General features: G+C 35.1%; 3 pseudogenes; 1 reads left to right on the top strand and 2 right to left on the bottom strand.

The window, feature by feature from the left end:
• Positions 1 to 17,281: 17,281 nt before the first annotated feature.
• On the bottom strand, positions 17,282 to 30,990 carry LOC113177669 (purine nucleoside phosphorylase LACC1-like; annotated as a pseudogene).
• A 12,725-nt stretch (positions 30,991 to 43,715) lies between these two features.
• On the top strand, positions 43,716 to 59,307 carry LOC113177668 (coiled-coil domain-containing protein 122-like; annotated as a pseudogene).
• A 4,002-nt stretch (positions 59,308 to 63,309) lies between these two features.
• On the bottom strand, positions 63,310 to 66,474 carry LOC144253367 (thyroid receptor-interacting protein 11 pseudogene; annotated as a pseudogene).
• Positions 66,475 to 72,089: the final 5,615 nt, after the last annotated feature.

Raw genomic sequence — 72,089 nt, 5'->3', positions numbered from 1 at the left:
AGTTCCTGTAGACACTCCATTATTGTAACCCTTCTGTATTTAGATAGACTACTTCTACAAATAATCAATGCCCCTATCTCTAAATTTAATTAGTAGAATATTGAATAATAAAACCCTAAAGTAGAGACATTTTTGGAGTATCTGCTGAGTGCCTGGCCCTTGTTTGTAATTTTCTTGACTCTCATCCTTTCCTGCTGCATTTATACTATATTTTCTCTGCTCCCTTAATTAAGCAAATTGAAACAAAGATGGTGCCTTGCTCAAACTGAGTTTCCTTTCTTTGAATTTCAGAATGAAGGCACAAGAGTCTAAGTCAGTTTATATGAGGAAAAAAGAGACATAAGCCAAAACAAATGTAAACAAGGGCTATTGAAGGAAGCACTATGATGGGGATGGAAAACTCCAAACTAGTAATACCCTCAGAACTGAAACTCTCTTCTTAAAAAGATTAGCTCCTACAAGATTGGAATTCTCAGAATACCACCCAGTTTACTTAAGATAGAGTATAAGGGATTTATGAGAAAAATCAGCAACCCCATAGCACTCCATTTCCTAGTTATTGGCCTTGAATCTTTAAGTTTAACATTGGGAGAAAGAATCAGTTCTATAAATTACTTCTTATTCCCACATATAGTCCATGAAGGGAAGAAAGAGAGGGGAAGGAAGGAAAAAGGGGATGGAGAAAGAACTAAGTAAAAGTACTGAAAAGGAAAGGAGAGAGAATCAAAGGAGGGGTACAGAATAACAAAAGTGATGTCAAATATACCAATAAAAATAAAAAAGAAATAACTGGAATGAGTACCAATAATAAACTTAATTTTTTTTTTTTGGTAAAAACTGAACTAATTCCAAAACGCCTCTCTATCCTTTTCCTTTTACCTCCTTCATTTACCAAATTGGTAGTGATCTTTAAATTTAAATTTCAATACAATAGCTTGCAGAGTTTAAAGACAGTTCTTACATCTTTCACCAAAACTGGACTCTGAGACTATATTTAGAGGTTTGTCATTTTTTTTTCTGAAAAACAATGAAAGAAAAAAAATTACTGCTTCTCAATGCTTGTGAAGTTAAAATAAAATGGCACTCCTTTTTTGGGTTAAGGGGTCAGGAAAAAGGCGAAATGGTCAACCAACACCTCCAGTTTATTTCTATCAAATAAGTCTCAAAATTTTAATCAAGTGAGTGGACACTGGACAATGACCTGAATGTTGTGGGCAAAATTCCCTATGTAGACAATATAGCAGTGACCAGAGCAATGTTATTATTCTAAAGAAAGTTTGAAATCATCAAATAAAAACTATAGGAAAGATCCCATTCTACACTAAGATCATGCCTACTGCTTCCTCCAAACAAACAGCTCAACAACTTACATTTTCATTACTCATTAGGCCAAATTTTCTGTTCCTATGTTTGTACTAACAAAATGCAAAATTTCACTGCTGTATAAAAAGGTACATAAGTTGCATGTGGCACTGATATCTGAGGTACAAATTTCCAGCTCTGCTGAATAAGACACCCAGAGCACACCCAAGCACAGACTGGGGTTCCTTACGATAAGTTTGGAAGAGACACTGATTAGTATTGTAGCTCCTAAATAATTACTTCTCACTTATGTAAATTATGAACTCCCTTAAGAGGAAAGTTTAAAAAAAATCTATATCATATCACTTTTTATTTTAATAAAAACATAAAATGATATTTAAACTCCTTACTCCTTAAACACTTACATGATTATGAAACCAAAAGAAAATTACAATCTCATAAACACATTGAAACCAAATTAGAAAAATTCAACTTTGCAATGTTAATTTAATGGATGGCATTGATCTTTTAAAACTCCATATCTAAAACAGAAAAACATAAACTAAGATCCAGGTTTAAAATATGATCTCTTTCATTCATGGGAAAGATTCTCCCTGGTATATGGAATAAAGTCTCACCCCTTAGCATAGCATTCTAGACCCTCTATGTAGTCAGACCTCTTCTAACCTCATCCCCTTCTACATCCCTTACTCACTCTTCAGACTTCCACCCAGATTTGCCATTTCCAGAAAAGCTGAAACCTTCTCTGTTCCTGTGATTGTTGTCAACACTGTCCTCTCAGTCTCTACTGTTCTCAATCTACCAGCACTCTAATATTTCTCTCATATTCAAATCCAAAGCCATCTATTTCATGAAGCCATTTCCATTCCTGGGACTTAAAAATTTTACCCTACTTCCCTACCAACTTTCTAGAGTGTTTGGCTCATACTGTATTTTTTCATATCATCTGCTATTATGTCAGCCATTTATAGATCTGTTTTCCTTACTACACTGTTAACTGGGAAAACTACAGATTTATTCAGCTATAATTCACATAGCATACAATTCACCCATTTAAAGTGTATAACTGAATGATTTATAGTATTGTCACAGGGTTGTACAACCATCACCACAATCAACTTCTGAACATTTTTATCATCCCCCTTTGGGAATCCTATGCCCATTTCACCTCACTTCCTGCACCCCACCCCAGACCTGAGCAACTACTAATTAACTTTTTATATATCTCTGCTTATCTAAATATTCCATGTAGACTGAATTATCCAATATGTGATATTTGGTGTATATGTAATCTTTTAAGGGCAGAAACCAAGACCTATTCTTAGAAGGAGGAGTTAATGAGAAGGACATGTGATATAATAAAAGAGAATGTGTTTGGAGTCAGACAGGTCTAAGTTAAAAATAACAGTTCAGTTTTTTAATAGCTGTGTAAGTCTGGGTAAGTCACTTGATCCCTCTGTTCATTGATCTATAAAATGTGGATAACAATACCCTTCTTAAAATATTGTTGAAGAAGAGTTTGCTCAATAAACAGAAGTTGTTATTTTTATTTATCTGTACACCCATAGACATGGCACAGTAGATCATAAGGTAGCTTTCTTTTGTTTCTCAGCCACTGTTCTTCCGCAGAAGAAAATTAATCTAAACAAAACAGGGACACAATGAAGCCAATAAACAAATCTAGGATGTGAGATCAGAAGGAAGGCAGTTAGCCTTCTGAAGATACTTAGAAAAATCAGCTCATCCATCTCAACTTCTAGTTTTCAGTTACATATACTTATCATGTAGTATTCATTTCTGCTTTCCTTATGAGGGGACAGTAGAAGACTGAATCATACCTGAAATTCTCCTTAAGACAAATGAGCAATACTATCTGAATCATGAGGAGAAATAAGTATAGAACCCTTTCACAAAACACATGTTTATCCATGAGAAGGAAAATCCAATCATTATGACAATTAAATTATATCTAGAAATATCCAAATAAATTAGAAACCGTCACCATAGAACAAACAGGGTCCTTTATAGAAAAGAAAGGTATTCACATACTAATTCAATTACAAAACATAAACAGGAAAGAAAGAGACAAAAGTCACAGTAATAAGTTTGTTTGCATCATACTTCTAGTAGAGGATATATATAATTTAATTAAGAGCCAGAAAGAAACTGAGTAGCATACCATCAAATAAAAAGGGTATACAAGTAATTCAGTCCCTATGGAAGAGAAACATGACAGGATGCTTAAAGAAGAAAATATCTAATTTACAAAGGACAACAGCATAAGTTATAGGAGTTTTCTGTAGGAATTAATTTAAAAAATAATAATCCTACAAATAGTGGCAATAAGAAAGTAATTTTTTATTAGTTGTTCAAAATATTACAAAGCTCTTGACATATCATATCTCATACATTTGATTCAAGCAGATTATGAACTCCCATTTTTACCCCATATACATATTGCAGATTCATATCGGTTCTACATCCACTTTTTTTACATACTGCCATACTAGTGTCTGTTTTTTTAATCAGAAGAGATAATGTAGCAATTGACTATTATAGTAACTTGAATTAATAAATTTCAGCCCATTATGCAGGCTGAAGAACTTTTCAAACATAGCTATGAGGCAGGATCCATTATTAGGACAGAAATAAACTGAGCATTTCCATGTGAAATTGATCTTCCCCTTTAATTTATCCTTTTCCCACACTTTTCAAAAAGTTTTCTGATAATCAAATTTAAGTTGACCTTCTAATCCAAAGAAAGAGGGCCAATAAGTTTTTCCAATCACTTGTTTCTTTAAAAATCAGACAGAAATAGGTAAATAGTAAATACATATCAGTTCTTAATATATCTAGTTCCTTATGCTGGTGGTCTGCTCACATGTGTTCATGAACAAGTCATTCTAAAACCTCATGCCATCATCTCTCCTCTCTTTGTGAAAAGAAATGTCCTGGCAAGACAGAAAAACTTGAGACCCTGTTTCTGGTTTACCATATAACCTAGCTATCATATTTGGGGTATATCTCCAAAACAACCAAATCAGTGGATGAAAGTGATTACTGAACTCCCATGCTATTGCAGCACTACTCAAAATAGCCAAGATACAGATCAACAGATGTGTGTCTAGCAGCGGATAAATGGGTATAGAAAATCTGTTCTGTGTTTTTATGGAATATATAATTATATATTGTTATGTAATATATATTGTTATATAATAATATTATATATAATATTATTCAGCCAAAAAATAATGAAATTCCATCATTTGTAGGAAAATGGATTAAGGAGGACATTATGCTAAGGGAAATGAATCAGGGGCAGAAAAACAAATACTGCATGTTCTCACTCCTAAGTAGAAGCTAAAAAAGTTGACCTCCAAGAAGAGTGAAGAACAGTGATTATCAGACGCTAGGAAGGATAGGAGAAAGCAGGGACAAAGGGAGTTGGAGAACAGGTACAAAAATAGTTATCCAACAGGCTCAACCCAGCTCCAGAACTTGGGCACTAAGGAGGGGTTGTAATGTCTATACTTTTGACTGGGCTTTTTGTTTGCATATTCTAAGACATATGTTTAATACTGAGCATCTCTGAAAATTGTCCTTCAAGTTCTGACAAGCTTAGGAACTAGTGGAGGGAAGGGGGAGGAAACTGAAGGGACAAGATATTGGCATTCAGTATTACCCTAACCATATCTGGAGTGAATCAACATCCAGAACCCAAACAACCAACATAAAACTCACTGTAGGAAAATGAATGGAATACAAGTATTCTCTGGTATAAAATGATGGAACAGGAAAATTGTTATTCACCAAGCTTCTGAGTCCTCTCTAACATTCACAATGACCTAGGTACTTATCCCTTCATTGTGTGTCTTCATCAACTCTCTCTTGCTGACAAACCACACAAAATCAAGCCTTAGGGCTTGGATTAGTTTTGTGCTTTTAACATTTCCCAAGAGTTTTGTTTCAAAAGCCAAAAGTCTACACCTCAGGCTAGTAATCATTAGAAACCTGCCCTATCTTTGGCTTTCTCATTGACTTGTTACTTTACCCAGTTGAGTGGATATTCTTAAATTTCTCTACTTTTTCTTTCTTAAGATAGGATTGATAATTTTCCTTAACAGGGTAAGCTAAGTGTTCTTCAATCTTACGAACACTCTTCTGAACAAATATGAAGAGGCACTTCATATTGAAATGTTATGACACACACTAATAAGATATTGAAATAAAACATTAAAGTAATAGCTCCATGGCATTAGCTAACAGAGGTGGTAGTCATGAATATACATACATTCCAGCCCTCAGGATACCTTATTACTGCCCACAGTTCTTTTTCTTCTTTGGAATGGAGGAGCCAATGGTCTATTCAATTTATTCCTTAGTCATCAAAATATTTTATATTCCACTAAAAGGCTATTGCCTGTAACTAAAATATTTTAAAAACTGACCAAAGTTTCCTCTAGCATCTAAGATCTCTATTTAGCTTAGATAGGTATACAAATCAGACTTGGTACTTATTATAAAAGTTAGTTTGATGTGAAATCTAAGTCAAAGGGGCAAAATTATGTATAAATGGAAAGTATATTTAATCCATTCTACATTCATTATCAGGGGGCTCAATTCACCAAGATAACGAGCTTTTGTTGCCTTAAAGATATAAGGATCTCAACAAAAGTGAGGTATGAGATAGGTTCACCTCTGTGCTCACCTTGGGGAGACAGCTGTAAGGAATGATGGGAAGGATTTTAGAATTTAAACCCCCTCAGAAAGCTTAAATTTCAGTTTTGTCTGTTACATAATATTAAAATAATTATTTAATTACTCTGAGGTTTCTTATGTATAAAATGGAAACAAAACTGCTTTTGTTGCATTCATCAAATCAAATCCCTCCTGGGTTAAATCCCCAATACCATAAAGAAATGAAAACCACTTTAACTTGATAATGAAGCACCTGGGTGCATCTCCTTTATGATCTGCCAGCGATGAGACCACCAGCACATATTGGAAAGTTTAGGTCCAAAAGTTACTGGAAGACCTATGGCAGACATTCACTTTTAGTAGAACCCCAGGAGCAAGTCATGATCTGTATTTCAAAACAAAAACAATGACTTTATAAAGAGGTCTGAGTCTTGTTCTAAAATCTTGGGGATTCATACTGATTCTCTCATATGGACTTGTTGCAGGCTCTATTTATATTCCTCATCCACTCTGGACACTCAAGCACTTTGCTGTGCATCTTAGAAAAGCTTAAATTACACAGCCTCTTTATATTGAAGTCTGACCAACCATGGAGTTTGTTTTCATTTGTCTTGCACTGGTCCATTGGAAATATTTTTGGATGGTGATTAAATGAGTCAGAGAAGATCTAATTCAATCTATCTTGCTTCAAAAATCCCAAGATGCCTGCTAAACATTGCTTCTCTTTCTTAATGGAAGGGGCACAGGGTGAAAAATCATTTCCTCTGGACCAAATATCCCAACTCGATGCAAACAAACAGATCATACAAACTTGATTGAGATAGGTGGTACCTAAATTTTCAGAAATTTTATCTCTCAACTATTGGCACACACATATTAGGGTGTCTATTATTTACTGCTACCAGGTCTTGCCAGTATGACATCAAAGATGTAATGCACAAATGTATTTTCTTATAAAAAAAACAGGTTTGACATAAGCCTTTGACAATATTGATTTTTGAATAGTTGGAAAATGCCTCAATTTCATGACTAGGTGTGTCAGACAGTGTGGCAGTTTGTATCATAAAAAATAACAATAACAAAAAAACCAAAAAACTATCTCTGAACATCTACTAATTTCAACTGAATTGGTTGAGTTTTAATAATTCATTGTCAATCACTAAAATACAGACAGACAAACTGGTGAGCTAAATGAGAATATAATAGCAATTGATTCTGTCTTAGGTCATTTTCTGTTGCTAAACCACATACTGAGGAACTGAACAGGCACTTCACAGAAGAAGTAGGATAGGTCAAAAAAATATGAAAAAAAAATGTTCAACATCTCCAGCAGTTAGAGAAATGCAAATTAAAACTACACTGTGATTTCATTTCACTCCAGTCAAAATGGCAATTATCCAGAATCCAAATAACAATTAATGTTGGTGAGGATGTGGGGAAAAAAGTATACTCATACATTGCTTGGTAGGACTGCAAATTGGTGAAACCACTATAAAAACCCGAATGGAGCTTCCTCAGAAAACTTGAAACAGAACCACCATTTGAGAGATTATATATATATATATAATTTGTGTAATTTTTTAGCTAAAAAACAAGGTGTAACTGAAAAGCAATGTCTTAATAAATTGCATTCCTGCTCTTCCTATAAAAGGCCTAAAGTGCTCTATGAAATGGCTTGCCATTTATTTAACCCAGAGAATCCTACAAAATCAAGCAAAGCAAAAGATTCAACTCTTTATGTTCAATTGTTTTTTAAAGTATGGTATTCCTAATACAAGTTCTTACACACAATAGACACACAGTACTTTTTTCCCTTTTATTGTGGTACTGAGCATTGAACCCAGGGGTGCTCTATTACTGAACTTCATCAATAGTCCCTTTGCATTTATTTATTTTGAGACAGAATCTTGTTCATTTGCTAAATCTGGCCTTAAACTGGCTATTCTCCTATCTTGACCTTCTTAATAGCTGGGATTACAGATGTGCACCTCTGGATGATACTCAGTTCTTTTTAAAATTTGATCTTTATTATGATCATCATCCAAGGTTCAGCTGTAGGGAACTTGCGTAGGCTGGGCAAGACACTGCTTTCAATCTTCAGGAGTAATGATGAGATGGTGATGATGATGATAAATTAAATAATCAACAAATTCTAGGACTTCAATGGGGACTACATAAGATGAATTATATTCATGTAGTCTCAGAAGGAAAATCTATAGTGCCAGAAAGTAATGGAATGCTGGGCTTGATGGGCATGCATATAATCCCAGGGGTGTGAGACAGGAAGACTGTAAATTGAAAGCCAGCCTGGAAAATTTAGCAAGTCACTGTTTCAGAATAAAAAGGACTGGGGAGTATATTGCTGGCAAAGTACTTGCTTAGTATGCCTAAGGCCCAGAGATCAATCCCCAGAAGAGAGACAGAGAGACGAGAGAGAGAGAGAGAGAGAGAGAGAGAGAGAGAGAGAGAGAGAGAGAGAGAAAAGAAGAAAGAAAGGAAGAAAGGAATGAAGGAATAAAAGGGCTTAAAAACTAAAAAGAAAAAAAAGATATGTCAAAGATAAATAGAAACTCAAATGGAAAATCTCCAAATGGAGAATCTGAGCAACAAAAGTAAAGTAACATTGGATTAATATTCAAAGTAGAAAATACATATCCACTCAAAGGACTTAAAAACAGTATACTACAGGGACACAGCCATATCAATGTTTATAGCAGCACAATTCACAATAGCTAAACTGTGGAGCTAACCTAGATGTCCGTCAGTGGATGAATGGATAAAAAAATGTGGCATATATACACAATGGAATTTTACTCAGCATTAAAACAGAATAAAATCATGGCATTTGCAGATAAATGGATGGCATTGCAGAAGAAAGTGAAATTAGCCAATCCCCAAAAAACAAATGCTGAATGTTTCCTCTGATATAAGGAGGGTGACTCACAGTGGGGTAAGGAGAGACAGCATGGAAGGATTAGATGAATTATAGATAGGGAAGAGGAGTTGGAAGGAAAGAGAGGGGGCAAGGGATTAACAAGGATGGTGGAATTTGATGGACATTATTATCCAAAGTACATGTATGAAGACTCAAATTGGTTATCAACATACTTTACATATAAACAGATATGAAAAATTGTGGTGTATATGTGTAATAAGAATTGTAATGCAAATAAAGAACATGTATAAAGGCATGAACATATTCTATATACAAAGATATGAAAAATTGTACTCTATATGTGTAATAAGGACTGTAAAGCATTCTGTTGTCATGTATTCAAAAAAATAAAATCAATAAAACTAAAAAAAGAAAATATATATCCATAAGTCCATACTAGTATAATGATTAAATAATAAATGGAGGAAAGCAGACAACTCTCCCATACAGAAGCATTTCAAATAATTTATGTAGACATCATATCCTGCACTGAGGTAAAATATAACTCTTCACTTAGCAAGTCTGAGCTACCTATACACTTTCAAAGAATGAGGAACAAAAGGGAGAATAAAAGACTAACTTTCCAGTGGAGGAACCTAGGAAATACTACTTCAGGAAGGTGATGAAAAAACTGTGTTCTCTGGGCAGGACATATTCTTGATAAAAGGTTATGAGAATGACACTTTACTTTTGTGACTTCTCTCCAAAGTCTATAATTCCATGCTAATTATGAGGAAAATATTAGACAAATCCTAAATGAGGGACATTCAACTAAATACCTGGTCAGTATTCCTCAAAGCTGCCAAGATCTTGATGAAATCTGAGAAACTACCCCAGCCAAGAAATCCTAAGGAGACATGATGACTGAATTCAATGTGGTTTCTTGGACAGCATCCTGGAAAAGAAAAAAGACAGGACATTAGATAGGGGAGATGGCCATCAGGTGGAAACAAAAGACGTCTGATAAAGAATGGACTTTAGTTAACAATGAAGTATCAATACAGGTTCATTTACTGTGACAAAAGAGACAAGCTAATAATAGAGGCTAGTAATAGGGAAATCTGGGATGGGGTTTATGGAAAATGTACTGTGGTTGCAATTCTCTGAAAATTGAAAGCTATTCAAAAATAAGAAATTTATTTTTTGAAAAAAAAAAGTCAAAGCTATTACACTCAGCAATAACCAATGCTAGGTGGATATTCAAGGAAATACTGATAAGGAGCTATTGGAAAATTAGCAGAACATACAAAAGAAACAGAAGTTTTTAACCTAGGTAAGAGAAAGATTAAAGATGGTTTAGGTGTAGTTGTATATATTTTTCATTAATGATAATAAAGGGAAAACTACAAAATAGCAGAAAGGGGAGATAAAAGTTTTCACAGTTCCATCTAGAAAAACTATTATTAGATTTTTTTTTCATTTTTTAAAATATGTCCATGTTTTTGTGGGGTTTTCATGGTTGTAATCATACTTGACATGCACTTTAATTTCTTGTACATTTTTGCCTCCCTTCATTGAAGATAAATCTCACGTAGTCCAAGTCAATTGGCCTCATTGTGCATTATGAAAAGAATTGATTTAAGTAAAAGGGAACCATATGACTTCCTAAGACTACATGTGGTGAAACCCAGAATGTGCTCTATTTATCTAGCACACAGTGCAGGGTCAGAGGGGATACACATTATATAGGAACTCACTGGTTGTATCTTTTGATTTCACCATGGAGGTGGTATAATATTTAAGAAGCATACGGAAAGTCAGAGAAAGACCTCTGGCAGGCAAGAGCCACAGAAATAAGAGGTAGGATACCGAGAACACTGAAGATGGGAAGTGGACTTGAGGAATTTGGAAAGGGCATGTGTGTTTTAGATGTGAAAAACTATACAATGGTGATGAAACCAAAGAACATGAGGGGAAACCTATTTTTTACATGTGTGGTGTGTGAACCTGTTAACAGAAGGGAGAATGTGTTGAGAATAAATTGTTGAATTCTCTAGGTTTCTGTGGGATAGAGTTAAGTATGGAGGGTGTTGTATTAAGGGGCCATAAAATGTGGCCAACAAGCAACATAGTCAAGAGTGGATATGTTTTTAAAAATAGAAAACTGAAAGAATGAAGTTATCTGTGACTATGAAATACCAAGGATGAAAACAAGGTGATGGAGATAAGGAAACACAGCCTTAAAGCATGTGATTCAGGAAAGCAGTGGGAAAGCATATTAAGATATAACTGAAGCAATGGATGATGCAAAATTTTAATAAAAATATGAAGGCTGTTATCCATGAGCAAATCTGTTTTCTATGAATATTTCTCATGAAATGAGAGTACTCATTTGGTGTGTGTATTGGGGGGGGTGGCTGGTTGGAAAAAAAAATGTGGTATTTTAAACTATAGAGTCTACTGGAAAATTTAATCATTTAATAAAATATGGTAACTGGACACTCCAGCCTTCTGAGAATTTGATGAAACAAATGAGCCTGCTCCAATATAGAAGGGACAGAGTTCACCTAAGATATCTGGCACAAGCCACAGGCAATGTGATATAAACATTTCTTTCTCTGTAAAGAAAATACATCTAAATAAAGTACGAAAAACCTGTCTCAACACAACAGACATGTAATCACTGTGAGTTCAAACTAAATGTGTTAATCTGGAAAAAGCTGTACTGGCAGATTTCTTTTTCCTTCATTAAGCAATGACCTAGCATAGAACAATGCATTCCTTACCATAGCTTCCTCATTTTTGAAAGCAAAGTTTAAAAACACTGTCTATAATGGAAATATATGTGCTGTAGACCAGGTTACCATAATAACATAATAAAATCCAGTAAGCATACCTGTCATGCTTCCTATTCTTTGCTGCACAATTTATTTAAAAAAAATTATAGCAAAATCTATTATTTCACTGCAGCAAATGTGGTTGTGCATATGAACTGACAGTAGGTACAGCAATGAGGCTACACACCACAGCTAACATATGCACGTTTCTTATTTGTATTTCAAACACACAGACTCATGCATAACACACAAACACAGACACACACACACACACACACACACACAAACACAGATAACTGAACAATGTTTCTTTGAAAGTGCTGGAATTCCATAGATTGGTAGCATTCTCTAAGAGTTCACAAAAATTAAGATAACTACATTATAAATATAAATTTAGGGGGCTGGGACTGGGTGCTGGATAGGAGCCTCAGTACCACATGAAAGTAAATAAACAAAACAGGGCTTTGTGTCCATCTACAACTAAAAAAATATCTTTTACATATAAATTTAGGATAACCAAGTGAAAACATTTGAAATCCACTTTGAGATTAAAATAATGTTACTCATATATTACTGTCCTCTTATATTCCAGATTTTGAATTCATCAGTAGTTTCTGTTTTTGTTTTGTAACACAGTATAGGCTTCTGAATTCCCCCAAAATATCAACTCACATAAAAGTTGTTACTAACAATTATGCAGATGATTAAGGGTTCCTAAATGCTTTTATCAACTTCAAGTAAGATATGTTGTGCCTAAGTAAGAATAATACACTCAGTCATTTTTAAATACCATCCTCTCCTATTTTTTTTCTCCCCACAAGAAAATTAAAGGTTAAAAATAATTTATTCAATTTCACGCATAGAAACAGCAGAGGTGCTAATAGAAATTCTGCCACCTAGTGCTCAAGCACTCTCTTTGCTTTATAAAGCACTGGAGTACAGCCATTATGCAATCCTTCACAATTTGAAATTATAATTAAATAAAGAGGACAAGGTCATCTTATGTGACCTATTAAACTTCAGTTTGATAATTAGTACTTCCATAAAAGTTAGGCCAAGAATTCATTTGATTTACCAATTTAATTCCTCTGACTAATGAAATGGCAACCAAACTCACTGATGTGTAGTTAGTAGCAGTGCTTAAATTAAAAACAAACTTTACTAGAAATAACCATTGTTTTGTATCCTAAAAGTACAAGAAACCTATACATATATGTTTGAGAATTACAGGGTCTTGTAGAGGCAATAAGATATGATTATTTAATAACCTAGTAGTTCTCTGAGTTGCTGAATCAATTCTTCTCATTCAGTAAAAACAACAAGAACACAGTTTGGCACAGATAATCCAAAATAGCAGATAACAAAAATAATTTTATTTGTGTTTTGAATGTTGTTGTACATAGTGAAATGTGGCTCATATTGCCTAATACTCCAAAATTATAAATGTCAAATAAAATAACACACATGGAAGAATTAGAAAATTATCAATCTTTCTCAAACAGTAAAATTTTTCCTTGATCTATATTGTTACCATTAAACAAAAGAATATTTTGCATGAGTTTAAAATTTCTATCCTAAGATTTGTGTTCAATGCCTTCCCTGAATTGGTAAGAAATGAGTTATTTTTTTTTTTTTTTTAACTTCACACTGGGCTATCAAGTGCACAGAAAAATTAAACAAAACAAGGTACCCAGTTGTGGCAACCTCCAAACACATTATTGAAACTGATGGTCTATTGACCATTATATGAAACATCTTAAGGGTTGCAATTATATGTTTTTAACCTATCCTAGTAGTATCTCAACAAAATTTTGATTGAATGTATGAATGAATGATATTAACACAAAGTTGAACATAAAATTTAGATATCTTTAATTAACTATAAAATCTGAATGGACATTTGGAGACACAAAATATGTGTTCAAATCTTAGGGGAAGTAAACACTCCTGTAATTACAGTGGCTCAGGAGGCTGAGGCAAGAGGGTCGCAAGTTCAAGGCAGCCTCAGCAACTTAGTGAGGCCGTAAGCATTTTAGTGAGACCCTGTCTCAAAATTTAACAAAATAAAAATTAAAAGGTCTGGGAATGTGGCTCAGTGGTAAAAGCTCCTCTGAATTCAATCTCGTCTAACACACCCACACACACACACATACACACACACACACAAAATCACAAATTACATGATTTTGAACTCCACCTCAGTGCACTTTCCCCTCTGAATAAAAGGGCAGACACCAATGTATTTCATAGTAGCTGTAAAGGCAAAATGAGGTAATAAATATGAAAGTCCTTTGTATATTTTTTTAAAAAAATTATATCTGAGCTGGGTGTGGTGGTGCATGCCTTTAATCCCAGTGGCGTGGGAGGCTGAAGCAAAAGAATTGGGAGTTCAAAGCCAGATGCAGCAAAAGCTAGGTGCTAAGCAACTCAGTGAGACCCTGTCTCTAAATAAAACATACAGAGTTGGGATAGGGATGTGGCTCAGTGACCCAGTGCCCCTGAGTTCAATCCTCAATACCAATAATAAAAAAAGATATTTGCTGTTATTATACTACATTATACACATGTAAGAAATACATGCATGAAATTTATAAATATCTTTTAAGATGCAACATGACAACTTACATTTAAAATATTTCCCCAGATTAAATGAGCTTTTAACATTTCTCTTTAGCCTACAAATAAATTCAACCAAAAATGTATATATATCTTCCTTCAAAGCTCCTAGCTTTTTCTCTTCTCAAGCAAATATTGTCAAAGAATGAATACCTATGCCTCCTCTTCCTCAATGTACTAACACCTGACCTGGCCACCACTGCCTGCAGAACAGCTTCAGTACAGCCAATCTATTAGTTTTTCTTCTCAGTTTTTGCTTTATGTTATCCCTGAAGATTTCTTTTTCAGCACCTCTCATAACTATGTTGGCTTCTTCAAAACAGCAATACCTATTTCTTTCTATAATTATTTTTTTAACTGGTTCACCTATTTGGTCACCCTATTTTTTTCTTAGATGATCAACTTGCTCCAACAGACTCAGGCATCATCTTGGCATAGCCAGCTTCTAAATCCATGTGTTTGTTCCAAGATACCTTCAAAATATTTCCATCTGCATGGTCTTCATTCTGTTTGAAGTGAAATTCACTACCTTTCTCCCTTCTCCCTTCCTTTGTTACCACTAATGGTAATTAGTTGAACAAAAATTCATCAGTGACTTTTCCACTCTTCCACCCTTCTCATTTCCACAATCTATTCACATAATCTATTGATTCCATCTCTGAAGTGTCTCTCTAATGCATCTACTCTCTCCTCCATTTTAACTTTTACCATCTTCATTGGGCCTTAGTTATTTCTTTTTTGAAATATTTTCACTACCTCTTGTCTAAGCTCTCTGGTTTGGGTCTCTCAAAATTTGAATCCGTCCTATGAATGCAGGGCAAGGAAATTAAAACACTCCTCTACTTTTGATGCTCACACCCTATCTGGAAAATAAACTCCAAACTCTTCGTCCTGGCATTTGGGACCCTGCTAATCTATTTCCAACCTGTTTTTCTACTCCTAACTTTGCCCACACTGTACTCTCTCTATAGAACATTTTATAAACTAAGTGCCCTGGATCACGGTGTTCCCTCTACCTGTTATAGTTGTTCTTCATTTTGGGTCTATGTATATGTCATTTTTTCTGTAATACTGTCTGTGTCTTGCCTTCTCTCATACCCTTCCTTATACTATTATGAAAAGTACATTTTAGTTATGGAAAGTGTTTATCTCCTCTATTGCAGTAGGCCCAAAGGGAAAAGTCTTACTGATTTTTGATTTACTTTGGGTAGCACAATATCTGACAAAGAGAGTATCCACTAAATACTAAACTGAGCAGACCTATTCCTCATTTAAATTGGCTATACCAAAGAATCATTCTTATCTGTAAAACATCATACTGATTTTTTTTTGTCAGTTATCATTATAATGTCTTTCTTTTTTATACTGAGGATTGAACCCAGAGGTGGTTTACCACTGAACTATATCCCCAGCCCTTTTTATTTTTCATTTTGACACAGGGTCTCACTGAGTTGCTAAGGGCCTCACTTAGTTGCTGAGACTGACCTTGAACTTGTGCTTCTTCTGTCTCAGCCTCCTAAGTCACTGCAGTTAGCATTGGAGTTAAATGAAAATCATTTGGCTTTGGTAATACTAGGGAAAATGTACCCTAAAGATGAATTATCCATTGTAATCTTAGTTTTTCATAAACCAAATAGCTAAATTTCTCTCTTGCAGTCAGTTTGGAAGAAAACAAGGAAGTTATTCAAAAATCCAGTCAAATGTCTGCAAAATACACAAAAACAAAATATAAGACCTTTACTAGCACTATTAGACTACCAAGGTAGGAATCATAATGCCTATTATTTTTTTTGCATATTAAAATATAAAGATATAGTAAAGTCTAAATATACTATTATTTTAATGAAAAGTAACCTCAGAGAAATTGCATATATGCTAAAGAGGTAGTGTTAAATCAATGTCATAAAATATTTCTGTATAACTCTTTTAAAAAATATAATAAATACTATTTTAATGAAATTATCTTCAAGCTTGCTCTATGACTGTGTGGAGGTGTCAGCAAACTATATCCTATGGGCAAAATGTGGCTCCTCACCTGTTTTTTGTTAAAAAAAAAAAGTTTAACTGGCACACAGATACACTCACTTCTTTTCTGTCAGAGTCTGCTTTTGCTCCATATTGGCAAAGGTGAGTAATTTAGACAGAGATTGAATATCACACCAAACATAACATATTTATTATCTGACCCCTTGAAGAAAAATCTGGTCAACTCTACTATAGTTAGAGATTTCCAATATAGCAGTTGGAAATCTAGCTGAAAACTAATCTAATTTGTATATTATGGATTCTTATTCTAGAGTTTAGAATCTTTATGAAAAGATGTCATTTCAACAAATTTTTTAAAAGGCATAAAGGTGATATGATAGGAATGTACAGATATCAAGTACATGGTAAACACAAGGAACTTACATACAGGATTTTTTAAAAACTAAATCAGTTTATTTTAGTACTTTTAAAATAAGCCTGCCTGATTATTCACTAAATAGGAAAAAGAATTGCTCATTTTTATAATAGAATATGTTACTGAAAATGAAGTTTTCTACTACTGTGGTCTCAATAAAAAAGAAAAAACAATTCTTTTTTTTTGAGAGAGAGAGAGAGTGAGAGAGAGAGAGAGATTTTTTTAATATTTAGTTTTTAGTTTTTAGTGGACACAACATCTTTAGTTCATTTTTATGTGGTGCTGAGGATTGAACCCAGCAACCCACGCATGTCAGGTGAGCACTCTCCTATCGCTTGAGCCACATCCCAGCCCCCAATACTTTTTATAGGAATAAAAGGGTAAAATCATGTATAATTAATTATTTTTTTTAAATAAGGGGAGAAAAAGCCTGAAAGAGGAAGAAGAAGAAAGAAAAAGAAAGAAGGAGAAAGAAAGGGAGTCAGAGAAAGAGACAAGAGAGCCTGGAAAGGGAAGAGAGAACCCAGTACCTTATTCTCTAATCAATATGAAGCCAATCTATGTGCCAAAATTAAGGCCATCTCGGACATGGGAGAAAAATTTGTCAGGATGGCAAGATGTACAAAGGTTGAGATCCTGATTCAGGTAGTAAATATTCTGTGAAAGAATTCCTCCTTGTTCTAGAAGAATCCTTAGGGTAAAGATTTTTTGAGGGGATCCAACATGGCTGCGGGCAGAGAGGCAGCGCTTTCAATACCCCCTCAGTGATGGGGTCATAAAGACACATAGATAACGCTTAGATTCTACCAACGGAGAATCTCCTAGCAAAATTCCACTGAAGAGAGACCGGCCGGGAGCTACTAGGATTTTTTGAAGTGACAGTTTGTCCCAGACGAGCAAATCCCCGCCACGAGATGCAGGGGTCCAGATCTGCCAGCCGCAGTCCTAGTGCCGCAGAGCGGCTGCCAGCCTGTCCGCCCGCAGCCAACGTGACTGGGTCCCACTAGCCTCCAAGACGCAGCTTGGAAGGAAGAGGTCTTTAGCCAAGCCTTTATGAAATAGCGAGCCAGGAGCTGAGGCCAACCGGGGACGGACCAGTCCCACCCCTCCCTTGGACACCCAGGCAAGGAGCCTGGGGCCCGCCATAGTAGAGAGGTGACATCATCGGAGTTCAGCTGATGGAATTCCTTCCCAGCAGAATGCACTTTAGCAGGTGTGTGATTCCCTCCCCATCCAGATACAAGCAGCCAGGAAACTTGATGAACCTCTCAGGGGTCCTGTCTGTAGGGAAGCAGAGGGGATCCCCGACCCCCATCCCCCCATATCACCAGCGGTGACTCCCAAGGTCTTAGCCGCCAGTTTACCACAGCACTGGGGCTTAAATGAGACACACGTGGAGCTGCAAGTGTAACTAGATCTCTGGGGAACCGCTTCTGGTGAACAGGACCTGGCTGGCCGGCTGACAGGAGGAAGGGGGGTGAGGGCTGGAGAAGTGAAACGGCTCTGGACTGACAAGTCTGAGAGACTCCCAGGAGAGGCCTTACAGGGATTGCTATGGGCAGGTAGAGAGCAGAAGCTCCGCTCGGAGAGCACAGCTCCGCCTACTGGAAGAGAAGAAAATGGATCTCTAAGACTTCAATTTTTTTTCTTCTTCTCTCTCTGTTCCCTTCTCCCCTTTTCCTTCTTTCTTTCCCATTTCAAGTTTTATTGTTATTTTCATTCTCCTCTAATCTATCTCTCTCCTTCATTCTTTTTAAGAGCACCTTCATTCCCCTACCCCCCAACTTTCATCCCAAGCATTTCATCTTCCATTACATGTAATTGCCTAAATGCAAATAGGTGAATGTCTCGAGGCTGTCTATAGGGCTCCTAAATACCTAGCTACTACCAACATCCTGATCCAATTGCCTGTTAGTATCCACCTTCAGTAGAGCAATCTTCTAAAGTAGCCAAGACATACTAACCCTCATAACATCATAGCACCTAACCTAAACATAAAGTCCTAAGAACAAACAACAAATCACTATATGCATACAGAACCCGGAAGCCTTTTATGAATTGAATGAATCAGCTTTAAAGTAAAATAAAGCCCAACATTTCTTGGCATAATCTCCCACCACAAAGGAGAGACAACAGAGATATACAAAGCCAAAACAAATGTATAGGAGAAAGAAGTTACAAAGCAGTCAAACAGAGCTGGAAAGTAACATGAACAACATGAAAAAACAAGGGAAAAAAAGGATTACAAACAATGCAGGACAACTTAAATCTACAGGGGGACCTAGAAGCATCAGAAACATGGACAAGGAAAGAAATCAACCTAACTCAGATGGAACGGAATATGAGAGAAGACATGAGACAGCAAGTCCAAGCAATGAAAGTATATTTTGAAAACGAATTAAACAAACAAATTCAAGCTGCAAAGAATGAGCTTTACCAGGAGATAGATTTAAAAAAAAAACAAACAGTAATCCTAGAAATGCAGGAAACCATAAACCAGATTAAAAACTCTAACGAGAATATTACAAATAGACTAGATCAAGTAGAAGTCAGAACATCAGATAATGAAGACAAAGTTTATCAACTTGAAAAGAATATAGTCAACACAGAAAAGATGCTTAAATCTCACAAGCAATCTATCCAAGAGATATGGGATCTCATGAAAAAAACAAATTTGAGAGTCATTGGGATAGAAGAAGGCACAGAGTTTCAAACCAAAGGAATGGACAACCTATTAAATGAAATAATCCTAGAGAACTTCCCAGAGATGAAAGATGGAATGGATTGCCAAATCCTGGAAGCCTACAGGACCCCAAACATCCAAAACCATAATAGACCAACTCCAAGACATATAATTATGAAGATAGCTAACATACAGAACAAGGAGAGAATATTAAAACCTACGAGAGAAAGGAGGCAGATTACATTCAGGGGTAAACCAATTAGGTTAATGACTGATTTATCATCACAGACTTTGAAAGCGAGAAGATCCTGGAACAACGTATTTCAAATGCTGAAAAATAATGGATTCCAACCAAGAATACTGTATCCAGCAAAATTAAGCTTCAGATTTGACAATGAAATTAAAATATTTCATGATAAACAAAAGCTAAAAGAATTTGCAGCCAGAAAACCTGCACTGCAAAGCATTTTGAGCAAAATGCTACAAGAAGAGGAATTGAAAAATAGCACCCCAAACTAACAGTGGGAGGTATCTCAGTAAAGGGGGAGGAAAATAACCAAAGAGTAAAAACTAGCCAAACTAAAATAAATAAATAAATAAACATGACTGGAAGTACAAACCATATTTCAATTGTAACCTTAAATGTTAATGGCCTAAATTCACCAATCAAGAGACATAGGCTAGTAACCTGGATTAAAAAAACAAATCCAACAATATGCTGCCTTCAGGAGACTCATATGATAGGAAAAGACATACACAGGCTGAAGGTGAAATGTTGGGAAAAATCATACCACTCACATGGCCCTCGGAAGCAAGCAGGGGTGGCCATACTCATATTGAATAAAATCAACTTCAAACCTAAGTTAATAAAAAGGGATAAAGAAGGACACTATATCCTGTTAAAAGGAACCATCCACCAATAAGACATAACAATTATCAATTTGTATGCACCAAACAATGGTGCTGCAACGATCATAAAACAAACTCTCCTCAAGTTCAAGAGTCAAATGAACCACAACACAATAATTATGGGGGACTTCAACACACTGCTCTCACCATTGGACAGATCCTCTAGACAAAAGCTGAACAAAGAAAATATAAAACTCAATAACGCAATCAATAACCTAGACTTAACTGACATATATAGAATATATCAACCATCATCAAGTGCATACACGTTCTTCTCAGCAGCACATGGATCTTACTCAAAGATAGATCATATATTATGCCATAGGGCAACTCTTAGTAAATATAAAGATGTGGAGATAATACCATGCACCATATCTGATCATAATGGAATGAAACTGGAAATCAATGATAAAAGAAGGAAGGAAAAATCCTACATCACATGGAAAATGAACAATATGTTACTGAATGATCAATGGGTTACAGAAGACATAAAGGAGGAAATAAAAAAAATCTTAGAGATAAATGACAATACAGACACAACATACCGGAATCTATGGGACACAATGAAATCAGTTTTAAGAGGGAAATTCATTTCCTGGAAAAAAAAGAAAAAAACAACAAATATATGAACTCACGCTACATCCTAAAACCCTTGAAAAGGAAGAGCAAAACAACAGCAAATGTAGTAGAAGACAAGAAATAATTAAAATCAGATCGGAAATCAACGAAATTGAAACAAAAAAAAACCATTGAAAAAATTGATAAAACTAAAAGTTGGTTCTTTGAAAAAATAAATAAGATCGACAGACCCTTAGCCATGCTAATGAAGAGAAGAGAGAGAACTCAAATTACTAACATACGGGATGAAAAAGGCAATACCACAACAGACACTACAGAAATACAGAAGATAATTAGAAAGTATTTTAAAACCCTATATTCCAATAAAATAGAAGATAGTGAAGATATCGATAAATTCTTAAGTCATATGATCTGCCCAGATTGAGTCAGGAAGACGCACACAATTTAAACAGACCAATAACAAAGGAAGAAATATAAGAGGCCATCAAAAGACTACCAACCAAGAAAAGCCCTGGACCAGATGGGTATACAGCAGAGTTTTACAAAACCTTCAAAGAAGAATTAATACCAATACTTTTCAAGCTATTTCAAAAAAATAGAAAAAGAAGGAGCTCTTCTAAATTCATTCTATGAGGCCAACATCACCCTGATCCCGAAACCAGACAAAGACACTTCAAAGAATGAAAACTACAGACCAGTATCCCTAATGAACTAAGATGCAAAAATTCTCAATAAAATCCTGGCGAATCGAATACAAAAGCATATCAAAAAAATTGTGCACCATGATCAAGTAGGATTCATCCCTGGGATGCAAGGCTGGTTCAATATACAGAAATCAATAAATACTATTCACCACAGCAATAGACTTAAAGACAAGAACCATGTGATCATCTCAATAGATGCAGAAAAAGCATTTGACAAAGTACAGCATCCCTTTATGTTCAAAACACTAGAAAAACTATGGATAACAGGAACTTACCTCAACAATGTAAAAGCTATATATGCTAAGCCTCAGGCTAGCATCATTCTAAATGGAGAAAAATTGAAGGCATTCCCTCTAAAATCTGGAACTAGACAGGGATGCCCTCTCTCATCACTTCTATTCAATTTAGTTCTTAAAATAGTAGCCAGAGCAATTAGACAGACAAAAGAAATCAAAGGCATAAAAATAGGAAAAGAAGAACTTAAATTATCACTATTTGTGGATGATATGATAATATATCTAACAGACCCAAAAGGGTCTACAAAGAAACCGCTAGAGTTAATAAATGAATTTAGCAAACTGGCAGGACATAAAATCAACACGTATAAATCAAAGGCATTCCTGTATATTAGCAACAAAACTTCTGAAATGGAAATGAGGAAAACCACTCCATTCACAATATCCTCAAAAAAAAAATAAAATACTTGGGAATCAACCTAACAAAAGAGGTGAAAGATTTATACAATGAAAACTACAGAACCCTAAAGAGAGAGATAGAAGAAGATCTTAGAAGATGGAAAAATGTACCCTGTTCATGGATAGGCAGAACTAACATCATCAAAATGGCGATATTACCCAAAATTCTCTACAGGTTTAACGCGATGCCAATCAAAATCCCAATGGCATTTCTTGTAGAAATTGATAAAGCAATCATGAAATTCATATGGAAAAACAAAAGACCTAGAATAGCAAAAGCAATTCTAAGCAGGAAGTGTGAATCTGGAGGTATAGCGATACCAGATTTCAAACTATAGTACAGAGCAATAGTAACAAAAACAGCATGGTACTGGTACCCAAACAAGCGGGTGGACTGATGGTACAGAATAGAGGACACAGAGACTAATCCACAAAGTTACAACTATCTTATATTTGATAAAGTGGCTAAAAACATGCAATGGAGGAAGGATAGTATCTTCAACAAATGGTGGTGGGAAAACTGGAAATCCATATGCAACAAAATGAAGCTGAACCCCTTTCTCTCGCCATGCACAAAAGTTAACTCAAAATGGATCAAAGAGCTTGATATCAAATCAGAAACTCTGCACCTGATAGAAGAAAAAGTTGGCTCCAATCTACATATTGTGGGATTGGGCTCCAAATTCCTTAATAGGACACCCATAGCACAAGAGTTAATAACAAGAATCAACACATGGGACTTACTTAAACTAAAAAGTTTTTTTCTCAGCAAGAGAAACAATAAGAGAGGTAAATAGGGAGCCTATATCATGGGAACAAATTTTTACTCCTTACACTTCAGATAGAGCCCTAATATCCAAAATATACAAAGAACTCAAAAAACTAGACAATAAGATAACAAATAACCCAATCAACAAATGGGCCAAGGACCTGAACAGACACTTCTCAGAGGAGGACATACAATCAATCAATAAGTACATGAAAAAAATGCTCACCATCTCTAGCAGTCAGAGAAATGCAAATCAAAACCACCCTAAGATACCATCTCACTCCAGTAAGATTGGCAGCCATTATGAAGCCAAACAACAAGTGCTGGCGAGGATGTGGGGAAAAGGGTACACTTGTACATTGCTGGTGGGACTGCAAATTGGTGCGGCCAATATGGAATGCAGTATGGAGATTTCTGGGAAAGCTGGGAATGGAACCACCATTTGACCCAGCTATCGCCCTTCTCGGACTATTCCCTGAAGACCTTAAAAGAGCATACTATAAGGATACTGCCACATCAATGATCATAGCAGCACAATTCACAGTAGCTAGACTGTGGAACCAACCCAGATGCCCTTCAATAGATGAATGGATAAAAAAATGTGGAATTTATACACAATGGAGTATTAAGCAGCACTAAAAAATGTCAAAATCATGGAATTTGCAGGGAAATGGATGGCATTAGAGCGGATTATGCTAAGTGAAGCTAGCCAATCCTTAAAAAACAAATGCCAAGTGTCTTCTTTGATTTAAGGAGAGCAACTAAGAACTGAGCAGGGAGGAAGAGCATGAGGAAAAGATTAACATTCAACAGAGATGAGTGGTAGGAGGGAAAGGGAGAGAGAAGGGAAATTGCATGGAAACGGAAGGAAACCCTCAACGTTACACAAAATCACATATAAGAGGTTGTGAGGGGAAAGGGGGTAAAAAAATCAAGGGAGAGAACTGAACAACAACAGATGAGGTAGAGAGGGAAGATGGGAGGGGAGGGGGGGTAGTAGGGGATAGGAAAGGCAGCAGAATACAACAGTCACTAATAGGGCATTATGTAAAAATTGTGAATATGTAACTGATGTGATTCTGCAATTTGTATTTGGGGTAAAAATGGGAGTTCATAACTCACTTGAATCAAATGTATGAAAGATGATATGTCATGAGCTTTGTAATGTTTTGAACAACCAATAAAAAAAAGAAAAAAAAGATTTTTTGAAAGACAGCAAGCATTTATTTTACCAAATGCCAAAGAAATATGAAAACAGTATGTACAATGATGTAAAAGAATTCTATAAAAAATCTGGTAGGAATAATGCAAATTGTTATTTATGTACACAACAAGGACTAGCTAAGAAATGGTAGATTTTTATCATCTAAGCTTATAAAAGAACATACGAACTTCCATACTGTCCTGTAGACATAATTTAGTTACAGAATTTTATACTCAAAATCAAGGGCTTATTTAAGAATAAATTTTTCAAACAGTATTTTTAAGCGATTTGGTTTAGACAGAGTGTGCATTTTAGTCATCTAACCATATGGTCTCCTTTCCTCTTAATTAACTGAATTTTTCACTGAAAACTTGCTTCCCTATAAAACGTTATGATATGAAATATGAATGAAAATTAGTGATATTATTTGACAACTCAAATGAAAAATCAATTCCAACATTTTCTACTTATGTATTAAATAAATAAGGTTTTACTGACTGGAATAGGAACACAATTCAAATCAGCTTCAATTTTCCAAATATTTATTAATAGATATTAAAAGCAAAATTTTTTAAATTCAAGATGCATGAGATCACAAAAAAATGAAAAGTGACTGCATATTTATATCACCTAATATTTTTAAAATAAATATATCCTTCTAATTAATTAGAAAATATGAACAATATTAAAATATTAGCTTTCTAAATGTTTTTATAAGAGAGTTTACCTGAGGAATGACTGTAAAGTCAAGTAAATGCCAGTTAAGTTTAAGAAGAAATTGGATCTTTTCAAGGCTAACTGTTTCTTCCTTCACTTTCAAATCAATGAGAGATACCAGACAAGAAGACAAGAAATTTTATGTCATTTTAATATGTTGAGAATAGATTTTATATTTAAAATGAGTTTTTGTGTAGCGTATATTGCAGTGTATATCTGTCACCTGTCTTCTTGGACTTCTTAGAGTTCTCTAAAATAATTTTCATTTCAAAATAAATAAACAATAATCAAACTTGCAGTTCCACAGTGAAATTAATCTTATCTGGTGGCTTTACAGATGTCAATATGGGGTGTGGGTGAATTAAAAAGTCGTATGCATTCAGGATGAAGATTATGAAATGTGTTTTCCAACTCCTGGGAAGAGTAAAACAGCAAGGTTCTACAGAAGTTCCCAATACAAAAATATCTACTAAGCTACAGCCATATTCTGCTATCATAGCATTCAGTGTAACCATAGCAACACCTAATAAAGTAACTTTCCAGCCTGGTAAATAGGAAGAAAAAGAGATAAGGAAGATTAAAACATAAAATTTCAACTCAATTTGTGTCTAAGTTAAAAATGAGTAGATTCAGTTTGTGAATCACATAATTATTACATATAGTACTTTTTAAAAAATGAGATGTACTATAACAAAATACATGACACAGAATAGCTATTAAATGGGAGTCACTGTCCTCTTCCTTTAAAAAATGTTCTATATACTTCATTTCCACCCGGTTTATTCCATCTTAGTCTTTTTTCTTTACAAAATACTAATTGTGGTAAGAAACATATAAAATGTACCATTTTAAGTGTACAATTCAGTAGTATTAAGGGTATTGACACTGTTGTATAACCAATCTCCAGCAGATCTGAATCTCTATATCCATTAAATAACTACTTTCTCCCTTCCCTGAGTCCCTGGCATCATAATTATTCTTTGTTTCTACAAATTTTATTACTCTAGCTACTCACATAACTAAAATCACATAGTTTTTATCTTTTGGGGAGAGATTTATTTTAATTAGCATAACAATATCAAGGCTCATCCATGATATAGTATATGTCAGAATTTCCTACCTTTATAAGGCTAAATAATATTCCATTGTGGTATGCCATAATTTGTTTTTTCATTCACCTGTCATTGGATGTTTAGTTTGCTTCCACCTCTTAGGTATTAGGAATAAAGCTACTATAAACATGGGATGGAATATGTCTTTTAGATTCTGCTTTCAATTCTTTTAAATGTATATTCAGAAATATAGTTGATAAATCATATGGCAATTTTATTTTGAAAATTTGAGGAATTGCCATACTGTTTTTGGAGATGTGAGTCATTCAACATTGTTCCTTTCATTATTATTATTATTTATTTCCTGAGAATGCTGCAACTATCAGAAGCCCATTGGGATTTCAATAAAATTTTGGGATGGATTTATTTAGAAAACAATGCCTTTGGAATTTTGTAGGAATTGCATTAAATCTGTAGACCACTTTAGGTAATACTGACATCAATATTAAATCCTCCAATCCACGAACATGGGATTTCTTACCATTTGTTTGTTTCTTCTTTCATTTCTTTCAGCAGTATTTTGTAAAAGGGAAAGTTTATTTCATTTTTACCTCACTTTCTTCACATAAAACAAGTCTATTTCAATTAACTTTCCCTTTTATAAACTTTCCTTCCTCTTTGTTGTATCCTGTGGAATTCTAAGATTAAATCATTTCCTTCACTCCTGCTCTCATCTACTTCTGGAAAAAACAACAAATAATGTTGCTTTTTTCCTTTATTCCTTATATTGGGAGTTAGATTCAGCTTATTTAGCTGGACAGTAAGGAGCTCCCTTACTCCTTCCTTCAGCACTCCATATGTATATGCTTCTAAAACTAAGCACTCAGGTGAAGAGACCAATCTTTCCAGATAATGGAAGGAGATGATGAAAGCAAGAAATATTTAGATGATAAATTAAACTTCTGCTGGTAATCCACTGGATATGTGTTTATGAGAAGAACAGAATGAAATATCAGATTCTAGGTAAGTAAGTGGATTATTAGTAGCGAAAATAGGAAATCATGTGGTAGAGAAGGCTTTAGGAAAAAACATATTGCATTTTTAACATGATGATTTTGAGCTACCTCTAAAATTACAGGCAGTGATTTCAGAAGAAAGCAACTAGAAAAAAAAAGCATTCTGAGCTAAAAATAGATATTGTCAAGACTTTTATATGGACAAGAGCATCTCTCTGCCTTGGAGGCTATCCTTAATTATTTACATACCTATAATTTATTTATCCCCTCTCTAATTTTTTCTTTCCTGAAGAACATGCATATGCAAATATATACATCTGGCTGAGGAATTTTTATTAAATTAATCATATAGAAGAATTTTATACTTTCTGATATCTGATAAAATAATAAGTAATGCATCCAATTGTATCCAAATTCAAAGTTAATTTAATTATAATGTGAAAGTTCACTTCTATAACTTCATTTTGACTGCTTCATCTGAGAGATCTTAAAAGTAAACATTTCAAAACATTAGAAGTAAATAATATTTCCTTTTAAAACCAAGAATTGAGATTCAAAACTTAAACAACTTTTGACAATATTACGTGATAAACCTGACTTCTCAACCAATTCTATTAATTTAGCTAGGTCAAAAGAAATATGTCACTTTCTTCTTTATAGTCTAAATATCAAAGTAGTCACAAATTTACAAGTAAGAAGAAATTCAAAACATCAGTTCTCATTTCACATGGAATCATAACCACATGATAATCTAAATATTATTTTCAAATACCTTCACAAAAAATTCTATAACCTTAGTATAGCATCTAAAAGTATATCTGTGCTCTTCAGCAACAGTTATCGTTAAATACAAATAATCATTTAAACTAAATGCAGTTTTGCAAACATGTCTTGCTTTTTTTAACTCCCTGCTTTTACATGTGCTGATGCATCTATGTGAATTCCTTTCTAAACCATGCCTGACATTCCTACTCCCCTTATGCCTGAATATAAAGGGTTCTCAAACAGAGGCAGCACCAGGTCCCTAGGCAGTGCTTAGACAAGCATGGAGGATTGCTGTTTTGTTATTGCAATGACTGGGGGTGCTACTGGCATTAAGAATTGCAAGGGCCAAAGATATGTTCAAGGGCACAGTAGTATTGTCTTACGCCATAATGTTAATAATATCCTTGCTTACAAAGTCTGACACTTAGTCAAAACCTAAAGACTCCTGGGGAACCTACCTAGGTACCATCTCCTTTGGGAACTTTATTCTGATTTATACCATTTGATTTATATAGTCCCTTTATCTGCTCCTATAATAAGAGTATACAGGCCCCACCCCTATCATTACATTGATCACAAAGTAATATAATTAACTGCCACACCCACTAGAAAAATTCATTTTTTTCCTGTATTAAAAATTTAAGAAAATCCTAAATGCTTAGTTAAGTATACTTACCAGAGTGAGCAAGCCCACTTGCTTTTTTGACAGATCTGTGAAAACTAAAGGTATCCAGTCAGCATCAAGAGCTGCTATTATGATTCCTCTTTGGTTCAAGGTTATTCCATCAAAAGACTCAGGCTCCTCCCTTCCCATAATCCCCACTTCATTGGCATGATCAGTCTAATACCAAAGACACATGATAAAAAGGCTTTGAAAATGGGGTGTCTCATAACATAAGCTTTTCTAAAAGTACTTATCTCAATGCAAAATCATGTAACCAGCATAAATTACTAGAATTCAATAAACCTATCATTTCAATACAAAATACTAAATGCAATATCTCTGCATGTTTTATTCAAAGGAAACTAGGTCTTAACACTTAAGAGTTTAGTAAAGTTCATCGTGAATACCACATATTTGAAATGGGTACTAGTCTTCCAAAAAGTATAAATTTAACATTTTAATAAGGAATTCAAATTTATTATCAAATTAATATTGCATTTATTTTTCCTAGACTCAAATGAAGCTAGAATTTTGTAAGGAACAAGATATTGTTCCTTAATTATGACACTAGTGTTTAGAAAATAATGGCTTTTCTTGGGCTGGGGATGTGGCTCAAGCGGTAGCGCGCTCGCCTGGCATGCGTGCGGCCCGGGTTCGATCCTCAGCACCACATACCAACAAAGATGTTGTGTCCGCCGAGAACTAAAATAAATAAATAAATATTAAAAATTCTCTCTCTCTCTCTCTCTTCTCTCACTCTCTCTTTAAAAAAAAAAAAAATAATGGCTTTTCTTTCTTACCATTCAGGAATCTTTCTTCTATATCAAAAAGGGCAGTGTTACGATACCAAAATTAACCATACTTTTAGAATTCAAGCACTCCAGATGAAAAAAGAATCTATATGTGTATATATATAATGAGATTTATATAAATATATGATATTTATGTAAATATATATTTATTAGATTTATATATCTCATAAAATTGATCTTTAGGCTATGATATATAAATCTAAGAAAAATAACTACTAAAATTTTAGATAAAATACCAGAAGCAAAAGAGAAATAACTTAATTAAATTCCATGTAGTCACTGATATGGTCTAAATATATGGTTCAAAATATGAACCAAAATTTCACCTTTATTTGATAAAATTTCTCCACATTAAATCCTGCAGTATTTGCCAACCTACATAGATTTTCTTGAACAACTACCTTGGGATCTCTTTGGAACTACTGAAGAGATTGAATGAGCTAAGACTTGGTGTATAAGATATCCCACCTGTTCTTGTAGTAAATCCATGTATGAAAATATCTGTTGAAGGCAAGTAATGAAGATTAAAAGGATGCTCTCCAAAAGACTACAAAGCATTACAAAAGCCAGTCTCTCCACCTGTTCTCCCTGATCACTTCAACCAGCTCTTATTTATCTGGCTTCTAATTTTGACAGAACTTTGTACCTACATATGTTCTTATTACCTATGCTGTTTACCTTCCAGATGGGACTACTGCTCTTCAAAGGGTATCTTCTGTCTCATCTGTTTTTTTCATACCAACAGCATATAGCTCACAGTAAACACTGTCTCACCAAGAAGGAAGATTGACTATTTTAAATTTTACTCTTCTGTGAAAGTATTAATGAGTTGATGTTTTGAACTTCTAAATAAAAGATTTCCAGTTTTATAAATTGCATCGTAAAGAAGGGCTGGGAAATTTGCTTAAAGCTAAATTTGTTTAGAACAAATTTGTTTATTTAGTATGGCATTGAAGGAGTCTTCCCTTGTCACCCCTGACCCACAAGGCCATCCATAACACACATAGCAAATGATGCTAATGAACAATAAGTGAACATAAGAAAGGGAGGGGAGAAGTGAGCAACCTCTGAAGAAAGAATGGATTTTCACGTATTCAGAAAAACAACAGAGTATACCTGAATATACCTGGATCAAAGGAGATGTGATAATACTTAATTCTCCTTTCAGTGCTGGCAGACTTCTCAAATATGTTTCTATTTCACTCTGGATTTCTTCTAACTCATATTTATCTCAGTGGACTGTTTCAAAAGCAATCCCTCAAAGTCACCTGTGAATCTTCAAACTCAAAACTGTAAACCTCAGTGAAGAGATGATCAATAAGAGCCTTCATTAAGGTTTTCCTATGTGCAGGTACAATTACCTTAATGCTGCTCATATCTTTTCATCTATTTTTGTTTAATGGTATACAAAGAGGCAACCATGCTGAGATTATTAACAATCTCAAATTCTCTCAAGGGAGTTAACACTCCATTGCTTGTTTCCAGTTCACAATTATCATGTTCACCATCCCTTTCACAGCTCATGTTACTGCAACCCATTATGCAAAGGAACTTGGCCTTGGCAGTATGGTGGTATTGGATGGCATTCAATCTCTTCAATAATGCCTGGTTGCAGTATTCCTGATAGTTCAACTTCAAACCAAAGAGATCAATTAAAACTGCTTTTGCCATCCTTCAATAATACACAAAGTTTTTCTAAGAAGACTTCTGTGCCAAACAAATTACCTGAAAAAAAATTGGCGCATGTAAGAATAAAAAATAATATCAATTTTCTCACGGTTACAGCACAAATTTGTGGTGAACAACAACAAAAAAGAATTAATTGCCTTGACCTCAAAAAGTAACCAAAATAGGGTTGGGGTTGTAGCTCAGTGGAAGAGTGCTTGTCTAGCAAGTGTGAGGCACTGGGTTCCATCCTCAACACCATATAAAAATAAACAAATACAGTTATTGTGTCCAGAAAAGATAGACCACTATTAATCATAAAAGAAACATGACAAAGTCATCTTTTATTCTTTTTGTGAACATGTGGGTACATCTTTCCAGAACAATAATTTTTCTGCTTTATTTTCTTTACATAACACATTTCAGCAGAAAATTACTTGTTGACTTAGAAAGTCCTGTTTTTTTAATTACAAGGTGTCAATCTACCTGCTCTATCATTAGTTCTGAATAATTGATAAATTGGGTCACATCCCCCCATATGAAATAGACAGCCTTAAGTTGATGTTTCAGAGGTTAACCTGAAAATCGAATTTTTGTGGCAATGAAAGCAGAAGGACTAACCGATTGCCCCTCAGTATGTGCACTCTGAGCAATTATCACTTAAGTGGCTGCAACTTGAATCCCACAGGATTCCTAGCTACCTGGTTATTATTGATTGGCAGCCAACTCCTCACCTTCAACCCACCTGGGGTTAAAGGTCTCTCCCTGGTGACATTTTTGGTGACCCCTTTGCTCAGACCCTGTTCTCCCACTGCCCCTTGTCCTCTCCGCTCCTGCAGAGGTGCATTTCTGCAGCTGTGAGAGGGTGGCAACTGGCCTTCCCTGGCACCATGGATTTCCACCCCGAGAGTGACTGTCACCATGGAGTCCCTGTCCACCATGTGATGCTTGGCTTTGGAGCACAGGCTGCAGCTCTGCACCGGTCAGGCTGCTCCACTGCCCACTCCCCGCCCACTTAGGGCTTTGGAACCTCTGCACACTCTCACACCACACGCGGACTCCCCTTCTCGCTCCTCATTCTGAGCTGCTCTGCCATGACCCTCAGCCTCGCTCCGGAGCCCCCAGGCCGCTGAAGCCGGGAGCCTCAAGCGCCTTTGCCCCTCACCGCAGTCACATGGCCCCAGCAACCTCCACACCAGCTCCAGGTGGAAACCCGAAGGCAGGGGCTGGGGACCAGGGATTCCCGGGACAGATCGGAGCTGAGCACCCGCCGCCCCTCAGCAGTTCAGGGTCAGATCCGCTGCTGAGGTCACAGGCGCAGGAGCCACAGCTGTGGAGGACCTTCTGGCCGGGCCATCCAGGTCCGCGGGATGGAGGCGGGCAGGCCCCGATGACCCGCTGAGCCAGCAGTGTGGTCGGGACACTTGGTTTATTGAGCCCAAGCCTGATTCTGCCACCAGCTCTTAGCAAGAAATCCCATCCAAGATTCAAGGAATGGGCTTCTAGGGGGAGATTTTTTTTAGTGTATTTTTTTTTTTTTTTTTTTTTTTTGCCTTTTGGTGATTCTGCCTTTCTTGGGAACAAGGCCAGTCCTCATGACAGCTCCTTCACTTTTATTGACAACACAAGGGTCGCTTATGCCCCTTCCCCTTTTTTTTGCCCTTGTTAAAAAAAAAAAGTGACTGCCTCTTATTGACAGAAGACACCAATTCTTAGAGTCATGTTAAAGGTACAATTCAGCATCCATTACCTTTCCTCCAAGAGTATGATTTAACAAATATTGAGCAGCTAAGGTATGGAAGGCATGTGCTATGGTAAAGGGTGAAAAAAATCCAGCCTCCTCAGAATAAGAGACTCTGTAGAACTGGCTAAGATGGAAGAAGAGGTCCCTTTACTATTGCTCAGGTGATAAATGCTGAAGAAGCTTTGCCTGAATGACACAGAATCTCTTGGAGGTGGGCACCTGTTTCTTCTTGACCAGAGACTGGGAGAACCAGCCCAGCTAGGAGCCTATTCTCCTTTATACATTTGTCAACTGTTCTTGTCAAATTGGTATTTTCCCTGGACATCTGTTAACAACCTTGAGTGGTAAGTGGTACACCTCATCAGAAGGTACACTGTTTTATGTTAACTATTACCTCAAGCAAAATATAGGTCTTTTAGTTATTAAAGCAAGTTTACTATATTTATAGACAGTGTTGAGAATTCAAATTCTTTCATGCAACAGAAGTGGCACTAACAAACACAAAGAAAATATTTCAAAATACTGAAGTTGTTAGGGAAGAGAGTTTGTTATTTTGTGTTTACAATCATTTCCTTTCACCTTTGGGTACTAACTTCATCTGTCATCCCATTCTTACTCATCCTACCCCTGTGGTGTTCAGTCCTGGCTACACATCAGAATTAAAGTGGAACTTAAAAAAAAAATAATAATGCAGGGAACCCCACCCCAGATACAAATTGAATCAAAATCTCCTAGAGTCAGTCCTGGCATGTTTTGTTTTTCTTTCTTGTTTTATTCTTTAGAGATGATTTAGATGCATAATTCATTTTGAAACAATAATGGTCTTCTTCCCAAGCCATTCAAATAAATGCTGTTCTTTGGATAGGCCACATGACTTCCTCTTTACATTTGTTGTTTATTCTACTTAGGACACCCTTCTTTTTGTATGCCTGTTTAGGTAACTGCTGCTTATTCGATCTTCAAGCTCAAGCATAGCCTTCCTTGAATTCTCACCCTAGATGCAGATAGTTTCTTTAGCATTTTGTTCACATACCAGAAACCCTGTCTTAGATGTAGTCCAGATCTCTATCCAAACAATAAATTGAAGAAAGTTGGTTAAACATTGAATTGTATACTGTATAAGGATGAACTTTATGTTATATAAATTATATCTAAGCAAAGCTTTTTAAAAAATATAAAACAACAGTTATGCCAGAAAATCATGAAAAAGTGTAACAGCATAAACTTTTATTTTTTCCTAAAACAGCTGTCTGCTCATTTGCCAATCTATTAAGAAAGCCCAGGGCCTTTTCTTTGCACATGGTCTACTGATTGGAGTTCTGCATTTTATCTCTTGCATAAATCATACAACTAACTCACTTTAAGATTTACCAGGATTTTGTTCCTTTAAGAGGAAAATAATCTAAAGGTGGTTGTGAAGTAATCTGAGCGCAATTTTAATCTTTATAATCTTTAATAGTTATCTCATACAGCTTTATTGGATCTTTCCAAAATATTAAACACAGTTTTTAAAGAAATGAAAACCTTTATTTCCATGCTATTTCATTTATTTATATAATATGTTATAAAAGCACAATATCAAACACAAGTGGCCTAAACAGATTGGGAAAAAACACAAGTAACTCATAGGACTGTACATCTGGTAGTGCGGAAACAGGCAGCCTCATTGGAGAGTACTTTGCTAGCCATGAGCATTTAGCATGATATGGGAATTAGCCACCTAAGATTTACAAAAAAAATAGGGGGGTTGGGGATGTGCCTCAAATGGTAGCGTGCTCGCCAGGCATGCGTGCGGCCCCGGGTTCGATCCTCAGCACCACGTACAAACAAAGATGTTGTGTCTGCCAAAAACTAAACAATAAATATTAAAATTCTCTCTCTCTCTCTCTCTCTCTCTCTCTCTTAAACAAATAATAATATAAAATTCTCTCTCTCAAAAAAAATGTTTAAAAAAACAGGGTTCATTGCTTAGAGGTCAAGTGTAGAGAGGCTGGGAGGGCGTCTACTGTGCTTCTCCATTTTAATTATTTGACTATATGTGTTCTTTCTCATAGAGATTTAAAACATTTATTCTGAAGACAGAGATTGGGCCTGTCTTTTCAGGGGAACTGCTGGGAAATCCCCATTCTTACGCTAACATGTAAATTTTATGAAAACAGTGGAATTTTTAAAAAATGTTAACAGTTATTTTTAAGGCATTTACACTATAGTTTATGGATATTTAATGAAAAGACCATGTAACAGGTAAAGTTTTCCTTTGTAAAAGCTTGAACTAGTTTCCTGGGGCTGCCATACCAAATTACCACAAACTAGATAGTGTACAATAACAAAACTTTATTCCCTCACAGTTATGGAAGTCAGATTATAAAACAGAGGTGTTGACAAGACTTTGTACCCTTTGAAGCTCTCCTTGCCTTTTCCAATTTTTGGTGGCTTCAGACATACCTAGCCTGGTGACTACTTGACTTGGGGGTCTGTGTCTCTATCTTCACTTGGTCTTTCTGTGTGTCTGAGTCTCAAGTTGTTCTCTACCTTTCTCTTATAAGGACAGCTTGAAAATAAATGGAAGATCAATCAAATGAGAACAAGCAAAGGCTATTTGTTCAGACATTGCAAGGAAGTCTGCTACCATCTGCATTTTAGCTCAGGCAGTGGAGTGGGTATGATTTGATTGGAGGTATAGATATAGGGAAGCTACAGGCAGGCTAATTAGAAGTGAGACATCCAATGTGATTGATCAGGGGTGTATATTTGGTGTTCTTGGGTTGGTTCCGAGTTGGAAGCAGAGGTAAGAATTAGGGAAAATATCATCAGTAATCAGGTAGTGACTATTTTAGGGCAATTGTTATATTTGATTTTCTGGATTTTACTAGAGACTGTTCTGACTTCTTACATGTCTGATTTATAAATAACAAATTGGCTTCCTGGACTGCTAACTGTAGATAGTGAGTCGGTTTCCTGGGTAGGTTGCTAAAGATTGTTTCTCAGAGTTCTGATTTCTTTTTTAATGGTCTGGCCATTGTATGGTTACATATTTATTCTTACACCTTCCACTGAATTTAGGGCCCACACAAAATCCCTTAACCAAATCACACCTGCAAAGATCTCTTCTTCTTCTTCTTTTTTTCACCCACATAGGATCACATTCATGGGTTTTGAGCATTAGGACATGGACAGACATATCTTGTGAGCCATGATTCAATCCACCAAAAACTCTTCTTGGTTTAGAAATGGTGCTTCCTTGTTTAGAGGACTAAAACAGAACAAAACAAGAATCTTATCCCTTTCTGTCCTAAATAGACAGGCAGGTAGGTTATGACTAGATTTCGCCAAAGATCTATTATTTCTATCACAAAGGCAGGGACATTTTTGCAATGGTTGCCTAGGCATTCTTTAAAGTTTGAATGGAGTTTCAGACAAACCCTTTAGTCCACACTCCCAAATGAGATGTTTTGGTAGGCACTAACAAAACACGTCTATATATTCAGAGAAACCTCACCTTTGGTATGAAGCTTGATGGAATATGGATAACATATGAATATTGACTCCGTTATCTTAGAGATTTAAGGAACAAAACAAACCTTTTCTGTTTCTTTCTGTTTTCAATATCCTGAAATTTTAAATTCAGTGCCTGGCCCGAAAATGGAAAAAAATCACTCCTTTCAGTAGATTGTAACATACTGGGACATGATAGGTATATGATAAAAATTTCATGATTTGATTTATTAATTCCTTTTGTTTGACAGCTGGCTATGTTCTAACTTCTAAAAATGTGGTTTAAAGTTCTGGGCTGGGGCTGTAGCTCAGTTGTAGAGCACTTGCTTAGCATATGTGAGGCACTGGGTTTAATACACAGCACCACATGAAAATAAATAAAATAAACATATTGTAAAAAATTTCTTAAAAAATTTTTATTAATTTTTTATGTATATATGACAACAGAATTATTACACTTCTTATTACACATATAGAGCCCAATATTTTTATATCTCTGGTTGTATACAAAGTATATTCACACTAATTCATTTCTTCATACATGTACTTTAGATAATAATATGATCACATTCCACTATCACTTTTAACCCTATACCCCCTCCCTTCTCCCACCACTCTGCCCTATTTAGAGTTCATCTCTTCCTCCCACGCTCCCCTTCCCTATGAATCAGCCACCTTATATCAGAGAAAACATTCGGCATTTGTTTTTTGGGGATTGGCTAACTTTACTTACCATTATCTTCTCTAACTCCATTCATTTACCTGGAAATGCCATGATTTTATTCTCTTTTATTGCTGAGTAATATTCCATTGTGTATATATGCCACTTTTTTAAAAAAAAATCCATTCACCTGTTGAAGAGTGTTCTACAGTTTAGCTATTGTGAATTGTGCTACTATAAACATTGATGTGGTTGTGTCCCTGTCGTATGTTTTAAGTCCTTTGGGTATAGAACCAGCAGAGGCATAGCTGGCTCAAATGGTGGCTCCATTCCCAGTTTTCCAAGAAATCTCCATACTGCTTTCCATTTTGCTGCACAAGTTTGCAGCACCACCAGCAGTGTATGAGTATACCTTTTTCCACACATCCTCGCCAACACTTGTTATTTGTATTCATAATATCTGCCATTCTGACTGGAGTGAGATGAAATCTTAAAATTGCTCTAATTGCTAGTTAATGAACATTTTTTTCATATATTTGTTGATTGATTGATTGTATATGATTTTCTGAGGAATGTCTGTTCAGGTCCTTGGCCCATTTATTGATTAGGTTGTTTGTTTTCTTTTGGTGCTTAGCTTTTTGAGTTCTATCTGATGTTTGAGGGGTAAAGATATTCTCCCAGGATGTAGGCTGTCTATTCACCTCACAGATTGTTTATTTTGCTGAGAAGAATCTATCGCATTTATTGATTCTTGATTTTAATTCTTGCACCAAAGGAATTTATTAAGGAAGTTGGGGCCTACTCTCACATGGAGATTAAGGCCTACTTTTTTTTTTTCTGTTAGATGCAGAGTCTCTGATTTTATTCCTAGGTCCTTGATCCATTTTGAGTTGAGTTTTGTGCATGATGAGAGATATGGGTTTCATTTCATTTTGTTGCATATGGATTTCTAGTTTTTCTAGCACCATTTCTTGAAGAGGCTTTCTGTTCTCCAATGCATACTTTTGGCGCCTTTGTCTAATATAAGATAATTGTAGTTTTGTCTCTGTGTCCTCTATTCTGTACCATTGGTCTACCAGTCTCTTTTGGTGCCAATATCATGCTCTTTTTGTTACTATTGCTCTGTAGTATAGTTTAAGGTCTGGTATAGTGATGCCACCTGTTTCACTCTTCCTGCTAAGGATTGTTTTAGCTATTCTGGGTCTCTTATTTTCCCAGATGAATTTCATGATTGCCTTTTCTATTTTTATGTGGAATGTCATTGGGATTTTGATCGGAATTGCATTAAATCTGTATGGGGCTTTTGGTAGTATGGTCATTATGATAAAATTAATTCTGCCTATCCAAGAACAAGGTGTGTCTTTCCATTTTCTAAGGTCTTCTTTTGAGTTCTTTTTTTAGTGTTCTGTAATTTTCATTATGTATATCTTTCGCCTCTTTCCTTAGTTGATTCCAAAGTTGAACATTGGGCTGGGACTGTAGCTCAGTGCACTTGCCTAGCACATGTGAGGTGCTGGATTCAATGCACAGCACCACATAAAAATAAATAAAATAAATATATTGTAAAAAAATTCTTAAAAAAAAGTCCTTTAGTCTTGGCTCTGAAGTTCAATTCCCATTGATTTACGCAATTCTAATAAATTATCAGTAGATGGAAGTATATTGATGGAAGCAGATTGTTTCCATTTGTTTCCATTGTATTGTAGAGATACAGAAAAAGCTCACACACCCAATTTTACAGCTGATATCCATTCATGATTAGTTGGTTTAAATAAATGTCATGCACGAGTTCTTCAGCTTACATTGCTTTAGAAATAGAGATCAAGAAGTACCAGTAATTTAATTATTTTCATTGTATAAATCTAATTTGCTTCATTCTTTAAGTTACTTCATCAAATATTCTAGGGAATACAAAAATGAGTAACACATTGTATTTGCCTTTTTGCAGTTTATAGTCTAAGGGAAAAGATAGTATAAAATGATGAATTAATAAGGATAAATATGTTGAATACACACATGTGGTGGGAATTTGCTGAGGGCTTTGTATGCATTATATAAGTTTATGCATTGTCCTTACAGTAACACTAATGAAGCAGGTACTCTTGTTCCCATGTGTAGATAAGGAATCTTAGGTTCAAGTTAGAAATAATTTACCAAAACTGGAACCAAAACTAGCTTTTTCTTACTCTAGAACCTGTAATGTTATCTATCATCATGTGAGACAGAGAAACAATTTTATTAAAAGAAAGAGACCACATATTACCAGAAAGATTAAGAAAAGTTTCTTAAAATGCCACTCAAAGTAGAGTTTGAAGATTGATTTTGATGTTGGCATGACCAGAGAGTGTAGTAGAAGCTATATTTTGTCAGAACAGGGTAAGTTGGAATACAGATAGACCACAGTTAGACATCTATTCTGTGCCAAGAAGTGGTAGGTCTCTACTCTCATGGAGTTGAAGAAAACAGAAAAGATATAAATGTAAAAGATGTCAGTGGTAATATTTGCCAGTAATAATACATGCTATTAAGCAAAGTAAGGAAACAGAAGATGAAAGAATAGGGTCATGTTCTTAAGAGAGTTATCAGGAAAGGCTTCACTGCTAAGACAGTTATTTGGGATGAGTAAGGAATGATTACATTCCAATAGAATTTATAGATAGAACCAATTAATGAAAAAATTGCATGTAGCATGCATGATAACAAAAGAATCAAGATACTAGACTCTCTCTAGTATAAGACAACTGGAGCAACACCCTCGGGCAGCCTACCTGTGGGGTGTCGTCAAAGATTTCCCAAAGGGCCTATGAAGTGACAACAATGAGCTGTCCTTCATGACTATCTTGGGCAGGTCCGGTTGAATTGCCCTGGAGTCTCTACCTTTATAGAGACCTCTCTGCTAATTAATCTGGAAGTTTGGCTTGAACAACAAGAAAAATGAACTTGTAACTTACTGAAATGGAAAGAAAAAAAAACATGAAAGAGCAGCTTTAGTGGTGGTTATTGAATGGAAAAGGGAACCAGAATTCAATTTGGAACATATTAATTTGAAATGCCTTTTAAATTCCAAGTGGAGATATCAAGTAGGCCATTTGGCCTGAGTCTGTACTTCAAAGAGGACTTTTAGGCTACAGATATAAATTTGGGAGTTGTTGGTCTATAAATGGATTTTAAAGCTGAAGAACTGGATGGTGGGTGGCATATCCAGTAACATGTGTATGAGAAAAGTAGATGAGAACTGAATCCTGGAACATTCCAACAAGTGAGAAAGATGAGAAGGAATTGTCAAAAGAAAACAGGTGTGGTTTTTCAGAGAAGTTAGTCAGATCAAATGTGTTAAATGATGCCATTAGGTCAAGTAAAAGGGAGACTGAAGTTATCCATTGAATGTGACAACATGGAGGTCAGATAAGAGCTTTAAGAGCAGAGTGGCAACTATTTGTTCTAGTTGGTTCAAGAAGAATGAGGGGAAAGGAATTGAACAGCAGGTATTGTTGCCTATAAATGGGAACAAGAAATGGCTGAATAGCTGACAGGGATTACAGAATCAAATCAAGGATGGTGGTTTTTTTGGTAGGTGGTGATTTATCAGAATTATTCAGGATGACACATATGGCCAAATAAAGAGGGGAATTATGTTGAGAGAACACTCAAATAATGTCTTTAAAAAAATGAGAAAGTCCAAGAGCAGAGGATTGGCCTTAGTAATGAGCAAGGACACTTTATTCATGGTAAGAAAAGGATTGGCTAGTATATGGGTACCAGTTCAGAAAGACTAGTAGATGAATAATTTACTGACCTCTGATATTTTCTACTATCTCAGTTAAATAAGATGTTAGGCTATTGGCTGAAAAGGGAAAGTAGATGTGGGAAGTTTGGTTTTGTTTTAAAGAAACATATTCAGCTACTTGAGAATAAGTGAAGAAACTGGTTGGATTTTTCCAGGAAAAAGGTCAAGGAAAGAGCTCCAGGGGAATTTGGGGTGCATGCAGAGGAATCTTAGCCAGGTGAGGAAGTAAGAATACATGAAGGGCTGAAGGATCAGGTAAAGGTATTAATAGACTGGAAGTATTAATGGATTGGAAGTCTTGGTGTGATTGATCAACTCTTATAATCAAAATACTAAACAGAATGAGCTAGAAAATTAAAACATAGTTTGCATTTGAAATAATGTATGAGGTACTATTATACCTGTGGGTACCTGGAAAGAATGAATGAAAGAAGACATCAAGGCCAGGATATTAGATTTACCATCTGTGTGGATGTGGAAACTCCAGAGAAATGTAAAGGGGAAAATGATCCAGAAACAGTCAGAAGTTATATGTGGAGGAGAGAACTAAAGATCAATTAAAAAACAGGGACAGGTAAAGCTTAGTATGATGGCATGAATTTCAAAGAAACCAGAGGTTTTAGTAGAAGAGAAGGATACTAGTTTGGCAGTGCTGACAGGGAACAGGAACAATGCCTTACCTCCAGATTAGTAGTGATTTGATTTGATCTTTGGATTTCAGTTAAAGGCAAATGGTGAAGGGAAAGTTCACTGAAATTGTGAAAGATAGGATTTTTCAGAAACCACAATGGAAGGATTATAAAATGGTTGAGGAGTAGGTAACACAACATCAAATTCAGGGACTTACCAAGTGAATATGGATGGGTCTTCATGATTAAGAAGGAGCCCTAGGGAAATAGAGTATGATGGGAATAGTGATCACAGTGTCTTTGATTATGGAAATGACACTGATTTGGAGAAAAGAGGAGGCAACTTAGAACTTAGAACTAAGGAGGAGCATAAAGAACTCACTGGGTTCCCTCTTCAGTCAAGCAAATTATGATATTGAGGCCAGGCCAGGGGAAGTCTCTAGGAGCTGCAGCAGCTCCATCAATGTGCTTTACTGGAATAGTTCCTCAAAAAAGAAAAGGTGTTTGTAGGAAGGAAATAGAAAGAAGGAAGTTGGGGGCTTGGGATGTATGGGGATGTTGCTCAGTGGTGGAGTTATGTTCTTAGTAGGCACAGAGATTGCAAGTTTAATTTCCAGTACTACAAAAAAAAAAAAGTGACCACAAAAGAGTTGTTCAATTTGATTCTGGAGGGATAAAGATATAATTCTGCCCTTAAAATATAATCTTGGGAATTAAAAAGCATAATTAATTTAAAAGCATAAACTTTGGAACCCACATATCTGAATTTAAATCACATCTCAATAACTATCTGGCTATCTTGTCTATTCGTGCCTCACTGTATTTTTCTATAAAGTGAAAATTATAATAATAATATCTACCTCATAGAGCCAAATGAGTTAGTATTTGTAAAGTTCTTAGAATACTGCATGAAATAAACACTGTATAATATGGTTTTTACTGTTTTGTTGTGGTGGTTTTATCTAAACCACTTATAATAATGTCCAGCATAAAGCAAGCACAATATAAATACTTATTGAGAGAACTGTCTGAAAGTATAAAGGCATGCATTTTCATGTTAGGTGGGCATAATTAAGGATGTTGTCTGTGAGAATGAAAGGCACACTAAAGAATTTGAGAGAAAAATCAGATTTGGATTTGTTAGCCCTGATCTGGGACAGCTCTGTGTGCTAAGGAAAGGGCTTAGAATAATGACATGAACAGAGTAAATGGACAGCATCAGGGAAGACTTCAGGAAAGTGGTAAGTTTGAGGTGAAATTTGAAGGAAGTGACCTGAAGAGACAGGAAAGAGTCATAAATTCTCAGGGGTGATTATAACAATCTGCTAGTTAAGCTCTCAGGCTTTTTTTTTTTTTTTTTTGCATGGTAGGATATTTCTGGATAGACTTAAGTCTCTTCAGGTAGGAAGCAATTTAACTCTAATTTTTTTTCTTTTTATTTACATATCATGTCTTAATCCTTTAAAATATGTAACTAATACTTGAGTACTTTGTAATCTTTAGGAAACATATTTAGTGATTTTGAATGTTTCTTAGCATGTGCCTTACTTTATGACATTTCTTTTTTTTTTCTTGCAAAGCTTGTAATCACTTGAGGACAATAGGAAGATGCACAGGTTTTATATAAATTAATAATTTTTAAAAAAGGATTAGTCATCTGAATAGAAAAATCCTTATGTTTAATGGCAGATGGCAACTTCCATTTCAAAAGTACTTATTGACGTTGGATTTCATTTACATATCATAGAAACTTGATCCATTTTCTCTGAGTAGGAATGGTCAGGCAGATTTGGGGATCTTTCTTCCTAAAGCCATAATGCCCTTACTTCTGCCAACTCAGCATTGTTATGTTGAAACAATTTTCTCTTCATCTTTCAATGGAGAAGAATATGTTCTTCTTCATCTTATCAGTTACTTCTAGATCAGTTACTTCTAGACATATGATTTTCAACTGCTTAGATCTTACCCTACCAAAATAACATTGGACAGGAATGCCATTTCCCCACATTCTATATTCATGGTAGAGACTGTTAAAGCATTCTTTGAACTAATTCTCACCAATTGTGTGTGTGTGTGTGTGTGTGTGTGGTAATTATTGCAATAGCCCTATGAGGTTGTACAGATGAGGACACTGTGAATCAAAAAAGAAACTTACTGAGGATCATAACAGCTAAAAAGCTAGGAGAACCAAGATTCAAATAGGGTTCAACTTTCCTTCCCAAATCTCTCACTTAATCATTGTGTGAATAGAAAAATTACTGGTACCAGTGATAAAGTGTTTTAATTACTGGTAACAGTGATAAAATGTCATTGCATTCCTATGACATATTTGACAATTTATAACAGCATAGATGTTTTTGTAGGAGTAAAGAAGGTGAGCCAGACAGTGGAAAAGAGGAGATTACAGACAATGAAATGACAGGCAACAAGGAAAGAAAGAGTGAAGGAGTTCCTAAAGACGGTAATGAAGGCTGGGGATGTAGGTCATTTGGTAGAGTGCTGGCCTCACATGCACAAGGCCCTGGGTTCAATCCCCAGCACCATAGAAAACAACAACAACAACAACAAAAAGTGGAGGACATGAAAGTGGTAAGAAAAGCATAACTTTGGGCTGGGGATATAGCTCAGTTGGTAGAAGACTTGCCTTGCATGCACAAGCCCATGGGTTTAATTCCCAGCATCAAAAAAAAAAAAAAAAAAGGTAATGAATCAATGTTAAAAAATAAATAATTAAAAGATGAATAACAAAAAGTAGTACAAAAGAATAAGTGTGTTAGAAGGAATAATGAATTAAAGTAAAAGAAGATAGTTATATTTCACCAGGAAGAAATGTACTCAGTGTTTAGAAAAGGCATAACAACCTGAAAATATAGGCCTATGATGAAAATCCAGCAACTATAATTGCTATTGAGTTGTTGTGTTGGCACTATAATTATAGTATATGTGCAAGTGGTCCAGATGAAAACAAAATTAGGACAATCAAAATATTTATACTTGTTCATAAAAGAACAGTTATGGCATTGCAGTAGGCAACTTTGAATTGCCTACTATTATTGCTTTTCATTTTTTTTTTTCTAGAATCAGGGAGGATTACCAATCCCAAATGTACTTTTCTTTTAAATCATAAAAAACACCTACATTTTCATGTTCCAGTAAAGAAACATAAGTGTCTTAAAATATCTGCATTTAGTTTTTTCATGTACTTTATTCTTTTGTCTAGCTGTGGGTAAACAAGATACATCATCATTAACTGAAGTTGTAGAGCAACCTGCAAAAAAACAACAACAATCACAAACATCAGAAATAGAAAGAAACTAAAAAGTTCTGTTTCATTTGCAGGTAACTTATTTCTATAATCTTTTAAATTTCTTCAAAATTTTATTAGGAAAGAAGGTTTTAAGAGAATTTCATATTAGGAATCAATTTTAAATTCCTATTCATTCTCTCAGTTTTTCTGTTCTAAGTAAAGTCTACATGAGTATTCCAGATTTATGTAACATTTTATATTCCCAATACAGTATAAAGATTCACCAATATCATTTAACTATATAAGTGTATGAAACCTATCACATAGAATCATTTTAAACTCACTTTATTGGATAGTTTTTCCTAAAACACTGAATTCAATGAAGATTACATTGTTAGCCAGAGTTTTAAAAGTTATGGCTAATGAAAAACTAGTTGTCAGTGAACATTTCATGCAGCCTCCCCCTATCCCTTGCCTTTCAGATTATATCCATAAGTCCAGTATCAGGAACATGGAAGCCATTCTTGTTCTTTGCATGTAGCATAACTAATTATGACTACATTTTGTGAATGTGACAAAATAAATGAATATAAAAACAGTCTCATCATTTGTAAATCTTGTTATTTAGTATTTCATATAAATTAAAAGAATAGGCTCTGGAGCTGAATGAATCATCTTATTTGAAAGGCCAGATTTGCTACTTTTATTCTGTATTTGAATTTGTGTCACTGTCTCCTTATTTTTAAAATGGAGATAATAATAATACCTCCTTCCAGGATTTTGTAAGGTATAAATTAATGACCTCATACCTATCTGTAAGGTGTCATTGGTGGGGTCCTGGTGCACAGACAGTTCAGGGCCTGATTTTGACAGACAGTAAATTAGCAGTAATATTTTGATGATAATTACATTAATGTAACATGATTCCTTATAAGTATTTGCACGTTAGAACCCTTATAAAAAGCAGTACATTTATACAGTAGGATATAATGCAAGAATAATGTATTGGATTTGTATAAAGAGATTTTCTGGACAACCTACCAGTCCTCAAAGAGTTTTGCAGATATTTATTTCTTTAGGGCCCACTTTCTATTGAGCATTTTGCTAAGCATTTTTTCTGAACATTGTCCTTATCCTTGTATTGCTCACGATTTATTTGGGAAGGAGATGAAGTAAACAAATAACTGCACTCAGGGTGGTAGCATCTACAATAGAGGTAGTAGCTGAACATATTTAACACTGAAGAATTAGTGATTTTAAAAGAAGTGATGTTTCAATCTTGATTTTTAAAGAACAGTTGGAATTCACTGATTTATTTGGTATCTGTGGCAGGTATAAGGTTAAGGAAACTGGGATGAGGAGGAAGATATTCCAGATAAACAGAATCTGAGAAAATTCACCAAAGACTGAAACAGCATTTGCACATCCATAGAACTCTAAGTAATTTGATAATAAAGTAATTTAAATTAAATCTAAGTAACTTAATATAGTATGGAGTACATTTTGAGAAGAGGTGAAAAATATATACCTTGATAAGGAACTTGGACTTTATTCTAAAAGTGATGGGAAAACTTTGGTTTTTCAACAGGAAACAAATTATAAATTTCTATTATATATAGAGAATTTTTAAATATATATATATATATATATATATATATATATATATATGAAGAATTTCTCATTAATCCAACATCTATTCATGACAAAAATGTCCTAGCAAATTAGGATCTTAAAAAAAAATCCTAAAGACAACCATATATCTAAGGTTGGAAGACTGATTGTTTCTCTCTTAAGATGAAGATCAATGCAAGGATGTCTGCTCTTATTTCTATTCAGGAATTTACTTGGAATTAGAGCCAGTACAATGATGTAAATACAGAAATAAATAAAAGGTATCCAGATGAGAAAGAAAAATTAACCTGTTTCTATTCACAGGTAGCATGATTATTTTTAGAAAATCCCAATAATCTGTAAGAAAGCTCTTAATACTAAAAAGTTAGTTGTAGGATATAAGATTGATATACAAAGAACCCATTATATTTCTATATATGAGCAGAAATATATAGAATTTTATAATCTTCAGAAATTCTAGAAAACTTTGAAGCAATACCACTGACAATAGTACCAAAACTATGCAATACTTAGGGATCATTTTGACATAAGGTTTACCAAATCTATATGTTGAAAATGCAAAATAATGATGAGTACATTACATTAAAAGTAATACTAGTCAAAATCCTAGAAGGATTTTTTTGTTGGTGGTGGTGTTCTTTGCTTGCTTTTTGAGTAATTGACAGGCTGATTTCTAAATGTTGTATGGAAATACAAAGGAGGACCTAGAACAGCCAACAATTCTGTTTCTCCCAATGCCAACTTCATATTGAACAGTTCAATTAAATTCTGATATTATGTGAGGTCAGCATCAGGTCTCACAAGTTAAAGGAATCATTCCCACAAGGCTTCCCCATTTCCAATGTCAATTAAAATTCCCAGACCACTCATACATTCATACTTCTGACCAACTGACTATAAATGTTAGTCAGTTTTTCATCACTATCAAAAATACTTGAGAAAAATAACTTAGAATAGGAAAGCTTTGTTTTGGCTCATGGTTTCAGAGGTTTCAATCCATGGTCAGCTGGCTCCAAGGCAGGAATGTCATGGGAGAAAGTGTGGCAGAGGAAAGGTACTTAGCCCATGGCAGTCAGAAAGCACAGAGAAAAGTAAGGGCCTAGGACAGATAGTCCCCAGGGCATGCCTGATCTCATGTAACAGGCTGTCAACTTTTATTCAACAAATGCCAAATACCCCATCTTCCTTTAGTTCATGCCACCTCCAAGTAGTCCATTCAGCTGTCTGTGGATTATTCCCCCAATGATATCAGAGCCCTCATAATCAATCATTTTCCAAAAGCCCACCTCTGAACCTTGCTGTACTGAGGACCAAGCCTTCAAGAAATGAGACTTTAGAGAACATTCCAGATCCAGACCATAACAAAGGTTTCTCATGTCTAACCCCCATACATACTCAAGGTTTAATAATTTGCTAGAATGGATCACAGAACTCAGGAAAGCACTTTACTTACTATTACTAGTTTATTATAAAAGATACAAATCAGGAATAGCCAAAAGGAGAAGATGCACAGGACAAGGTGCTAGGAAGGGACTTGCATAGAGCTTCCATATGGAGCATACCACCTTCCCAGAGCCTGGATGTGTTCACTAACCTGGAAGGTCTCCAAAATTCATCACTTACGAATATTTTTATGGAGGTTGCATCATGTAAGCTTGACTGATTATTAGTTCAACTTCTCTCCTCTCTCCTTTCCCAAGAGGCTGGGCAGTGTACATAAGGCTGAAAGTCCAGGACTTTAATCAAGTCTTGGCCATTCTGATAGCCAGTCCTCATCCTGAAGCTCTCCAGAAGCCCATTGAGAGTTACCTCATTCCAAAAAATAAAAAATAAAATAATTTTTTTTAACTGATAGTAGAGGAATACTTGAATATCCTCATGCCAGGAAAATTCCTTGGAAGAAAAATTCCTAGGAAGGAATTAAGAAAGGTAGGAAGGAAAAGGAAAAGAAAAGAAAAAAAGGGAGAAAATGGGGGTAATGGATATGTTTATTATCTTAATTGTTGTGATGATTTTATGGACATAAAAAATATTAAAACTCATCAAATTGCAGCTTCAGTACGTGTAGTTTTTTTCCTTCTACTTTGCCTTAAAAAGCCAAAGCAAAGGAGGACATAAGACTGCGTAAAAGGAGAAGAGAAAGAGAGAGGAGGAGGAGGAGAAGGCTGATTAAAAGGAAGAAGAGGAAGGAGTAGTGGTAGTAATTTAAATTTGGAAATGTATTGAAGGAAAAAGATATTAAAGCTAGTAATAGAATTTAACAGTCTGTTAGATCAGAAAAGAGAGGAGATGATGACCAAAGCAGTGTTCATCTTCTCTCCCTGTATTAATAGAGTTGATATCCTAATGTAACTGACAACACCTGTCTCTTTCCTGAACATGTGTAACACTTACTCAATAAACACTTACTGAGTATCTACTTTGTGCTAGTACTATCTTAAGCATTGGGAACATGGTGATAAGGACAGAAAAGATTCCCGCAGCCATAGAGTTACTTTATATTTAGGGGAGCGAAAAATTGAAGAAGTTTTCTAAAAATAAAATAAACAAATAAATAAAGTAATAGAATTTAAGACACTGATGGATTCCAAAGAAAATGAAGTAGGGTAATATATATAGAATAACTGGGAGAGGGGAAAGGGTTAATTTATATTTTGAGTCAGGGAAGCCTATTTGGAGGAATAGTAATAAAGATGAATAGTGACAAGACCCAGCAGTATTATAGAATTTTTTTTAAATGTCGTGGTGGGAATTGAACCAAGGGATCTCATGATTGCCAGGTAAGTGCTCTACCACTGAGCTATATCTCCAGCCCAGGGTTGAGAATATAAGGTAGATTGAAAAATAAATAATTACAAATGCTCTTGGTAAGGAATTAGGCATATTTAATAAAACAAAAGGAGGTTAGAAGAAGGGAGAATAGTAGATGGGAAAGATAGCAAAGTAGATAGGTACTAGAGCATATAAGGCCATATAAGCCACTTTGGTGAATTTGAATTTTATTATTAATGCAATAGGACATCACTGGAGAATCTTGAGCAGGGAAGTAGCATGATATATGTCTTTCAAAGATCCTTCTTCCTGATAAAATGGAGCCTAAGAGAAGGATAAGAATGAAAATAGGAAGATGAATTAGAAATTAGGCTACACCACAAAGATTGGTCAAAGTAAATGTGGGGATTGATGTTAGAGAACCAATTCTCACATTTTCGTGGGAAGTAGGTTGTGGTGTAAGGGAATTGTTAAAATTAAGAATAACTTTATTGCTTTGGATTATCCAGGTGGAAAATGATGTAGTTTATTGGAATCAGAAGAAGTACGAAGGCGAACATGTTTGGTTGTGGTGTGGTTTGTATATAAGGTGTCCCCTAAAAGCTCCTGTATTAGTGCAGGAATGTTCTGAGGTACAAGGATTGGATTGTGAGAGCTTGAACCTTCTGATTGGTCCATCCTAGTGTGAATGGACTGAATGGTAATTGTAGGAAGGTGGGGTTTGGCTCAAGGAGGTAGGTCACTGGGAAAGTACCCTCTAGGGGTTCATCTTCCCTGTGACTTCATTCCTACTTTCCTCTCTCTACTTCCTTTCCTACATGTCTTCCACTACTCCCTTCAACTATGTTTTGCTGCCTCACTTGGGCCCAGAGGAATAAACTAGAACTCTGAGACCATGAGCCCAAATAAACTTTTCCTCCTCTCCATCGTTCCTATTGGGTATTTTGGTCACAGCAATGAAAGGCAGACACAGTGTGTAACTTAAATATTTTCTGAATATATCTAACTGGGGTGTCTATTGAACACCCAAACAGAAATGTCAATAGGGCATTTGAAATATTAGCACTGAAGACAAAAATTGTTTTTCACCAGCACAGTGTTCTTTTCAGTGTACTTACCATTTTGGTCTTTGTCAGAAAAAGGATTGAAGGCCTTTGTCTTTTTAATACAATGCCTTTCTCCCAACATTAAAACTTTATTTAAAGAGAATGACCATCTAGATAGAAAAAAGGAATAGAGATAGCCTGCAATTATTTTGGTGGGAGGATCTATAGAATTTGATGCACAGCTAGAAACAAAGAAAATGAGGAATTAAGGACATCTCTCAAAGCCATACTGTTAAGTACTTTGGGGAATATAGGGTTATGTTAATTTGCATTTTTGTTCCCAATTTTTCATCCCTTTGTATATCCACACCCTTTCCCATATCATTATAATGCTCTCACATCATGGATAGACATACTGTGACTAGCTGGGGTATTAGGAGATATGATTCCAGCAAAAGCTTTTTAAAAGCTCTTAAATAGTTGAGCTTTGGCTTTTCTGCATCTGCTATCATCATGAGCAGGACATTCCTGGGCTGACCCACTGGAGCACAGGAGACACATAAAGTAGAAAGTAGTCGCCCTGCCAGCCCAGTCCCAAGCCAACCTAAATTGTCTTACAACCAGCCAAACCCCAGTCATTTTTTTTCTTTGTTAAATATATAAATACTTAAATTTCAGATATACCTATTTTTTAATATCTTTATTTCTTTTTATGTGGTACTGAGGATTGAACCCAGTGCCTCACATGTGCGAGGTGGGCGCTCTACCAATGAGCTACAGCCCCAGCCCAGATATATTTTTAAAGGAGATATAAATGTAAATATATATATTTTTAAAGGACATAAATATATTATTAAATGTATATTGATCTGATCTAGGAGAGAAAAATAAAAATTACAAACTTCAACACTAGAGTTCCTAAATTCAAAACCAGGATTTGACCCTTACTGGTCAAATGATGAATTACTTTTGTTATTCAACATCTCAGAACCTCAGTTTCATTATCATACTGTGGGAATAACAATGGAAACTGTTAAGGGCACTCACCCATACCATTTTTCTCCTGCCTTCTTATCTTTTACATGGGAAACTGGATCCAAAACTCTGTGGCTGATTTCTCAAGTTCCTTTTTCACAAATGCCAAGAGAAGGAACTAAGTGAATATGTTTCCTGTGTAAGGGGGTTTAAAAATTTCTGTCTAAAAGCAATTTTGAATATAAGTCCCAGGGCAGGGAGTGACTCCAGTGACCACTTGCCTAGCATGCAAGGCCCTAGATTTAATTCTCAGCTATACACACATACAAATAAATAAATAAATAGATAGATAGATGATAGATAGATAGATAGATAAGTAAATATATATAAAAATAAATAAAAAACACCTTAGGTGTTTGAGATGTGAGTACAACCACCTAGCCAAGCTAGCCAATCCCACTTCTCCCAGTCATGTGAATCACCTAGCCAACCCCCTTTTTTTCCCCAGTCATGTCAGCAATGAACACCTATTTATTGTTGTGTCACTGAGGTTTTTGTGGTTCTGGCAATAGATAACTGATACAAGGGGAAATAGGCTATGAAGGGAGGAAGAATTAGTCTTTTGGACATGATGAGTTTACGATGGCCAATGGCATTTGGTTATGGAATTCAAATACATAGCTCAAAATATAAATATGGGCAAGGTAACCCAAGGGTTATGTAGGGAGAGAAAAGAGGAAATGATAAATTCGTGAACTCTGAGGAAGACCTATGTTTGAAGAAATCCTCTGAGATTAAGAAGGAATGCTCAGAGATAGCTAAGGAAAACCAGGAAGATGGATGCTAGGAAAACTCCTTTTAAGGAGGCACCAGTTAGCCATGACAAAGCCCTAGAGAGGTAAATTGGATATCACACATATCTTAATACTCGTTTTATAAATGAAGAAATTGAGATGGGATGGTTTGCTATGCATGATCACACAAAATAGTGAACAGCAGTAAGGGTTGCTGGAACCTAGGTCTAGGTCTTTTAATTCTTCTTCTTCTTTTTTTTTTTTCAGTGTTGATGAACCTTTATTTTATTCATTTATTTATATGCAGTGCTAAGAATTGAACCTAGTGCCTCACACATGGGAGGCAAGTGCTCTACCACTGACCATGATCCCAGCCTGTCTTTTAATTCTTGAGTCAGGGTTTTATCATTTTTATTATATTGTCTTCCTTGACACCCATAAATATATTATTAAAATATAATATTAAATGATTTTAAGTATTTTTACATATAAAATATTAAAGCAAAATGATAAAATTTTTACATTTAGGATTAAGTGACCATTAAAAATTAAGAAATATATAACTGGGATCTTTCTGAGAAAGTAATTGTTATATTATTGCATATTTCCTTCTATTATGCATCAGTTCTTTTCTGAATCTGATAAATGTATATTTTTATGTTATGTGATTTTCCTATATACATTATGAATCAAAACAATTAATTTTCCTCTCATGCCGAGTACCATGAATTAATAATGATAATGTTGAAATATATTACAGAATAGACTTCATGAGCTTGAAAAATAAATAGCAGCTGTTTGTGCAGAAACTAAAGAAACAGAGAGGAAAATTTATCAGGAGGATGCTGTCATAACGAATTCCAGACTTCCATGTGGAGGCCTGGAATCTCAAATCCTTATATAAAGAGAATGTGAAGCTTAAAGTTTGATATCAACATAGCCCAAGAAGATTTTGAGGAACGATCGATAAAATATAAGATTCACTATGCAAAAATAAAAGCACATAAAGACAGTTTGGGGGAGATAGAAGTCCAATGGTCATGTATAATTAAACTCTGTGAAAAATGAGATCTAGTTAAAAAACTAAAGACAATGAAAGTGGAACTTATGCAAGATCTCTAAAATCCAGGAGGGAACTAAATGACACAAGTACAGGTTTGAATTGTTACTAATCAAAACTTTTTCTTTTATCCTAATTCTAAATATATATTAAATAGTACATTTATCATTAACTTAATAAAATGCTATTTTACTACATTCAGAAACTATTTTTAAGAATTTTTAAGAACACAATTTTTAAGAACATAGATAAGTATATAAGTTATACAACTATCTCAAATGCGCAAATGCATAAAGGAAATATTTACAAAAACATTGTGGATTTCTAAAAACATATAGTCAAACAAAATCACAGTGAACAATTAATCCATTTGTTGCAAAAAGTATAATTCAGAAAAAGGTTGAGGCTCTAGCTTCTATGCTAATGCATCTAGAACAATTTAAATGAATTTGGTATGATTAATGCTGTTATGCAAAGAATCTGAATTAAGAATTGCACCTTAAGCATCTTTGTATTTCTCTTACTATTCTTCAAAGAATAGTCAATAAAAAGTACAAACATAAAATACCATTTTTTTTTGCTATTAAGTATACTTTGCATTATTGCCAGGCAAATGCCACCATAAATTCCACTTTTCTTTGTCTTAATTTGTTTTTACTTCTGAGTTTTCAAAGTAAGGTAGCTTTGTTTGAATAACAGTTATGTATCCAGTATACCTATAGAAGTATTTATCTAATTCTATGTATCATAATTAAAATTTAATTTATCCAGTTTTCTTAAAATATGGCAATACTGAAAGTTGAGGATTTATATGGACCATGCTTTTCTGACTTGTATATTTTAAATATACAGGAAAACATTTCAAAGCTAAAGAATAAATTATAACTGTAAAAGAATCTATCATTGAAAAAATTTGTTTTCTTGAAGAATAAAAGAGGAGACATAAAAAATTAACAAAAGAAATAGAGGTAAGTGTTCACTATTGAAATTTCAATGTTTTATAAGATTATTTTCTTAAGTGTCTGCTATCTTCATGTTTCCATAGTTTACTCTCAATTATCAAAACAGCTAGAAGACCAAAAATTATAAAATTCAGTAGATAAATACATATTATTAATAGATAGATAGACCCCTCATTCAAGGTTGTTTAAATATGTGAATATATTCAAGAAAAGGAAATAGTACTATTTAAATTTGGCCTAGAATTCTTTCAGGTTTCATTGCACCAACAGCTTGATACCTGTTTAATGGCAAGACAGCAGAGGTTATAGTCATAGAAGATGACAATTCCTAGACACCAGATACTCCTCGAAAAAAAATGAAAGACAATGGAAATTATCCTTCTCTGATTACATATTTATAATTCTCAAGAGCCAAGTTTAAAAAAAGTAATATGCAAAACCAAAACTGAGACAAAATTCTCATCACTTGCAGACTTTTATAGTCAGTTATTATTTATATGAATGGAGAACCAATATGGAGAAGAACACACTTTTAATAGTAAAAATGCTTTCCACCATGACAACATTAATATGGAAACTAAGCAGATTCATATTTTCACTTGATTATGACTAATCTGACACAATACAAAAAGCATCTGAAGTATTAAAGATAAAATCCTTACATGTTCTCAATAAAGAGATACCATGGAAGTACACCATAACAATAGAGAAGACAAGACTCAACTCTTAAATTTTTTACTGAACCTGGTAAGGTGTAGAACACCTGAAGTTTTAAACACTATTGGTGTATGTATACCTTGTTAAAAGCATTTTGGAAAGGAATTTGAGATTACCTAGTACTTTTCTTACGCTGACATGTTTTATCAAGGCACAATTGTCATAAGTCCACAAATTGTAAATGTTTTGATTTTTTATTTTTATATGTTCTTTTTAGTTACACATGACAGTAGAATCCATTTTGATATATTTAGACAAGCATGGAATATGTCCTATTCTAATTAGGATCCTGGTCTTGTGCATGTACACGATGATGAGATTCACTATGGTGTGTCCATATCTGTACATAGGAAAGTTACATCAGATTCATTCCAGTGTCTTTTCCATTCTCATCTCTCCCTCCCTTCACTTCATTCCCCTTTGTCTAATGCAATGCACTTCTTTCTTCCCCATCCCATTATTATAGGTTAGCATCCACATATCAGTACATTCAACCTTAGGTTTTTTGGAATTGGCTTATTTCACTTAGCATGATAGTCTCCAGATCCATCCATTTACTGGCAAATGTCATAAAGTAATTGTTCTTTATGGCTGATTAACATTCCATTGTGTATATATACCACAATTTCTATGCTAATGGGCATCTATGTTGTTTCCATAGCTTGGGTAAGTGAAATGAACTGCTATAAACATTGATGTAACTTGGTCAATGTAGTTTGCTAATTTTAACACCTTTGGGTAAAAGTTGAAAAGTGGACTAACTAGATCAAATAGTAGTTCCATTCCTAGTTTTTTGAGGACTCTTCGTACTGTTTTCCAGAGTGGTTGCACTAATTAGATTCTCACCAACAATGTATGAGTGTAGCCTGTTTTCCATATCCCAGTAACATTTATCGTTACTTTTAGTATTGATAATTCCCATTCTGTTTGGAGTGATGTGAAATCTCAGCATAGTATTTGCTTGTTTGTTTTTGAATTTCAAAGTGTATTTTGACATTTTTTTTCTATTTGATTTTCATTTCTCTAATCGCTAGGGATGTTGAACATTTTTTCATATATTTGTTAACCATTCATATTTCTTCTTTTTCTCTGGAACATTGCATAGTAGACACAGTTAATGTTCTGCCCAGATCCTCTCAGATCTAGTTTTCTCCTTCCCAAGCAGCCCTATTGAGGCATGCTTTTACCTCCAATTGCTCTGATCTGAGACTTTCCTTGGAAGGTTTGCTATCCTCAAAAGGATTTTGCCTGATTCTGCAGTTTGGCTTTGCCCTTTTATCCTTAAGACTTTAATAATAAACCACTTACTCAGGAATCTCATGAGTCCACTTCCAGGAATCCCAAACTAAGTCACCTTGTGGAAATAATCACACAATGCAATCTTCATTTTCTTTTCTTTCTTTTTTTTTTTAGATGCCAGCCAGTTCTATTTTTTTTTACATATTTGAAGAAGTAATTAAAAAGACAATGTTAATCAACTTTTTAAGTCACACAATAATAATAAACTAATGGTTTGTTTGCCAAATTCAATTGGATGTGGGGCCAACTGCAATAAACTTAAAAAAAAATTCTAAGTCTGTGGAACCTGGACTTTAAAAAAAGCAATTGGAATTAACACTGCTCTTACATTCATGGCTCAAGGAAGCTGTCATGTTTTGTTTCTTTGTATGGCAGATATAACAATATTGGTAGAAACAATGTAACTTTCCACATAGATAAACATCAAGAGACCAATCTGTATACACAAACTAAAAATTGAAAATGGATCCATTCAGATCTTACATTACTGAATCATATAACAAATGTGAATTTGTTGATACTTCCCAGAGACAGAACAGTATTAAAAATCGGTCATCTTCATCATTCTCCAAAATTATTCCTCATTTATTTCCCCATCCTCATCACAATCAGCTTCATCAAACATTTCCTGCAGTTCATCATCTGTTGAATTCTCCCTGAGCTCCTTGGCTGCTCTCCTGATATTACTTAGTGTTATCCTCCCAGTATCATCATGATCAAATAATTTGAAAGCCTTCAATATTTCTTCTTTTACATCTTTCTCACTCCTTTTTACACTGATAATGGCAAAAAAAGTTTTCAAAACTAATGGTGCCAATTCCTTCTTTGTCCATTTCAGCTATCATTTGTTTAACTACTTCTTTCTTTGGTTCAAATCCTAAGGCCCATGATACAATCTTAAATTCTTTCACATCTATGGTCTCAGAGCAATCAGCATCAAATAAGTCAAAGGCCTTTTTATTTTCTTGCTTCTGCATTTCATTCAATTCATTTTTTGCTGCTCTTTTCTCTGAACATGTCGCCCCTCCTGCTGCACCACCCGCTCCACACCCACATTGCTAGGGTCACCTGCAATCTTCATTTTCAAGACATGACTATTGTTCTATCCCTCCTTCTCCCTCACCCCAGATCAATTCCACTCACAGCAGCAGCCAAAATTAAAAAGAAAAAGAAAAAAGGACAACATGATAAGAAACAAATGAAGGAATAAGTTAGGAAAAACTTCAGTACCTTGGAAATTATAGTTCCTCCCTACTTGCAGAAATTTGATATAATTTATTCACTTTTTTAAACAAACATGCCAAAAGACCCAAATTTTATTATATGCATTTAGTTCACCTCTCAAAGTACATATTACCTATCAAAATAATCACTATTTTGTATTATGAATCTTTTTTAGTTTAATACCCTTAGAATCTACCAGGTTGCTACAAACAACACATTTAATAAATAAATCTTGCCTAAGTCAAAGGTGAAAACTTGGAATATTTTTTCAACTGTGTTGAGGTCACATGACATTAAACAATTTACTAGAAGACTCAAACAAACAGACAAAAAGTTCATATTTGAGGAAAATCTTCTGGCTGCTTTCAATTCCAACTAGAAGACAAATACAGGGACAGGGACACAAGCAAATCATGTGCATATCCACAGATCTTATGTCATCATCTAATCATCCTAATTCTCACAAACCATTCTGTCCTATCTTTTCTATGTTTAAAAACTAGCAGTTCCCCCTTTCATCATTCGGTGTTCCAGCTCAAGAACACCAGAGTAACCACTTGAACTCAGAAAATGACAAGGAAAAGTGGAACTACAGGACAAAATATCATAGTATGACTATGCAGTTGTCAGCATTTATCACCACAATTACAGACAATTTATAGTAACTTTAAAAGCATTTATTATTCAGCTGGGATATAACTCAATGGTAGTGTACTTGCTTCCCATGGTGCAATCCTGGGTTCAATCAGTAGCACCATAGAGGTAGGGAGGGGAGAGTACTTATTGTCAATACCAAACACTACCTTCCTGAAATCTTTATGTCAAAACTTAATATTAGTAATAATATATCAAAAACAACAGTGATGTGAAAATCATTTTATTTTTTGTGAACATCAATATAACTTTTTTTTTGCATTTGAACTGACAATAATCTTAAACATTGATGTTGCTAGCCCTCAAAATTTGTAGCTTATAAATAATTTTAAACTGCTACACAACGTTACACACATGCAGAAGTAGGGGACAGCCATAGGAGAAGATTTTTCTTTTTGTTCTATAGCCTCAAAAAGTTCACTCACATGAATTAGGTTTAAAAACAGAAAATTGATGATGAAAACTCTTAAAACATTTCACATGTTATAAGTTCTCTGTGTAAGGTATATGCAGACACCTTGAGGTCAGCTCATCCGATAACGGGTAAGGACCATATGTAGTATTGGACAAACTAAGGCAGGCACGGTCCCTAAGCCACATGCTTGTTGTTTAAACAGAGAGGGGGAGATGTTGAGAGCCACAGCCCAAGGGGCCCCAGCAAACTTCTAGCTGCCAACTGATTGGCTCCTCTGCGGTGATGCTCATTGGGCTGTTTCCCCGCCCTTTCAGACCACAGAGCTGCTCATTGAGGGACTTTTTTTGGCTCTTCCCACACGACCCAGCCAATCAGCCTCAAGAGCAGGAGGAGTGGGGGAGGTGGAGAGGCTTGTGGGAAGCCAGTGGTGGCAGTTGGGCTCTGAGGATTTTCCTGAGAAGCTGTGTGGTGCGGTGTGTGTTCTAAAAATAAAGTTCATTTCTTTTGACAAGTGGCTCCTGAATTGTGCCCAGCCAGACTGTGGCATTTAGTCATTGTGATGTGTTGACTATACACATAAATGCACCAAATAAGTTCCGAATTGTAAAAATAATAGAGCCATTGAATATGAACCTATTCATGGGATTTGACACCTCAATTTGTAGTAGGTATAATCCTAAGTTAATTTACTTTCCTTATATAAGAAAAATTGCCTTAATAAATTTGTCTAAGATTGCCTTTCTATGTATTTATCATAATGCTCAACAATATGTGCTGAGAATATGGTAACATTCAGAATAATGGTGTTAAAGCTTGGCATGAGAGAAGAGAGCTAAAATATTCCTGCTGATAATTTGAAAATAAATGTCTCAATGGTTAGGCCTTTCCTAGAGAGTGAAAGGAAGTTGATATTTCTATTTTTGACCTTAGTTTAAAAGTCTATAAATCCCACAATTTTCATAGTTTATAGGGATGTCATTCTCCTTGAATTGCCCAAAAGGTTAATGAAAAGAGTTTCCCTAAAATCATAAACTTGCTGATTTGTTTGTCTTAAGGAGGTGGTTACTGATTTACTTTTAGTTGTATTTGACAATTTCAGATCATCTTGTTATCAATGGAAGCAGTACTTCTGGAAGAATGCAATATCAAGTGGCAGATTTTATTTTTTCTGAAATACAATGGATATAAGAAAGGAGGCCCCTACACATGAACCCAGGGGCATCATCTCATTGAAGACAGACTTCTCTCCAATTCTTTGATCAAACCAAGCTCCCAGTTCAAGAAGAGCCCTGCACACCTGCAACTGGTACAACTCTAGGTAACTACATTTCCCAGAGACAGCATGACATCATCTAGTCTGTGTTCTCAGTCCTCCCTTCCCTTTTCTTTTCTTTCACCTCTCTCTTGCTATTCACATTCCATTGTCTTGTTTCTCAAAATCATTGCTCTTAGCTAACTGTCATTATTCTTCTCAGGCAGTTGGTTGATAAAGAATTAAGTCAGTGGCATGTTGGAGCCAAACTGTACCAGCTTGTGAGAGATAATTGCTCAATATTCAGGGATTTTACAAGCAAACTTTCAACTTTTGGTAGCTAGTAATCAGCCTTGGAAGACATGTTTATACCCAGGAAATTGGCATTGTTAACACTCCCTACAGGCCTGTGAGGAGCTGGTTTATCTGCACACCACTGGGTATTACACTGCCCAGGGGATCTTGCAGTCTTAGTGGGTACTTATGAAAACCATAAAGATTCAACACGAACTTCCATCTCTGAGATTTCTCTAACAGGAAATATTTTCTAACAGGGGTAAGTGATAAAAATAATAGAGGCATTTCCAAGGGTTACCACATAGACAAAACCCTATATGATCTTGATCAAAGTTGGCTCTACAGATATATACCACTAGGAGATATGGCAGGAAAAGGTCAGAAAGGCAATGCCTTTCTGGGTCAAGAAGGATTCCAAAAGATACAGGTACATGTAACCATTATATAAAACAATTCTGAAACACTGACTTGCTGAAACAGACTGTTTCCGAGTTACTGACCAAAACTAAGAAATGAAGCATGCTTTCAAAGAGAGGACCATGCTTCTTACACTACCACAAAGGATGTGGAGGTAATTCAGTCTGTGCACTAAAAAATGAAATTTATTGAATGCCAATTAAATAATCTAATGATTTCTAAAACTGAAAATAGGTCTTAATATTCTACTGAGATCTTCCAAAGTCAAAACTTCTGGACTAGAGGCTAAAGAAAGGCCAACCTTTGTTACCTAAGTTGCATTGAACTGCACTTATTCATAGTCCCAGAATATTTTCTTTAAAAGAGGGAATGGATCAATGGTGCTTAATATAAATTAGTCATCTTTTCCAGGTATGTCATTCTATGCTTCTCCAAGAATTGATTGTGTGCTAACTCTGGACCAGTCACTGTTATGGCTATACACAAGAACATTTAAGCTGTAGTCCCACATTTTGTTTCAAATTTAACAAATATTATAAAAAAGAGGTTGAGCTGTATGGTTCACTGATAGTGCTCTGATTCACAATCAAAGTATTTAAGAATTGATTACTGCATATGATTATCTCATAACATTTCAAAAATAGTGAAAGAAGTACTGCTGAAAGCCTTCATAGAGATTCTACCAGTAATATACAAAGAATTCACTTTCTAATTTGCTCACTATAATTAGAAAATGACATTGGAAAGTTATAACCTTTTACCTTTAGTTGGATCTTTCTTTTTTTTTTTTTATCCAATCCATTAATCTGTGGCTTTTAACTGGGGAGTTGAGAGCAGATGCATTCAGGGTTATTATAGATATGTGTTTGTAGTTTTATAATATTTTGGTTTGTTTTCTACATTTAATTCTGTCTTAATATTCATTTACTTGGTTGCTCTTCTCATGGTCATCATCTATTTAGGAGCTTTGGGAGTTACTTTTGGGTACATCTTAGTGCAGTTTCTTTTTGAGTATCTTTGTAGTGCTACTTTGGTGATCATAAATTCTTTTAGCTTATCCCTGTCAGGTAAAGCTTTTCTTTCTGCATCAACTTTGAAAGAGCTTTGCTGGATTTAAAAATCTTAACTGATAAATTTTTTCTTTAAGAGCTTTCTTTGATTATCTCATTCTGGGCCTTGCTCTTCTTTAGGATCTGAGTTCAGAAGCCAGAAGTGAGCCTTAGTGGCTTCCTCCTAAATGAGACCTGATGGTTTTTTCTCTGGCAGCTTTTAGTGCTCTTTCCTTCTTTTCTATGTTAGGTATTTTGATTATCATGTGTAAAGAAAGAAAAAATTGAAACTGAGAAAATTTTAAAAAGAAAAAAGAAATAAAATCTTTTAAATATTTATAGCTACCATGTATTTTGTCTTCTCTTTTTGATTCTGGTAAATTAAGAAAAAAAGACAAATCAAAAGTTTCCAACCCATACTAGGTGAAATCGCAGAAGAGAAAAAAGCAGACCATACAGCAAATACATTTCTGATCCCTGCGGCTACCAAAACCACTAAGAACACTTTCATTGAAATTAATTGTATGAAAATTTATATTAAAGGATGTAATGAATATTAAATAATCGGATTTATGTTACACTTTTTAAAATTAAATTTATTTACATTTATTAAATTAATTTAAATAAAATTTAATAAATTTTTAAATATAAATTATGTTACAATTTAATATAAATTAACTTTATTAAATGAAAAACAATGCTAATTAAATTTTAAGTGCTACATCAAAAAATAAATTTAAATTAAATGTAATAAAACAAAGTTAATTAATAAAATGAATGTAAATTAAATGTAATAAAAAATAATTTAATTATAATTTATATTTAAAAATTGATCTCATATTAAATTTTATTAATAATTTTAACAAAAATGTTCTTTAATGGCTCTAAAACTACAGGTTTCAGAGAAGCAATTCCACATAATCTGCTTTCTCTCCTCTCCAACTTCGCCCAACTCAAGCTGGAAACTCTTGATTCATCTTTTATCTTAATTTACAAAAATGAAAAAGATTAATTTTAAATACTTTTTGTCAACCCAGAGAAGTGTTTAGATAAACAGTCCAGATTTTAATGATACATTTTTACAAATTAACTTTTCATTGGAAATGATTGATGTATGTAGTAAGTCTTTTGGTTTGACTCAAACTTAACGTGTAAAAACTATTTTCATTATGAACATATTTAACACCTAGAAAATTGAATTTAACCTGAAGTTACTTTTTAGACAATTGAAAATAGTTAAATTGATAGGTTCAAAATATTTTGATTGAAATAATCTTAAAATTAATCCACTAAATTTGATGTTTGGGCCCTCCAACTGTAATTTTCTTTTAGTAGTTGTACAATGTTTTCTTTGATAAAGAATTCAAAACATCATATTTTGTTTTCATATACTCAAACTTTGGAGATATATCTTTATCATATGGGTTGGATTTTTCTTCTTTTCTGATATTTAAATGTATCATTTTTATTTTAATACAATTAAATTCAACAAATATTATAAAAAAGAGATTGAGCTATATAAGTTCACTGATACTGCTCTGATTCACAATCAAATTATTTAAGAATTGATTACTGCAAATGATTACCTCATAACATCAGAACAAATTTTAATAAACCAAAAATGCTACAGAAACAAAGAACAATTGTAAGTGCTACATCAAGAAAACAAAAACAAAAATAAAAACAAAAACAAAAAAAAAAGGTAGCTCTATATATCAGAGTTTTTTCTTTATCTTTTTTCTATCAATATATGACTTTTTTCCAAAAGGAAAAAGTACCTTGAGTTTATGGATTCTGTAAAGTACTAAATTATCTCTGGCTTGATAATTATCTATCGCCTTCAAAGGTCTTTAATACAACTCTAGGGCTGTTGAAAAGGGGTATTGGCAATAGTGTACAGGTCAAATGAAGATGCCCAGGTCCACCAGGTCCAACCAAGTCCAGCTGGGTTAATAAGAGTCACAGCTTCCAAATGGGGAGCCAAGAATGGCTGAATTCTGTTGCATATTTAAAACTTCCTGGTACTTTTACACATGGCTTTCTCCTTTCTGGTGAGTCTAAAAGTTTCAAGATATGATCAGAAATTTTTCTTTGTAGAACAGCTGGATGAGATTCTGTTTCCAGAAATTGAACCAAAAGTCCTGAAAAAGAACTTTTAAGCCCAGTTTGCTCAGCTGGTCTCAAAGGTATGTTGGGGTCACTTTTGGATCTTCCCATTCAAAATGCAAATCCTTGTTCTCTTTTCCATAATGCAGGTCTGGAGTTGCTGCTGGAGGTCAAGGACATCCTAGGTGTATGAAACTAGAGACATTCTATCAGGAAGAGCTCCTCTCTCCATGTCTTTCTGCTGGATAATTTGAGTGAGTTTCTCAACCTCATCTGTAGACAGCTGATCTATCTGTTTGGTTAAAGACATATTCTTTGAATTCTGAAGTTTAATCTCAAGTATTCGTTCTTTGACTCTTTTCACAAAATTTTCCATTTTGGCTTTACATATGGCAAGGTTTTCACTCCTATTTTCTGTATTAAGGCTTTTCACTTTTGTTTCTTGAAAACTATCAGCATTCTCTGTTTGAATATCCTGTCTCTCTTCATGCCCCTGGGCTTTTATTTGCTCAATGATTTTCTGCAAATTCTTAATTTCCTTGTCTTTTTGAAAAAACAGTTGAGTATGTGCAGCCTTCATCTGCTCATACTGGTATTTAAATTTATCCATTTCCTCCTTCTGCTCCTGTAGTGAATGAAGTAGTTGCATGTGACTCTGGTTTTGATCTTCAATGACCTTTTGATGATGTGTAACTTCCTCTTCCAGATGATTCTTGATGATATTGAGTTGAGATACCTCAGATTCTAGTTCTGTGATATTATCAAGGGTTTTAGGCTCAGCCACAGCTACAACTCGATTCTGCTGTTCCCTAATTCTTTCCAATTCTTCTTGCAGATGAGTGTTTTCTTCTTTCATGGAGCTGAAACTTCTGTCTTTTGCCTCTATGGTCTGCCTTAAAGTTTCATTTTGTTTTAAGGCCTGAGAACACTTATCTAAATCCTTTTGCAGTGCTGAATTTTCTTGTTTGAGTTGGTCAATAAAAACTTCTTTCTCATTTATAAGTTGCATCAATTGCTTCTGTTCTTCTAAACGAGATGCCAACATTTCCTTAGTTACTTTTTGATCAGTAGCCATTTGCTCAATATTCTTTTTGAGTCCTGCTATTTCAAAGTCTTTCTCTTGACTGAGTTGCACTACACGCTCCTGTTCCAGCTGTAAGGCAGAGGTATTCCAATTACATACATTTGAGAGTTCCTGAATTGTCTGCCTGTAACTGTTTGCTTCTTCCAACAGTCTCTTTTTGGCCTGACCCAGTTCTACTTGTATCTGTACTTTCTCTCTTTTCAGCGTCTCAATAATAATATCTTTTTCTAGAGAAATTTGGTTATTACCAGCAATAGATTCTTCCAACTGATGCCTTACATCTTCACATGCTGAAATCAACTTGTCATTTTCCGTTTTGAAATCAAAAGCAACTTTTTTAAAATTTTCATTGAGCTGTTCTACTTCTGCAAGATTTTGCTTCAAGTTTGTAATTTCGACTTCCCTTTCTTTAAGCAAGTCATCCTTAAAATTTCTGTTAGAGTCTTCGTTAACAGCATGTCTTAACTTGTTCCGAACTCTACATAATTCCTCTTCCTTTTGGCTAATGTGTTCCTTAAGTTCCAGGTTTTCCTGCTGGATGTTTAAACTACTTTTCTGTGACTGACTTAGCTGACCTTCTAAATCTTTGACTTTATCTTCAAGCTTCTGCTTGGTTAAATGCAAATCACGGAGGCTCAGTGCACTCTCAGTTAACTTTTCTTTCTGCACATGCAACTCTTTAGTTATGTCCATATTATCCTCCTCAAGTTGATGAACTCTCTCTTTTTCATCCTCTAGATTTTGTTTCAACTTCTTGATTAGACCATCTCCTTCATTTTGCTGTTTTGATAGCTTATCTATTATCAAATTCATGTGCTTTGTATCTTCCTGGTGCTCATTTTTCAGTTCTTCTAACTGAGCTATCAGCATTTCCTTTTCATTAATACTCTCATTCAGTTCTTGCTCCTTAGCCTCCAAGTTCAGTGTTAACTCATGTATTTGTACGTTTAAATTCATGTCATTTGAAGCCTTACTTTTAAGGACTTCACATTCCAAGCTAAGTTTGCAAAGTGACATCTGAAGTTCTTCCTTTTCTTGACTCAATAATGACTTCTCTTTTTCTAAAACTTGGACATGCATTTGAAGTTTCAGATTGTCTTCAGCAAGACTGGTATCCTGCCTTAAACTACTCAGTTTCATTCTTTCATTATGAGTATCAGACAGGGCTTGTTGTAGACTGAACAATTCTCGCACTGATGAACTCTGTGGAGGAATTGTTCCCTTTTCTGCCACAGGATCACTGTCCTCCATCACAGAAGGCTGCAATTTACTATATTCCAGTTTTAAGTTTTCACATTCTTCAATTATTTGTTGCTTTTCCACACTGAGAAGCTCTTTTTCTCCCTTCAGGACATCTCTGTCGTGTTCTGCAGAAGATAATTTTTTCTTTATGTCTTTTATTGTATCCTCAAGTTCTTTGATTCTTTTTATGGACTCTAGTTTTTCACTTTGTAGAACCTGAATCATGTTTTGCATCTCCCAGACATGAGACTCATCAGTTACTGTAACTCTTGAGTCACCTTGGTGTAACAGCTTTTCAAGTTCTGCAAACCGTCCTTCATAGTCATTTGACTCCTGTTGATGCTGGTGATTTAACTCCGCCAATTTCTGTTGATGTGCATTCTGCAAAACAGACATTTCATGTTGGTGATGATCCATGTCCTGACTTCGGTTTTGCTCCAGGACCTTAATAGTATGTTGTAGTTTGTAGATTTCACTTAGTCCACAACCAAATGAACAAGGTGCTTTGGTTGCTGGTACACCACCCACTCCTGAAGGTATTGACTGAGCAGCTGACTGCCTGCTCAACAATTGCTTCTGTACTGCCATCTGGCTTGCTTGAAGATGGCTGATTTCTACCTGTTTCTGTTGCAGCTGATTTTGGTAACTTGTAGATTGAAGGTTTATTTGAAACTGTGATACTTCATCATTTTTTTCCAGATCAGTACAATACTTTTCAAGTCTTGTATTCTGGGATCTCAAACTTGATTCTGTGGCTTCAATTTTCTTTCTCCGACAAGGAAGAGAACCGGCTTCCACAGCTTTGGAGACCTCCACAGGCATATCTATGGTGCAGCTGGAGACTTGGCCAGTGGGGGAAGCCAAGCTGCCTCCCTCCTGACCCAAGGACTGGCCCAAGCCGAAGCCTAGGCCTCTAAACCACGAAGACATTGCTAGAGCTTCAGAGAGCCCTCAGCTCTGCTCCAAACACCACTCTATGGCCATCCACCTTCCAGCTGAATGTCCTGAAGTGTTGCTAAGGTCAATTATGACCAAAGCATTCAGAATTCCGGGCAGCACAGGGTTCCTGCCACCCTTGGTGCTCTGCCTTAAACAGAGGCCTGGCTTGGGCTTTGACCAGGAACTTGCCGCCAGGGGCTCAGTCACCCCTGCGGGGCCTCTGCTCCCTCCCTGGACTTTCAGCCCTCTGGTTGGGTGAATTCTCCCTCAGAGTTAGTGACTCCCCCAGCTCTGTGGGCTGCTCTTGCCACCTCCATGCTGGCCACCAGAACACCCCCATGTGAGAGCCTTTACCCTGTCTTGGAGGTCTGAACTTGAAGTTCTGTCCTCAAGGACTCAAGTTCTGTTTTCTATGCAATCTAATCTGTTAGTGATAGCTTCCAGTGGAATTTTATATATATATATATATATATATATATATATATATATATATATATGAGACACTGGAATACATTACAATTCTTATTAGACATTTAGAGCACACTTTTCCACATATCTGGTTTTATACAAAGTTTTGCACACCAATTCATGTCTTCATACACGTACTTTGTATAATAATCATCATAACATTCCACCACCATTTCTAACCCTATGCCCCCTCCCTTACCCTCCCACCCCTCTGGCCAATCTAGAGTTCCTCTATTCCTCCCATGCTCCCTCTCCCTATCCCACTGTGAATCAGCCTCCTTATATCAAAGAAAACATTTGGCATTTGGTTTTTCAGGATTGGCTAACTTCACTAAGCATTATCTTCTCTAACTCCATCCTATTACCTTCAAATGCCATGATTTTATTCTCCTTTATTGCTGAGTAATATTCCATTGTATATATATGCCACATTTTTTAATCCATCTATTGAAGGGCATCTAGTTTGGTTCCACAGTTGAGCTACTGTGAAGTATGATTTGTATCTTTCATTTCCAGGAGTTATGACTGGTTTCTTTTCAATATTTTTGTTTCTTTATTGAAGTGATTTTTATCTCCAATATTAGCTTTCTTTATTCATTGCTTAGATGTTCTTGTAGTTTAACATTTTAATAATCATTTTTTATAATCTTTGTCTGATATTTCATCTACTTCCATATGTTTGGGATCCTTTGTTGGCACATTCTGAATTTTGGAGGAGATTTCTTGGCCTATTTCCTCATGTTTTCAGAGGTCTTGGTTGGACTTGTGCATCAGTTGAGATGGATTCTCCTTCCTCTTTTAAGTCGTCTTGTGGATAGTTATCTTTTTTGCTTTATGAGCAGATATCCCAGAGTGCAACCTGCGGTGCCATCTGTGATTGCTCCTCCTTGGAACTTGTTTTTGTTTGTTTGTTTGTTTGGGGGTTTTGGTTTTGTTTCCCCAATTCTCTGCCCTTGAAGTAATGTGAAGGCTCAGGTGGGGCTAGATTATCATGTGTGGAGTGAGATTTGCTGTTACTTACTTGGCTGAGTTGTGAGTATTATTCCACAGCAAGATCTCAACTCTGTGAACTTGAAATGTCCCAATCACTTTCCAGCCCCTCTTACAGGAAGTGGCAGCCAGGAATAGCACTACTGTTAGTAACAGATGTACAGTTTCTGCTGTCCACTTTGACATCTATAGCAATAATTGCCACCTATATAAGAATGTTGAGATGAGCATCAGTACCATCAATACCAAAAATAAAAAATCATGAACTCAATCAAGAATTAAGCAGCTATGTCTACTATGTTGTGTATTCTATCAATAATCACAACAACATGAATGGGGTAAGAATTACATTAACTATCTAATTCTATTAGGCAGTGGAATTAAAATTTTCTAAATAAAGAGAAAATAGGGTAGGAAGGAAAGAAAAGTTTGAAATACGTTAAGCAAACAAAAGAGAGTCAGGAGATAGGTAGCTGATGTTGACTATAAAGAAGGAATTACAAAAAAAAAAATTAACTAAAAGTCGTCAAAATACCAAAGAAGAGAGGAAGCATGAAAATTTAGTATTGGGGTGGAGAGAAACTAAAGAAGTGGGATTAAGGACAAAAAAACAATATACAAACAAACAAGCAAATATAACATCAAAACAGTTCAAACCTATATATAATTATATCCCACACAAGTCAAAACAAAGCTAAATTATAAACAGATGCAAAAGAAAGCAATTAAATGAAAGTAAAATTACATAAATATTTTTTCTAACCTACACACACACACATACACACACACACACACACTTCAAAACTTCCAGAATAAAAAGAAATTAAAAATAAATAAAATACAAGAATTAGTCAGCCACAGGAATATGGTTTATTTGTCCCAGAGCTAATAAGGAAAATGTGTATTATATGGTATAAACTATGTAATTGCTAATACACACATCATAATTTAGGCAAATAAGTTCAAGAACTCCAAACTCTCTGAAAGTTCATGCATTCTTTGAATCTGAATTAAAAATATAGCAATCTTTAATAAGGTAGGCACTAGAGTGACACAAATAAAATATGAAAGTCAAGTATAAATAATTGTAAAAATACATATAACCAATAGTATGAACTCATTGAATGGGTTAAGAGAAAAATACATTATGAAACATCAGGAATAATATATCTAATTAAAGTAGCTATGGTTGAGTTTCAAGGAGCTAGAAATATTTAGCCATGTCCAAATCAAGCACTGTTTTCTCTGGGCTAATTATTTCCAGTTCTTCTCTCATAACTTAGTGGCTTAAGTTCAAGCACTTTCACCATCCTACTCACATCTCTTTGGATATATTCTGCCTTAACATACTCCTATAGAAAATGAATGATAACAAATGATAGTTGAAGAATAGCCCGATTGGCTGCTTATAGAATAGGCCCAATCTATATTGTACTGGGGAGGCCATTTTGTAATAATGCAGCCTAAATTGAGAAGTGCTTTGTAGTATAGTCATATTGTATTGCTCACTCATATTAAACTCATTCTCCTAATCCGACAGATTACATTGGCATACACAGGTTACTCTCCAGCATATGCTGGAACATGGATCTCTTACTGTCATTTTATAACTTATTTCTTACTTGCTCATCCTAGACCTTTTGGAATAGTGAATAGAATATGACATTTGAGAATAAAATTTGGTTGAGAATAGTGAATATTTTATGTTGAAACTAAATAGGGTCTGCATGGGAAAATAAATTTTGAGGATATTCTCATTATCATATATGTTCTTTCTACAACATCTTCAAAAACAGAGAGTATATTCTTCAAAAAGATGAATTATACTCAAGAGGCAGAGTCAGTAGAAGTCCATGTTCCAGAAAAAAAAAATGTAAAAAGGAAAATGGAGATGGGAATGTGGATTACTTGTAGAGCATTCTTGTGTTCAATCATTAGTACCACAAACCACCACCAGCACAACAACAAAAAGCAACAACAAAAAAGCATAATTCCAAGAGTTTGTATTTATTGAGACTTTACTGTGAGCCACAGTAACACTGTGAAGTAGATCACAAATGTATTTTAGAGATTATTTTAGATTACTTAGATTAATAAATAATTTAGATTATTTTAGGAATAGATTATTTGCTGTGATTCTTACATAACAAATTTTTAAAATTTATTTTTAATTTTTTTATTTGTTCCAAGTAGTTATACATGACACTAGAATGCATATTGAACATTATACATAAGTATAACTTCTCATTCTTCTGGTTGTACATTATGTAGAATTATACCAGTCATGCAGTCATATATGCACATATGGTAATAATGTCTGAATCATTCTACTATCCTTCCTACCTCACCTCACTCCCCTCTGTCTAATCCAAAGTTCCTCTATGCTTCCCTACCCTACTCCCTTACTGTGGGTTAGCATCCACATATCAGAAAACATTCAGCATTTTGTTCCTTGGAATTGGCTTATTTCACTTACTATCATATTGTCCAGCTTCATCTATTTACTAGCAAATGCTATAATTTCATTCTTGTTGAAGGCTGAATAATATTCCATTGTGTATATATACCACATTTTCTTTATCCATTCATCTACTGAAGGACATCTAGGTTGTGTTCACAATTTAGCTATTGTGGATTGTGCTGCTATGAGCATTGATGTGGCTGTGTCCCAGTACTATGCTGTTTTTAAGTCCTTTGAGTATAGACTGGGGAGTGGGATAGCTGTGTCAAATGGTGGTTCCATGCCCAGCTTGCCAAGGAATCTCAATATTGCTTTCCAAATTGGCTGCACCAATTTGCAATCCCACCAGCAATGTATGAGTGTGAATTTTTCCCCACATCCTCACCAACACTTATTGTTGTTTGTATTCTTAATAGCTGCCATTCTGACTGGAGTGAGACAAAATCGTAGAGACTCATGCTATGTAGCAGGCAAAGAGATGGGTCCTGAGACCTTTACAAATTCCCCAAACCAGAAATACCATTATACCATGGAATTTCTCTCACAAAGTGCAGTCAAGTATTACTAAAACCTTTGAGATTTTCCTAAGGGGAAATCATTCCCATGTCATTCAGATTGTGTCATGAGGCCCAGGAATATTGGAAGCATCAAAAACCTGTTGCATCAGATTGTGCACTGTGAATATGGTCCCCAAAAGATGATTCATTAAAGTTTGAGAGTTCTTGTCTATACTTACTTCACTTCAATTCCTATACTTTAACTTACCAGCTTGGAATCTAACTACAGGCTACTCCTAGTTATGCCCCTTAACTTGAAGCTGTGTAAACAGTCATGAATTTTCAAATGGACATTTCATCAAGCAATGTCAAGAGTAACCACTATTTTTTCTTTTTTCACATTCTGTTTCTGCCTGATATTTACTGTCCTGGGAAGTAGGAACATTAGAGATGGCATAAAATTTTGTATATACATGGCTGGCTATATTGGTCTAAATTTACTTCAGGTAAATATAACATAGGTCTGCGCTTAGGTGTATTTTAATTTTTAATGTCTTTCTAACATTGAGGAACACAGAATGACCGGGAAATCTTCACTTTTGAGACAAATTTTGGTCCTGGAAACTCACACCTTCTTTCTACATTTCTATTTCAAATACCTTGCCCTTTCTCTTTCCTTTATATGGCGTGATTTCCCTTCCCTCTAAAGTCTATGCCTGCTTCTCTTTGCTTTGTTTATTCCCTGGATTTTCTTCCTTTCTTATTCATCATTCATCTCCTTCTTGCCTTTGCCTTTCCTCTCATCTAAACGTATCTTGATATGGAACTATAATTTAGCTCCCCTAGCAGCACGCCAATTTAGGCTGTTGCTGAAACTTGATTAGATACACCACTTATTGGTCACTCTTTTTCATTAATGCATTTTAGCAATTCTCTTCAACTATTATAATACACTTGTGCTCATATTTTTAACAATCATACTCTACAGTGAATTTTTTACACTCTAGGGTTTTTACCTTTGGCTTCTCTGTTTACTCTGTGCTTTGCTCTTTGATATTCATGACCACATCCATAACCATCACACTTCTAGGGAAGATTCTCAGAGATACTCTGGAAAAAATAATATGAATTGCATAAAGATTTTCTACTATGTGTCCAAGAAGACACCCCACTTTCCAGTTTCAAAATGC

Source organism: Urocitellus parryii, chromosome 2 (genome assembly GCF_045843805.1).
Source record: "Urocitellus parryii isolate mUroPar1 chromosome 2, mUroPar1.hap1, whole genome shotgun sequence".
Taxonomy (NCBI): domain Eukaryota; kingdom Metazoa; phylum Chordata; class Mammalia; order Rodentia; family Sciuridae; genus Urocitellus; species Urocitellus parryii.
This window is presented reverse-complemented; position numbering and strand designations above follow the sequence as displayed.